Source organism: Schistocerca americana, unplaced genomic scaffold (assembly GCF_021461395.2).
Source record: "Schistocerca americana isolate TAMUIC-IGC-003095 unplaced genomic scaffold, iqSchAmer2.1 HiC_scaffold_726, whole genome shotgun sequence".
Lineage (NCBI taxonomy): Eukaryota > Metazoa > Arthropoda > Insecta > Orthoptera > Acrididae > Schistocerca > Schistocerca americana.
Genome location: NW_025726485.1, coordinates 1 through 67592, shown reverse-complemented (window position 1 = coordinate 67592; position 67592 = coordinate 1). Strand labels below are relative to the sequence as shown.

General features: G+C 50.7%; 14 non-coding genes across 14 annotated transcripts; all 14 read left to right on the top strand.

Moving 5' to 3' along the window:
- Positions 1 to 50345: 50345 nt before the first annotated feature.
- Trnaa-ugc lies at positions 50346 to 50418 on the top strand. Its single transcript has one exon. It is a non-coding gene; the product is annotated as a tRNA-Ala (tRNA).
- A 416-nt stretch (positions 50419 to 50834) lies between these two features.
- On the top strand, positions 50835 to 50907 carry Trnaa-agc. Its single transcript has one exon. It is a non-coding gene; the product is annotated as a tRNA-Ala (tRNA).
- A 1013-nt stretch (positions 50908 to 51920) lies between these two features.
- Positions 51921 to 51993, top strand: Trnaa-ugc. Its single transcript has one exon. It is a non-coding gene; the product is annotated as a tRNA-Ala (tRNA).
- Positions 51994 to 52409: 416 nt separating this feature from the next.
- Positions 52410 to 52482, top strand: Trnaa-agc. Its single transcript has one exon. It is a non-coding gene; the product is annotated as a tRNA-Ala (tRNA).
- Positions 52483 to 53495: 1013 nt separating this feature from the next.
- Trnaa-ugc lies at positions 53496 to 53568 on the top strand. Its single transcript has one exon. It is a non-coding gene; the product is annotated as a tRNA-Ala (tRNA).
- Positions 53569 to 53984: 416 nt separating this feature from the next.
- On the top strand, positions 53985 to 54057 carry Trnaa-agc. Its single transcript has one exon. It is a non-coding gene; the product is annotated as a tRNA-Ala (tRNA).
- A 1013-nt stretch (positions 54058 to 55070) lies between these two features.
- Positions 55071 to 55143, top strand: Trnaa-ugc. The gene has a single exon. It is a non-coding gene; the product is annotated as a tRNA-Ala (tRNA).
- A 416-nt stretch (positions 55144 to 55559) lies between these two features.
- Positions 55560 to 55632, top strand: Trnaa-agc. Its single transcript has one exon. It is a non-coding gene; the product is annotated as a tRNA-Ala (tRNA).
- Positions 55633 to 56645: 1013 nt separating this feature from the next.
- Positions 56646 to 56718, top strand: Trnaa-ugc. Its single transcript has one exon. It is a non-coding gene; the product is annotated as a tRNA-Ala (tRNA).
- A 416-nt stretch (positions 56719 to 57134) lies between these two features.
- On the top strand, positions 57135 to 57207 carry Trnaa-agc. The gene has a single exon. It is a non-coding gene; the product is annotated as a tRNA-Ala (tRNA).
- A 2439-nt stretch (positions 57208 to 59646) lies between these two features.
- On the top strand, positions 59647 to 59719 carry Trnaa-ugc. The gene has a single exon. It is a non-coding gene; the product is annotated as a tRNA-Ala (tRNA).
- A 416-nt stretch (positions 59720 to 60135) lies between these two features.
- On the top strand, positions 60136 to 60208 carry Trnaa-agc. Its single transcript has one exon. It is a non-coding gene; the product is annotated as a tRNA-Ala (tRNA).
- Positions 60209 to 63360: 3152 nt separating this feature from the next.
- Trnaa-ugc lies at positions 63361 to 63433 on the top strand. Its single transcript has one exon. It is a non-coding gene; the product is annotated as a tRNA-Ala (tRNA).
- A 416-nt stretch (positions 63434 to 63849) lies between these two features.
- Trnaa-agc lies at positions 63850 to 63922 on the top strand. Its single transcript has one exon. It is a non-coding gene; the product is annotated as a tRNA-Ala (tRNA).
- Positions 63923 to 67592: the final 3670 nt, after the last annotated feature.

The following is a 67592-nucleotide window of genomic DNA, read 5'->3' as shown; positions in this document are numbered from 1 at the left end:
CGGAAAAGTCGTCTGCGTGGGTGAGTGCCATGTTTGGGGAGCGTTTCGTAGTTTGCGCAGTGCAATGGAGACGCGGAAAGTTGTTGTGGCCCAGTCTTTTGCAGTTGGACGACAAGAGTGGTACACAGTAGTAAAGTGCGAGGCAGCGCCTCCAGAATTTTTAACACACCAACATGCGCACACTGCCATGCAAGTGGATAATTCACAGCCAGAAAATGTGTCAAGGCAGATACGAGCCAACGATTAGCAGCCACAATTGGCAAGCGTGCTGTAATGCGCACGAAGCACCCTCCTCCCACCACTACACTTAATTTAGAAACAGTACAAGTGTTCCCATAAGATTCTCAAACCTATGTCGCAAAGATCAGCCTTGCGCCGAATTCACAAAAATCCCACTGCACATTCCAATTCTTGACGTGCAGTCGGCTGCTACTGGTGTTGCTAGTTGTGACTGCTGATGACAGATGCCGTAGCAATCAATTCATGGAGTGAGTTGTATGTTTTGCGATACTCTGTCTCTGACAAGCAAGCAGAGGTGACATAGGCGCGAACACAGGAAGCTTGCAGCCCCTCGCTGCCTGCAGACACCGAACAGCCACACTAGGAGGGCGGCCTAAGTCGTCGGCGAAATGTGCTCATTCGCTTGTGTGCGACGTCAAGCTCTAAATAAGGCTGTCACTAGCGTGAGCGTTGCGTGAGCGTCGTGTAAAGTCGGAAAAGTCGTCTGCGTGGGTGAGTGCCATGTTTGGGGAGCGTTTCGTAGTTTGCGCAGTGCAATGGAGACGCGGAAAGTTGTTGTGGCCCAGTCTTTTGCAGTTGGACGACAAGAGTGGTACACAGTAGTAAAGTGCGAGGCAGCGCCTCCAGAATTTTTAACACACCAACATGCGCACACTGCCATGCAAGTGGAATAATTCACAGCCAGAAAATGTGTCAAGGCAGATACGAGCCAACGATTAGCAGCCACAATTGGCAAGCGTGCTGTAATGCGCACGAAGCACCCTCCTCCCACCACTACACTTAATTTAGAAACAGTACAAGTGTTCCCATAAGATTCTCAAACCTATGTCGCAAAGATCAGCCTTGCGCCGAATTCACAAAAATCCCACTGCACATTCCAATTCTTGACGTGCAGTCGGCTGCTACTGGTGTTGCTAGTTGTGACTGCTGATGACAGATGCCGTAGCAATCAATTCATGGAGTGAGTTGTATGTTTTGCGATACTCTGTCTCTGACAAGCAAGCAGAGGTGACATAGGCGCGAACACAGGAAGCTTGCAGCCCCTCGCTGCCTGCAGACACCGAACAGCCACACTAGGAGGGCGGCCTAAGTCGTCGGCGAAATGTGCTCATTCGCTTGTGTGCGACGTCAAGCTCTAAATAAGGGCTGTCACTAGCGTGAGCGTTGCGTGAGCGTCGTGTAAAGTCGGAAAAGTCGTCTGCGTGGGTGAGTGCCATGTTTGGGGAGCGTTTCGTAGTTTGCGCAGTGCAATGGAGACGCGGAAAGTTGTTGTGGCCCAGTCTTTTGCAGTTGGACGACAAGAGTGGTACACAGTAGTAAAGTGCGAGGCAGCGCCTCCAGAATTTTTAACACACCAACATGCGCACACTGCCATGCAAGTGGAATAATTCACAGCCAGAAAATGTGTCAAGGCAGATACGAGCCAACGATTAGCAGCCACAATTGGCAAGCGTGCTGTAATGCGCACGAAGCACCCTCCTCCCACCACTACACTTAATTTAGAAACAGTACAAGTGTTCCCATAAGATTCTCAAACCTATGTCGCAAAGATCAGCCTTGCGCCGAATTCACAAAAATCCCACTGCACATTCCAATTCTTTACGTGCAGTCGGCTGCTACTGGTGTTGCTAGTTGTGACTGCTGATGACAGATGCCGTAGCAATCAATTCATGGAGTGAGTTGTATGTTTTGCGATACTCTGTCTCTGACAAGCAAGCAGAGGTGACATAGGCGCGAACACAGGAAGCTTGCAGCCCCTCGCTGCCTGCAGACACCGAACAGCCACACTAGGAGGGCGGCCTAAGTCGTCGGCGAAATGTGCTCATTCGCTTGTGTGCGACGTCAAGCTCTAAATAAGGCTGTCACTAGCGTGAGCGTTGCGTGAGCGTCGTGTAAAGTCGGAAAAGTCGTCTGCGTGGGTGAGTGCCATGTTTGGGGAGCGTTTCGTAGTTTGCGCAGTGCAATGGAGACGCGGAAAGTTGTTGTGGCCCAGTCTTTTGCAGTTGGACGACAAGAGTGGTACACAGTAGTAAAGTGCGAGGCAGCGCCTCCAGAATTTTTAACACACCAACATGCGCACACTGCCATGCAAGTGGAATAATTCACAGCCAGAAAATGTGTCAAGGCAGATACGAGCCAACGATTAGCAGCCACAATTGGCAAGCGTGCTGTAATGCGCACGAAGCACCCTCCTCCCACCACTACACTTAATTTAGAAACAGTACAAGTGTTCCCATAAGATTCTCAAACCTATGTCGCAAAGATCAGCCTTGCGCCGAATTCACAAAAATCCCACTGCACATTCCAATTCTTGACGTGCAGTCGGCTGCTACTGGTGTTGCTAGTTGTGACTGCTGATGACAGATGCCGGTAGCAATCAATTCATGGGAGTGAGTTGTATGTTTTGCGATACTCTGTCTCTGACAAGCAAGCAGAGGTGACATAGGCGCGAACACAGGAAGCTTGCAGCCCCTCGCTGCCTGCAGACACCGAACAGCCACACTAGGAGGGCGGCCTAAGTCGTCGGCGAAAATGTGCTCATTCGCTTGTGTGCGACGTCAAGCTCTAAATAAGGCTGTCACTAGCGTGAGCGTTGCGTGAGCGTCGTGTAAAGTCGGAAAAGTCGTCTGCGTGGGTGAGTGCCATGTTTGGGGAGCGTTTCGTAGTTTGCGCAGTGCAATGGAGACGCGGAAAGTTGTTGTGGCCCAGTCTTTTGCAGTTGGACGACAAGAGTGGTACACAGTAGTAAAGTGCGAGGCAGCGCCTCCAGAATTTTTAACACACCAACATGCGCACACTGCCATGCAAGTGGAATAATTCACAGCCAGAAAATGTGTCAAGGCAGATACGAGCCAACGATTAGCAGCCACAATTGGCAAGCGTGCTGTAATGCGCACGAAGCACCCTCCTCCCACCACTACACTTAATTTAGAAACAGTACAAGTGTTCCCATAAGATTCTCAAACCTATGTCGCAAAGATCAGCCTTGCGCCGAATTCACAAAAATCCCACTGCACATTCCAATTCTTGACGTGCAGTCGGCTGCTACTGGTGTTGCTAGTTGTGACTGCTGATGACAGATGCCGTAGCAATCAATTCATGGAGTGAGTTGTATGTTTTGCGATACTCTGTCTCTGACAAGCAAGCAGAGGTGACATAGGCGCGAACACAGGAAGCTTGCAGCCCCTCGCTGCCTGCAGACACCGAACAGCCACACTAGGAGGGCGGCCTAAGTCGTCGGCGAAATGTGCTCATTCGCTTGTGTGCGACGTCAAGCTCTAAATAAGGCTGTCACTAGCGTGAGCGTTGCGTGAGCGTCGTGTAAAGTCGGAAAAGTCGTCTGCGTGGGTGAGTGCCATGTTTGGGGAGCGTTTCGTAGTTTGCGCAGTGCAATGGAGACGCGGAAAGTTGTTGTGGCCCAGTCTTTTGCAGTTGGACGACAAGAGTGGTACACAGTAGTAAAGTGCGAGGCAGCGCCTCCAGAATTTTTAACACACCAACATGCGCACACTGCCATGCAAGTGGAATAATTCACAGCCAGAAAATGTGTCAAGGCAGATACGAGCCAACGATTAGCAGCCACAATTGGCAAGCGTGCTGTAATGCGCACGAAGCACCCTCCTCCCACCACTACACTTAATTTAGAAACAGTACAAGTGTTCCCATAAGATTCTCAAACCTATGTCGCAAAGATCAGCCTTGCGCCGAATTCACAAAAATCCCACTGCACATTCCAATTCTTGACGTGCAGTCGGCTGCTACTGGTGTTGCTAGTTGTGACTGCTGATGACAGATGCCGTAGCAATCAATTCATGGAGTGAGTTGTATGTTTTGCGATACTCTGTCTCTGACAAGCAAGCAGAGGTGACATAGGCGCGAACACAGGAAGCTTGCAGCCCCTCGCTGCCTGCAGACACCGAACAGCCACACTAGGAGGGCGGCCTAAGTCGTCGGCGAAATGTGCTCATTCGCTTGTGTGCGACGTCAAGCTCTAAATAAGGCTGTCACTAGCGTGAGCGTTGCGTGAGCGTCGTGTAAAGTCGGAAAAGTCGTCTGCGTGGGTGAGTGCCATGTTTGGGGAGCGTTTCGTAGTTTGCGCAGTGCAATGGAGACGCGGAAAGTTGTTGTGGCCCAGTCTTTTGCAGTTGGACGACAAGAGTGGTACACAGTAGTAAAGTGCGAGGCAGCGCCTCCAGAATTTTTAACACACCAACATGCGCACACTGCCATGCAAGTGGAATAATTCACAGCCAGAAAATGTGTCAAGGCAGATACGAGCCAACGATTAGCAGCCACAATTGGCAAGCGTGCTGTAATGCGCACGAAGCACCCTCCTCCCACCACTACACTTAATTTAGAAACAGTACAAGTGTTCCCATAAGATTCTCAAACCTATGTCGCAAAGATCAGCCTTGCGCCGAATTCACAAAAATCCCACTGCACATTCCAATTCTTGACGTGCAGTCGGCTGCTACTGGTGTTGCTAGTTGTGACTGCTGATGACAGATGCCGTAGCAATCAATTCATGGAGTGAGTTGTATGTTTTGCGATACTCTGTCTCTGACAAGCAAGCAGAGGTGACATAGGCGCGAACACAGGAAGCTTGCAGCCCCTCGCTGCCTGCAGACACCGAACAGCCACACTAGGAGGGCGGCCTAAGTCGTCGGCGAAATGTGCTCATTCGCTTGTGTGCGACGTCAAGCTCTAAATAAGGCTGTCACTAGCGTGAGCGTTGCGTGAGCGTCGTGTAAAGTCGGAAAAGTCGTCTGCGTGGGTGAGTGCCATGTTTGGGGAGCGTTTCGTAGTTTGCGCAGTGCAATGGAGACGCGGAAAGTTGTTGTGGCCCAGTCTTTTGCAGTTGGACGACAAGAGTGGTACACAGTAGTAAAGTGCGAGGCAGCGCCTCCAGAATTTTTAACACACCAACATGCGCACACTGCCATGCAAGTGGAATAATTCACAGCCAGAAAATGTGTCAAGGCAGATACGAGCCAACGATTAGCAGCCACAATTGGCAAGCGTGCTGTAATGCGCACGAAGCACCCTCCTCCCACCACTACACTTAATTTAGAAACAGTACAAGTGTTCCCATAAGATTCTCAAACCTATGTCGCAAAGATCAGCCTTGCGCCGAATTCACAAAAATCCCACTGCACATTCCAATTCTTGACGTGCAGTCGGCTGCTACTGGTGTTGCTAGTTGTGACTGCTGATGACAGATGCCGTAGCAATCAATTCATGGAGTGAGTTGTATGTTTTGCGATACTCTGTCTCTGACAAGCAAGCAGAGGTGACATAGGCGCGAACACAGGAAGCTTGCAGCCCCTCGCTGCCTGCAGACACCGAACAGCCACACTAGGAGGGCGGCCTAAGTCGTCGGCGAAATGTGCTCATTCGCTTGTGTGCGACGTCAAGCTCTAAATAAGGCTGTCACTAGCGTGAGCGTTGCGTGAGCGTCGTGTAAAGTCGGAAAAGTCGTCTGCGTGGGTGAGTGCCATGTTTGGGGAGCGTTTCGTAGTTTGCGCAGTGCAATGGAGACGCGGAAAGTTGTTGTGGCCCAGTCTTTTGCAGTTGGACGACAAGAGTGGTACACAGTAGTAAAGTGCGAGGCAGCGCCTCCAGAATTTTTAACACACCAACATGCGCACACTGCCATGCAAGTGGAATAATTCACAGCCAGAAAATGTGTCAAGGCAGATACGAGCCAACGATTAGCAGCCACAATTGGCAAGCGTGCTGTAATGCGCACGAAGCACCCTCCTCCCACCACTACACTTAATTTAGAAACAGTACAAGTGTTCCCATAAGATTCTCAAACCTATGTCGCAAAGATCAGCCTTGCGCCGAATTCACAAAAATCCCACTGCACATTCCAATTCTTTACGTGCAGTCGGCTGCTACTGGTGTTGCTAGTTGTGACTGCTGATGACAGATGCCGTAGCAATCAATTCATGGAGTGAGTTGTATGTTTTGCGATACTCTGTCTCTGACAAGCAAGCAGAGGTGACATAGGCGCGAACACAGGAAGCTTGCAGCCCCTCGCTGCCTGCAGACACCGAACAGCCACACTAGGAGGGCGGCCTAAGTCGTCGGCGAAATGTGCTCATTCGCTTGTGTGCGACGTCAAGCTCTAAATAAGGCTGTCACTAGCGTGAGCGTTGCGTGAGCGTCGTGTAAAGTCGGAAAAGTCGTCTGCGTGGGTGAGTGCCATGTTTGGGGAGCGTTTCGTAGTTTGCGCAGTGCAATGGAGACGCGGAAAGTTGTTGTGGCCCAGTCTTTTGCAGTTGGACGACAAGAGTGGTACACAGTAGTAAAGTGCGAGGCAGCGCCTCCAGAATTTTTAACACACCAACATGCGCACACTGCCATGCAAGTGGAATAATTCACAGCCAGAAAATGTGTCAAGGCAGATACGAGCCAACGATTAGCAGCCACAATTGGCAAGCGTGCTGTAATGCGCACGAAGCACCCTCCTCCCACCACTACACTTAATTTAGAAACAGTACAAGTGTTCCCATAAGATTCTCAAACCTATGTCGCAAAGATCAGCCTTGCGCCGAATTCACAAAAATCCCACTGCACATTCCAATTCTTGACGTGCAGTCGGCTGCTACTGGTGTTGCTAGTTGTGACTGCTGATGACAGATGCCGTAGCAATCAATTCATGGAGTGAGTTGTATGTTTTGCGATACTCTGTCTCTGACAAGCAAGCAGAGGTGACATAGGCGCGAACACAGGAAGCTTGCAGCCCCTCGCTGCCTGCAGACACCGAACAGCCACACTAGGAGGGCGGCCTAAGTCGTCGGCGAAATGTGCTCATTCGCTTGTGTGCGACGTCAAGCTCTAAATAAGGCTGTCACTAGCGTGAGCGTTGCGTGAGCGTCGTGTAAAGTCGGAAAAGTCGTCTGCGTGGGTGAGTGCCATGTTTGGGGAGCGTTTCGTAGTTTGCGCAGTGCAATGGAGACGCGGAAAGTTGTTGTGGCCCAGTCTTTTGCAGTTGGACGACAAGAGTGGTACACAGTAGTAAAGTGCGAGGCAGCGCCTCCAGAATTTTTAACACACCAACATGCGCACACTGCCATGCAAGTGGAATAATTCACAGCCAGAAAATGTGTCAAGGCAGATACGAGCCAACGATTAGCAGCCACAATTGGCAAGCGTGCTGTAATGCGCACGAAGCACCCTCCTCCCACCACTACACTTAATTTAGAAACAGTACAAGTGTTCCCATAAGATTCTCAAACCTATGTCGCAAAGATCAGCCTTGCGCCGAATTCACAAAAATCCCACTGCACATTCCAATTCTTGACGTGCAGTCGGCTGCTACTGGTGTTGCTAGTTGTGACTGCTGATGACAGATGCCGTAGCAATCAATTCATGGAGTGAGTTGTATGTTTTGCGATACTCTGTCTCTGACAAGCAAGCAGAGGTGACATAGGCGCGAACACAGGAAGCTTGCAGCCCCTCGCTGCCTGCAGACACCGAACAGCCACACTAGGAGGGCGGCCTAAGTCGTCGGCGAAATGTGCTCATTCGCTTGTGTGCGACGTCAAGCTCTAAATAAGGCTGTCACTAGCGTGAGCGTTGCGTGAGCGTCGTGTAAAGTCGGAAAAGTCGTCTGCGTGGGTGAGTGCCATGTTTGGGGAGCGTTTCGTAGTTTGCGCAGTGCAATGGAGACGCGGAAAGTTGTTGTGGCCCAGTCTTTTGCAGTTGGACGACAAGAGTGGTACACAGTAGTAAAGTGCGAGGCAGCGCCTCCAGAATTTTTAACACACCAACATGCGCACACTGCCATGCAAGTGGAATAATTCACAGCCAGAAAATGTGTCAAGGCAGATACGAGCCAACGATTAGCAGCCACAATTGGCAAGCGTGCTGTAATGCGCACGAAGCACCCTCCTCCCACCACTACACTTAATTTAGAAACAGTACAAGTGTTCCCATAAGATTCTCAAACCTATGTCGCAAAGATCAGCCTTGCGCCGAATTCACAAAAATCCCACTGCACATTCCAATTCTTGACGTGCAGTCGGCTGCTACTGGTGTTGCTAGTTGTGACTGCTGATGACAGATGCCGTAGCAATCAATTCATGGAGTGAGTTGTATGTTTTGCGATACTCTGTCTCTGACAAGCAAGCAGAGGTGACATAGGCGCGAACACAGGAAGCTTGCAGCCCCTCGCTGCCTGCAGACACCGAACAGCCACACTAGGAGGGCGGCCTAAGTCGTCGGCGAAATGTGCTCATTCGCTTGTGTGCGACGTCAAGCTCTAAATAAGGCTGTCACTAGCGTGAGCGTTGCGTGAGCGTCGTGTAAAGTCGGAAAAGTCGTCTGCGTGGGTGAGTGCCATGTTTGGGGAGCGTTTCGTAGTTTGCGCAGTGCAATGGAGACGCGGAAAGTTGTTGTGGCCCAGTCTTTTGCAGTTGGACGACAAGAGTGGTACACAGTAGTAAAGTGCGAGGCAGCGCCTCCAGAATTTTTAACACACCAACATGCGCACACTGCCATGCAAGTGGAATAATTCACAGCCAGAAAATGTGTCAAGGCAGATACGAGCCAACGATTAGCAGCCACAATTGGCAAGCGTGCTGTAATGCGCACGAAGCACCCTCCTCCCACCACTACACTTAATTTAGAAACAGTACAAGTGTTCCCATAAGATTCTCAAACCTATGTCGCAAAGATCAGCCTTGCGCCGAATTCACAAAAATCCCACTGCACATTCCAATTCTTGACGTGCAGTCGGCTGCTACTGGTGTTGCTAGTTGTGACTGCTGATGACAGATGCCGTAGCAATCAATTCATGGAGTGAGTTGTATGTTTTGCGATACTCTGTCTCTGACAAGCAAGCAGAGGTGACATAGGCGCGAACACAGGAAGCTTGCAGCCCCTCGCTGCCTGCAGACACCGAACAGCCACACTAGGAGGGCGGCCTAAGTCGTCGGCGAAATGTGCTCATTCGCTTGTGTGCGACGTCAAGCTCTAAATAAGGCTGTCACTAGCGTGAGCGTTGCGTGAGCGTCGTGTAAAGTCGGAAAAGTCGTCTGCGTGGGTGAGTGCCATGTTTGGGGAGCGTTTCGTAGTTTGCGCAGTGCAATGGAGACGCGGAAAGTTGTTGTGGCCCAGTCTTTTGCAGTTGGACGACAAGAGTGGTACACAGTAGTAAAGTGCGAGGCAGCGCCTCCAGAATTTTTAACACACCAACATGCGCACACTGCCATGCAAGTGGAATAATTCACAGCCAGAAAATGTGTCAAGGCAGATACGAGCCAACGATTAGCAGCCACAATTGGCAAGCGTGCTGTAATGCGCACGAAGCACCCTCCTCCCACCACTACACTTAATTTAGAAACAGTACAAGTGTTCCCATAAGATTCTCAAACCTATGTCGCAAAGATCAGCCTTGCGCCGAATTCACAAAAATCCCACTGCACATTCCAATTCTTGACGTGCAGTCGGCTGCTACTGGTGTTGCTAGTTGTGACTGCTGATGACAGATGCCGTAGCAATCAATTCATGGAGTGAGTTGTATGTTTTGCGATACTCTGTCTCTGACAAGCAAGCAGAGGTGACATAGGCGCGAACACAGGAAGCTTGCAGCCCCTCGCTGCCTGCAGACACCGAACAGCCACACTAGGAGGGCGGCCTAAGTCGTCGGCGAAATGTGCTCATTCGCTTGTGTGCGACGTCAAGCTCTAAATAAGGCTGTCACTAGCGTGAGCGTTGCGTGAGCGTCGTGTAAAGTCGGAAAAGTCGTCTGCGTGGGTGAGTGCCATGTTTGGGGAGCGTTTCGTAGTTTGCGCAGTGCAATGGAGACGCGGAAAGTTGTTGTGGCCCAGTCTTTTGCAGTTGGACGACAAGAGTGGTACACAGTAGTAAAGTGCGAGGCAGCGCCTCCAGAATTTTTAACACACCAACATGCGCACACTGCCATGCAAGTGGAATAATTCACAGCCAGAAAATGTGTCAAGGCAGATACGAGCCAACGATTAGCAGCCACAATTGGCAAGCGTGCTGTAATGCGCACGAAGCACCCTCCTCCCACCACTACACTTAATTTAGAAACAGTACAAGTGTTCCCATAAGATTCTCAAACCTATGTCGCAAAGATCAGCCTTGCGCCGAATTCACAAAAATCCCACTGCACATTCCAATTCTTGACGTGCAGTCGGCTGCTACTGGTGTTGCTAGTTGTGACTGCTGATGACAGATGCCGTAGCAATCAATTCATGGAGTGAGTTGTATGTTTTGCGATACTCTGTCTCTGACAAGCAAGCAGAGGTGACATAGGCGCGAACACAGGAAGCTTGCAGCCCCTCGCTGCCTGCAGACACCGAACAGCCACACTAGGAGGGCGGCCTAAGTCGTCGGCGAAATGTGCTCATTCGCTTGTGTGCGACGTCAAGCTCTAAATAAGGCTGTCACTAGCGTGAGCGTTGCGTGAGCGTCGTGTAAAGTCGGAAAAGTCGTCTGCGTGGGTGAGTGCCATGTTTGGGGAGCGTTTCGTAGTTTGCGCAGTGCAATGGAGACGCGGAAAGTTGTTGTGGCCCAGTCTTTTGCAGTTGGACGACAAGAGTGGTACACAGTAGTAAAGTGCGAGGCAGCGCCTCCAGAATTTTTAACACACCAACATGCGCACACTGCCATGCAAGTGGAATAATTCACAGCCAGAAAATGTGTCAAGGCAGATACGAGCCAACGATTAGCAGCCACAATTGGCAAGCGTGCTGTAATGCGCACGAAGCACCCTCCTCCCACCACTACACTTAATTTAGAAACAGTACAAGTGTTCCCATAAGATTCTCAAACCTATGTCGCAAAGATCAGCCTTGCGCCGAATTCACAAAAATCCCACTGCACATTCCAATTCTTGACGTGCAGTCGGCTGCTACTGGTGTTGCTAGTTGTGACTGCTGATGACAGATGCCGTAGCAATCAATTCATGGAGTGAGTTGTATGTTTTGCGATACTCTGTCTCTGACAAGCAAGCAGAGGTGACATAGGCGCGAACACAGGAAGCTTGCAGCCCCTCGCTGCCTGCAGACACCGAACAGCCACACTAGGAGGGCGGCCTAAGTCGTCGGCGAAATGTGCTCATTCGCTTGTGTGCGACGTCAAGCTCTAAATAAGGCTGTCACTAGCGTGAGCGTTGCGTGAGCGTCGTGTAAAGTCGGAAAAGTCGTCTGCGTGGGTGAGTGCCATGTTTGGGGAGCGTTTCGTAGTTTGCGCAGTGCAATGGAGACGCGGAAAGTTGTTGTGGCCCAGTCTTTTGCAGTTGGACGACAAGAGTGGTACACAGTAGTAAAGTGCGAGGCAGCGCCTCCAGAATTTTTAACACACCAACATGCGCACACTGCCATGCAAGTGGAATAATTCACAGCCAGAAAATGTGTCAAGGCAGATACGAGCCAACGATTAGCAGCCACAATTGGCAAGCGTGCTGTAATGCGCACGAAGCACCCTCCTCCCACCACTACACTTAATTTAGAAACAGTACAAGTGTTCCCATAAGATTCTCAAACCTATGTCGCAAAGATCAGCCTTGCGCCGAATTCACAAAAATCCCACTGCACATTCCAATTCTTGACGTGCAGTCGGCTGCTACTGGTGTTGCTAGTTGTGACTGCTGATGACAGATGCCGTAGCAATCAATTCATGGAGTGAGTTGTATGTTTTGCGATACTCTGTCTCTGACAAGCAAGCAGAGGTGACATAGGCGCGAACACAGGAAGCTTGCAGCCCCTCGCTGCCTGCAGACACCGAACAGCCACACTAGGAGGGCGGCCTAAGTCGTCGGCGAAATGTGCTCATTCGCTTGTGTGCGACGTCAAGCTCTAAATAAGGCTGTCACTAGCGTGAGCGTCGTGTAAAGTCGGAAAAGTCGTCTGCGTGGGTGAGTGCCATGTTTGGGGAGCGTTTCGTAGTTTGCGCAGTGCAATGGAGACGCGGAAAGTTGTTGTGGCCCAGTCTTTTGCAGTTGGACGACAAGAGTGGTACACAGTAGTAAAGTGCGAGGCAGCGCCTCCAGAATTTTTAACACACCAACATGCGCACACTGCCATGCAAGTGGAATAATTCACAGCCAGAAAATGTGTCAAGGCAGATACGAGCCAACGATTAGCAGCCACAATTGGCAAGCGTGCTGTAATGCGCACGAAGCACCCTCCTCCCACCACTACACTTAATTTAGAAACAGTACAAGTGTTCCCATAAGATTCTCAAACCTATGTCGCAAAGATCAGCCTTGCGCCGAATTCACAAAAATCCCACTGCACATTCCAATTCTTGACGTGCAGTCGGCTGCTACTGGTGTTGCTAGTTGTGACTGCTGATGACAGATGCCGTAGCAATCAATTCATGGAGTGAGTTGTATGTTTTGCGATACTCTGTCTCTGACAAGCAAGCAGAGGTGACATAGGCGCGAACACAGGAAGCTTGCAGCCCCTCGCTGCCTGCAGACACCGAACAGCCACACTAGGAGGGCGGCCTAAGTCGTCGGCGAAATGTGCTCATTCGCTTGTGTGCGACGTCAAGCTCTAAATAAGGCTGTCACTAGCGTGAGCGTTGCGTGAGCGTCGTGTAAAGTCGGAAAAGTCGTCTGCGTGGGTGAGTGCCATGTTTGGGGAGCGTTTCGTAGTTTGCGCAGTGCAATGGAGACGCGGAAAGTTGTTGTGGCCCAGTCTTTTGCAGTTGGACGACAAGAGTGGTACACAGTAGTAAAGTGCGAGGCAGCGCCTCCAGAATTTTTAACACACCAACATGCGCACACTGCCATGCAAGTGGAATAATTCACAGCCAGAAAATGTGTCAAGGCAGATACGAGCCAACGATTAGCAGCCACAATTGGCAAGCGTGCTGTAATGCGCACGAAGCACCCTCCTCCCACCACTACACTTAATTTAGAAACAGTACAAGTGTTCCCATAAGATTCTCAAACCTATGTCGCAAAGATCAGCCTTGCGCCGAATTCACAAAAATCCCACTGCACATTCCAATTCTTGACGTGCAGTCGGCTGCTACTGGTGTTGCTAGTTGTGACTGCTGATGACAGATGCCGTAGCAATCAATTCATGGAGTGAGTTGTATGTTTTGCGATACTCTGTCTCTGACAAGCAAGCAGAGGTGACATAGGCGCGAACACAGGAAGCTTGCAGCCCCTCGCTGCCTGCAGACACCGAACAGCCACACTAGGAGGGCGGCCTAAGTCGTCGGCGAAATGTGCTCATTCGCTTGTGTGCGACGTCAAGCTCTAAATAAGGCTGTCACTAGCGTGAGCGTTGCGTGAGCGTCGTGTAAAGTCGGAAAAGTCGTCTGCGTGGGTGAGTGCCATGTTTGGGGAGCGTTTCGTAGTTTGCGCAGTGCAATGGAGACGCGGAAAGTTGTTGTGGCCCAGTCTTTTGCAGTTGGACGACAAGAGTGGTACACAGTAGTAAAGTGCGAGGCAGCGCCTCCAGAATTTTTAACACACCAACATGCGCACACTGCCATGCAAGTGGAATAATTCACAGCCAGAAAATGTGTCAAGGCAGATACGAGCCAACGATTAGCAGCCACAATTGGCAAGCGTGCTGTAATGCGCACGAAGCACCCTCCTCCCACCACTACACTTAATTTAGAAACAGTACAAGTGTTCCCATAAGATTCTCAAACCTATGTCGCAAAGATCAGCCTTGCGCCGAATTCACAAAAATCCCACTGCACATTCCAATTCTTGACGTGCAGTCGGCTGCTACTGGTGTTGCTAGTTGTGACTGCTGATGACAGATGCCGTAGCAATCAATTCATGGAGTGAGTTGTATGTTTTGCGATACTCTGTCTCTGACAAGCAAGCAGAGGTGACATAGGCGCGAACACAGGAAGCTTGCAGCCCCTCGCTGCCTGCAGACACCGAACAGCCACACTAGGAGGGCGGCCTAAGTCGTCGGCGAAATGTGCTCATTCGCTTGTGTTCGACGTCAAGCTCTAAATAAGGCTGTCACTAGCGTGAGCGTTGCGTGAGCGTCGTGTAAAGTCGGAAAAGTCGTCTGCGTGGGTGAGTGCCATGTTTGGGGAGCGTTTCGTAGTTTGCGCAGTGCAATGGAGACGCGGAAAGTTGTTGTGGCCCAGTCTTTTGCAGTTGGACGACAAGAGTGGTACACAGTAGTAAAGTGCGAGGCAGCGCCTCCAGAATTTTTAACACACCAACATGCGCACACTGCCATGCAAGTGGAATAATTCACAGCCAGAAAATGTGTCAAGGCAGATACGAGCCAACGATTAGCAGCCACAATTGGCAAGCGTGCTGTAATGCGCACGAAGCACCCTCCTCCCACCACTACACTTAATTTAGAAACAGTACAAGTGTTCCCATAAGATTCTCAAACCTATGTCGCAAAGATCAGCCTTGCGCCGAATTCACAAAAATCCCACTGCACATTCCAATTCTTGACGTGCAGTCGGCTGCTACTGGTGTTGCTAGTTGTGACTGCTGATGACAGATGCCGTAGCAATCAATTCATGGAGTGAGTTGTATGTTTTGCGATACTCTGTCTCTGACAAGCAAGCAGAGGTGACATAGGCGCGAACACAGGAAGCTTGCAGCCCCTCGCTGCCTGCAGACACCGAACAGCCACACTAGGAGGGCGGCCTAAGTCGTCGGCGAAATGTGCTCATTCGCTTGTGTGCGACGTCAAGCTCTAAATAAGGCTGTCACTAGCGTGAGCGTTGCGTGAGCGTCGTGTAAAGTCGGAAAAGTCGTCTGCGTGGGTGAGTGCCATGTTTGGGGAGCGTTTCGTAGTTTGCGCAGTGCAATGGAGACGCGGAAAGTTGTTGTGGCCCAGTCTTTTGCAGTTGGACGACAAGAGTGGTACACAGTAGTAAAGTGCGAGGCAGCGCCTCCAGAATTTTTAACACACCAACATGCGCACACTGCCATGCAAGTGGAATAATTCACAGCCAGAAAATGTGTCAAGGCAGATACGAGCCAACGATTAGCAGCCACAATTGGCAAGCGTGCTGTAATGCGCACGAAGCACCCTCCTCCCACCACTACACTTAATTTAGAAACAGTACAAGTGTTCCCATAAGATTCTCAAACCTATGTCGCAAAGATCAGCCTTGCGCCGAATTCACAAAAATCCCACTGCACATTCCAATTCTTGACGTGCAGTCGGCTGCTACTGGTGTTGCTAGTTGTGACTGCTGATGACAGATGCCGTAGCAATCAATTCATGGAGTGAGTTGTATGTTTTGCGATACTCTGTCTCTGACAAGCAAGCAGAGGTGACATAGGCGCGAACACAGGAAGCTTGCAGCCCCTCGCTGCCTGCAGACACCGAACAGCCACACTAGGAGGGCGGCCTAAGTCGTCGGCGAAATGTGCTCATTCGCTTGTGTGCGACGTCAAGCTCTAAATAAGGCTGTCACTAGCGTGAGCGTTGCGTGAGCGTCGTGTAAAGTCGGAAAAGTCGTCTGCGTGGGTGAGTGCCATGTTTGGGGAGCGTTTCGTAGTTTGCGCAGTGCAATGGAGACGCGGAAAGTTGTTGTGGCCCAGTCTTTTGCAGTTGGACGACAAGAGTGGTACACAGTAGTAAAGTGCGAGGCAGCGCCTCCAGAATTTTTAACACACCAACATGCGCACACTGCCATGCAAGTGGAATAATTCACAGCCAGAAAATGTGTCAAGGCAGATACGAGCCAACGATTAGCAGCCACAATTGGCAAGCGTGCTGTAATGCGCACGAAGCACCCTCCTCCCACCACTACACTTAATTTAGAAACAGTACAAGTGTTCCCATAAGATTCTCAAACCTATGTCGCAAAGATCAGCCTTGCGCCGAATTCACAAAAATCCCACTGCACATTCCAATTCTTGACGTGCAGTCGGCTGCTACTGGTGTTGCTAGTTGTGACTGCTGATGACAGATGCCGTAGCAATCAATTCATGGAGTGAGTTGTATGTTTTGCGATACTCTGTCTCTGACAAGCAAGCAGAGGTGACATAGGCGCGAACACAGGAAGCTTGCAGCCCCTCGCTGCCTGCAGACACCGAACAGCCACACTAGGAGGGCGGCCTAAGTCGTCGGCGAAATGTGCTCATTCGCTTGTGTGCGACGTCAAGCTCTAAATAAGGCTGTCACTAGCGTGAGCGTCGTGTAAAGTCGGAAAAGTCGTCTGCGTGGGTGAGTGCCATGTTTGGGGAGCGTTTCGTAGTTTGCGCAGTGCAATGGAGACGCGGAAAGTTGTTGTGGCCCAGTCTTTTGCAGTTGGACGACAAGAGTGGTACACAGTAGTAAAGTGCGAGGCAGCGCCTCCAGAATTTTTAACACACCAACATGCGCACACTGCCATGCAAGTGGAATAATTCACAGCCAGAAAATGTGTCAAGGCAGATACGAGCCAACGATTAGCAGCCACAATTGGCAAGCGTGCTGTAATGCGCACGAAGCACCCTCCTCCCACCACTACACTTAATTTAGAAACAGTACAAGTGTTCCCATAAGATTCTCAAACCTATGTCGCAAAGATCAGCCTTGCGCCGAATTCACAAAAATCCCACTGCACATTCCAATTCTTGACGTGCAGTCGGCTGCTACTGGTGTTGCTAGTTGTGACTGCTGATGACAGATGCCGTAGCAATCAATTCATGGAGTGAGTTGTATGTTTTGCGATACTCTGTCTCTGACAAGCAAGCAGAGGTGACATAGGCGCGAACACAGGAAGCTTGCAGCCCCTCGCTGCCTGCAGACACCGAACAGCCACACTAGGAGGGCGGCCTAAGTCGTCGGCGAAATGTGCTCATTCGCTTGTGTGCGACGTCAAGCTCTAAATAAGGCTGTCACTAGCGTGAGCGTTGCGTGAGCGTCGTGTAAAGTCGGAAAAGTCGTCTGCGTGGGTGAGTGCCATGTTTGGGGAGCGTTTCGTAGTTTGCGCAGTGCAATGGAGACGCGGAAAGTTGTTGTGGCCCAGTCTTTTGCAGTTGGACGACAAGAGTGGTACACAGTAGTAAAGTGCGAGGCAGCGCCTCCAGAATTTTTAACACACCAACATGCGCACACTGCCATGCAAGTGGAATAATTCACAGCCAGAAAATGTGTCAAGGCAGATACGAGCCAACGATTAGCAGCCACAATTGGCAAGCGTGCTGTAATGCGCACGAAGCACCCTCCTCCCACCACTACACTTAATTTAGAAACAGTACAAGTGTTCCCATAAGATTCTCAAACCTATGTCGCAAAGATCAGCCTTGCGCCGAATTCACAAAAATCCCACTGCACATTCCAATTCTTGACGTGCAGTCGGCTGCTACTGGTGTTGCTAGTTGTGACTGCTGATGACAGATGCCGTAGCAATCAATTCATGGAGTGAGTTGTATGTTTTGCGATACTCTGTCTCTGACAAGCAAGCAGAGGTGACATAGGCGCGAACACAGGAAGCTTGCAGCCCCTCGCTGCCTGCAGACACCGAACAGCCACACTAGGAGGGCGGCCTAAGTCGTCGGCGAAATGTGCTCATTCGCTTGTGTGCGACGTCAAGCTCTAAATAAGGCTGTCACTAGCGTGAGCGTTGCGTGAGCGTCGTGTAAAGTCGGAAAAGTCGTCTGCGTGGGTGAGTGCCATGTTTGGGGAGCGTTTCGTAGTTTGCGCAGTGCAATGGAGACGCGGAAAGTTGTTGTGGCCCAGTCTTTTGCAGTTGGACGACAAGAGTGGTACACAGTAGTAAAGTGCGAGGCAGCGCCTCCAGAATTTTTAACACACCAACATGCGCACACTGCCATGCAAGTGGAATAATTCACAGCCAGAAAATGTGTCAAGGCAGATACGAGCCAACGATTAGCAGCCACAATTGGCAAGCGTGCTGTAATGCGCACGAAGCACCCTCCTCCCACCACTACACTTAATTTAGAAACAGTACAAGTGTTCCCATAAGATTCTCAAACCTATGTCGCAAAGATCAGCCTTGCGCCGAATTCACAAAAATCCCACTGCACATTCCAATTCTTGACGTGCAGTCGGCTGCTACTGGTGTTGCTAGTTGTGACTGCTGATGACAGATGCCGTAGCAATCAATTCATGGAGTGAGTTGTATGTTTTGCGATACTCTGTCTCTGACAAGCAAGCAGAGGTGACATAGGCGCGAACACAGGAAGCTTGCAGCCCCTCGCTGCCTGCAGACACCGAACAGCCACACTAGGAGGGCGGCCTAAGTCGTCGGCGAAATGTGCTCATTCGCTTGTGTGCGACGTCAAGCTCTAAATAAGGCTGTCACTAGCGTGAGCGTTGCGTGAGCGTCGTGTAAAGTCGGAAAAGTCGTCTGCGTGGGTGAGTGCCATGTTTGGGGAGCGTTTCGTAGTTTGCGCAGTGCAATGGAGACGCGGAAAGTTGTTGTGGCCCAGTCTTTTGCAGTTGGACGACAAGAGTGGTACACAGTAGTAAAGTGCGAGGCAGCGCCTCCAGAATTTTTAACACACCAACATGCGCACACTGCCATGCAAGTGGAATAATTCACAGCCAGAAAATGTGTCAAGGCAGATACGAGCCAACGATTAGCAGCCACAATTGGCAAGCGTGCTGTAATGCGCACGAAGCACCCTCCTCCCACCACTACACTTAATTTAGAAACAGTACAAGTGTTCCCATAAGATTCTCAAACCTATGTCGCAAAGATCAGCCTTGCGCCGAATTCACAAAAATCCCACTGCACATTCCAATTCTTGACGTGCAGTCGGCTGCTACTGGTGTTGCTAGTTGTGACTGCTGATGACAGATGCCGTAGCAATCAATTCATGGAGTGAGTTGTATGTTTTGCGATACTCTGTCTCTGACAAGCAAGCAGAGGTGACATAGGCGCGAACACAGGAAGCTTGCAGCCCCTCGCTGCCTGCAGACACCGAACAGCCACACTAGGAGGGCGGCCTAAGTCGTCGGCGAAATGTGCTCATTCGCTTGTGTGCGACGTCAAGCTCTAAATAAGGCTGTCACTAGCGTGAGCGTTGCGTGAGCGTCGTGTAAAGTCGGAAAAGTCGTCTGCGTGGGTGAGTGCCATGTTTGGGGAGCGTTTCGTAGTTTGCGCAGTGCAATGGAGACGCGGAAAGTTGTTGTGGCCCAGTCTTTTGCAGTTGGACGACAAGAGTGGTACACAGTAGTAAAGTGCGAGGCAGCGCCTCCAGAATTTTTAACACACCAACATGCGCACACTGCCATGCAAGTGGAATAATTCACAGCCAGAAAATGTGTCAAGGCAGATACGAGCCAACGATTAGCAGCCACAATTGGCAAGCGTGCTGTAATGCGCACGAAGCACCCTCCTCCCACCACTACACTTAATTTAGAAACAGTACAAGTGTTCCCATAAGATTCTCAAACCTATGTCGCAAAGATCAGCCTTGCGCCGAATTCACAAAAATCCCACTGCACATTCCAATTCTTGACGTGCAGTCGGCTGCTACTGGTGTTGCTAGTTGTGACTGCTGATGACAGATGCCGTAGCAATCAATTCATGGAGTGAGTTGTATGTTTTGCGATACTCTGTCTCTGACAAGCAAGCAGAGGTGACATAGGCGCGAACACAGGAAGCTTGCAGCCCCTCGCTGCCTGCAGACACCGAACAGCCACACTAGGAGGGCGGCCTAAGTCGTCGGCGAAATGTGCTCATTCGCTTGTGTGCGACGTCAAGCTCTAAATAAGGCTGTCACTAGCGTGAGCGTTGCGTGAGCGTCGTGTAAAGTCGGAAAAGTCGTCTGCGTGGGTGAGTGCCATGTTTGGGGAGCGTTTCGTAGTTTGCGCAGTGCAATGGAGACGCGGAAAGTTGTTGTGGCCCAGTCTTTTGCAGTTGGACGACAAGAGTGGTACACAGTAGTAAAGTGCGAGGCAGCGCCTCCAGAATTTTTAACACACCAACATGCGCACACTGCCATGCAAGTGGAATAATTCACAGCCAGAAAATGTGTCAAGGCAGATACGAGCCAACGATTAGCAGCCACAATTGGCAAGCGTGCTGTAATGCGCACGAAGCACCCTCCTCCCACCACTACACTTAATTTAGAAACAGTACAAGTGTTCCCATAAGATTCTCAAACCTATGTCGCAAAGATCAGCCTTGCGCCGAATTCACAAAAATCCCACTGCACATTCCAATTCTTGACGTGCAGTCGGCTGCTACTGGTGTTGCTAGTTGTGACTGCTGATGACAGATGCCGTAGCAATCAATTCATGGAGTGAGTTGTATGTTTTGCGATACTCTGTCTCTGACAAGCAAGCAGAGGTGACATAGGCGCGAACACAGGAAGCTTGCAGCCCCTCGCTGCCTGCAGACACCGAACAGCCACACTAGGAGGGCGGCCTAAGTCGTCGGCGAAATGTGCTCATTCGCTTGTGTGCGACGTCAAGCTCTAAATAAGGCTGTCACTAGCGTGAGCGTTGCGTGAGCGTCGTGTAAAGTCGGAAAAGTCGTCTGCGTGGGTGAGTGCCATGTTTGGGGAGCGTTTCGTAGTTTGCGCAGTGCAATGGAGACGCGGAAAGTTGTTGTGGCCCAGTCTTTTGCAGTTGGACGACAAGAGTGGTACACAGTAGTAAAGTGCGAGGCAGCGCCTCCAGAATTTTTAACACACCAACATGCGCACACTGCCATGCAAGTGGAATAATTCACAGCCAGAAAATGTGTCAAGGCAGATACGAGCCAACGATTAGCAGCCACAATTGGCAAGCGTGCTGTAATGCGCACGAAGCACCCTCCTCCCACCACTACACTTAATTTAGAAACAGTACAAGTGTTCCCATAAGATTCTCAAACCTATGTCGCAAAGATCAGCCTTGCGCCGAATTCACAAAAATCCCACTGCACATTCCAATTCTTGACGTGCAGTCGGCTGCTACTGGTGTTGCTAGTTGTGACTGCTGATGACAGATGCCGTAGCAATCAATTCATGGAGTGAGTTGTATGTTTTGCGATACTCTGTCTCTGACAAGCAAGCAGAGGTGACATAGGCGCGAACACAGGAAGCTTGCAGCCCCTCGCTGCCTGCAGACACCGAACAGCCACACTAGGAGGGCGGCCTAAGTCGTCGGCGAAATGTGCTCATTCGCTTGTGTGCGACGTCAAGCTCTAAATAAGGCTGTCACTAGCGTGAGCGTTGCGTGAGCGTCGTGTAAAGTCGGAAAAGTCGTCTGCGTGGGTGAGTGCCATGTTTGGGGAGCGTTTCGTAGTTTGCGCAGTGCAATGGAGACGCGGAAAGTTGTTGTGGCCCAGTCTTTTGCAGTTGGACGACAAGAGTGGTACACAGTAGTAAAGTGCGAGGCAGCGCCTCCAGAATTTTTAACACACCAACATGCGCACACTGCCATGCAAGTGGAATAATTCACAGCCAGAAAATGTGTCAAGGCAGATACGAGCCAACGATTAGCAGCCACAATTGGCAAGCGTGCTGTAATGCGCACGAAGCACCCTCCTCCCACCACTACACTTAATTTAGAAACAGTACAAGTGTTCCCATAAGATTCTCAAACCTATGTCGCAAAGATCAGCCTTGCGCCGAATTCACAAAAATCCCACTGCACATTCCAATTCTTGACGTGCAGTCGGCTGCTACTGGTGTTGCTAGTTGTGACTGCTGATGACAGATGCCGTAGCAATCAATTCATGGAGTGAGTTGTATGTTTTGCGATACTCTGTCTCTGACAAGCAAGCAGAGGTGACATAGGCGCGAACACAGGAAGCTTGCAGCCCCTCGCTGCCTGCAGACACCGAACAGCCACACTAGGAGGGCGGCCTAAGTCGTCGGCGAAATGTGCTCATTCGCTTGTGTGCGACGTCAAGCTCTAAATAAGGCTGTCACTAGCGTGAGCGTTGCGTGAGCGTCGTGTAAAGTCGGAAAAGTCGTCTGCGTGGGTGAGTGCCATGTTTGGGGAGCGTTTCGTAGTTTGCGCAGTGCAATGGAGACGCGGAAAGTTGTTGTGGCCCAGTCTTTTGCAGTTGGACGACAAGAGTGGTACACAGTAGTAAAGTGCGAGGCAGCGCCTCCAGAATTTTTAACACACCAACATGCGCACACTGCCATGCAAGTGGAATAATTCACAGCCAGAAAATGTGTCAAGGCAGATACGAGCCAACGATTAGCAGCCACAATTGGCAAGCGTGCTGTAATGCGCACGAAGCACCCTCCTCCCACCACTACACTTAATTTAGAAACAGTACAAGTGTTCCCATAAGATTCTCAAACCTATGTCGCAAAGATCAGCCTTGCGCCGAATTCACAAAAATCCCACTGCACATTCCAATTCTTGACGTGCAGTCGGCTGCTACTGGTGTTGCTAGTTGTGACTGCTGATGACAGATGCCGTAGCAATCAATTCATGGAGTGAGTTGTATGTTTTGCGATACTCTGTCTCTGACAAGCAAGCAGAGGTGACATAGGCGCGAACACAGGAAGCTTGCAGCCCCTCGCTGCCTGCAGACACCGAACAGCCACACTAGGAGGGCGGCCTAAGTCGTCGGCGAAATGTGCTCATTCGCTTGTGTGCGACGTCAAGCTCTAAATAAGGCTGTCACTAGCGTGAGCGTTGCGTGAGCGTCGTGTAAAGTCGGAAAAGTCGTCTGCGTGGGTGAGTGCCATGTTTGGGGAGCGTTTCGTAGTTTGCGCAGTGCAATGGAGACGCGGAAAGTTGTTGTGGCCCAGTCTTTTGCAGTTGGACGACAAGAGTGGTACACAGTAGTAAAGTGCGAGGCAGCGCCTCCAGAATTTTTAACACACCAACATGCGCACACTGCCATGCAAGTGGAATAATTCACAGCCAGAAAATGTGTCAAGGCAGATACGAGCCAACGATTAGCAGCCACAATTGGCAAGCGTGCTGTAATGCGCACGAAGCACCCTCCTCCCACCACTACACTTAATTTAGAAACAGTACAAGTGTTCCCATAAGATTCTCAAACCTATGTCGCAAAGATCAGCCTTGCGCCGAATTCACAAAAATCCCACTGCACATTCCAATTCTTGACGTGCAGTCGGCTGCTACTGGTGTTGCTAGTTGTGACTGCTGATGACAGATGCCGTAGCAATCAATTCATGGAGTGAGTTGTATGTTTTGCGATACTCTGTCTCTGACAAGCAAGCAGAGGTGACATAGGCGCGAACACAGGAAGCTTGCAGCCCCTCGCTGCCTGCAGACACCGAACAGCCACACTAGGAGGGCGGCCTAAGTCGTCGGCGAAATGTGCTCATTCGCTTGTGTGCGACGTCAAGCTCTAAATAAGGCTGTCACTAGCGTGAGCGTTGCGTGAGCGTCGTGTAAAGTCGGAAAAGTCGTCTGCGTGGGTGAGTGCCATGTTTGGGGAGCGTTTCGTAGTTTGCGCAGTGCAATGGAGACGCGGAAAGTTGTTGTGGCCCAGTCTTTTGCAGTTGGACGACAAGAGTGGTACACAGTAGTAAAGTGCGAGGCAGCGCCTCCAGAATTTTTAACACACCAACATGCGCACACTGCCATGCAAGTGGAATAATTCACAGCCAGAAAATGTGTCAAGGCAGATACGAGCCAACGATTAGCAGCCACAATTGGCAAGCGTGCTGTAATGCGCACGAAGCACCCTCCTCCCACCACTACACTTAATTTAGAAACAGTACAAGTGTTCCCATAAGATTCTCAAACCTATGTCGCAAAGATCAGCCTTGCGCCGAATTCACAAAAATCCCACTGCACATTCCAATTCTTGACGTGCAGTCGGCTGCTACTGGTGTTGCTAGTTGTGACTGCTGATGACAGATGCCGTAGCAATCAATTCATGGAGTGAGTTGTATGTTTTGCGATACTCTGTCTCTGACAAGCAAGCAGAGGTGACATAGGCGCGAACACAGGAAGCTTGCAGCCCCTCGCTGCCTGCAGACACCGAACAGCCACACTAGGAGGGCGGCCTAAGTCGTCGGCGAAATGTGCTCATTCGCTTGTGTGCGACGTCAAGCTCTAAATAAGGCTGTCACTAGCGTGAGCGTTGCGTGAGCGTCGTGTAAAGTCGGAAAAGTCGTCTGCGTGGGTGAGTGCCATGTTTGGGGAGCGTTTCGTAGTTTGCGCAGTGCAATGGAGACGCGGAAAGTTGTTGTGGCCCAGTCTTTTGCAGTTGGACGACAAGAGTGGTACACAGTAGTAAAGTGCGAGGCAGCGCCTCCAGAATTTTTAACACACCAACATGCGCACACTGCCATGCAAGTGGAATAATTCACAGCCAGAAAATGTGTCAAGGCAGATGCGAGCCAACGATTAGCAGCCACAATTGGCAAGCGTGCTGTAATGCGCACGAAGCACCCTCCTCCCACCACTACACTTAATTTAGAAACAGTACAAGTGTTCCCATAAGATTCTCAAACCTATGTCGCAAAGATCAGCCTTGCGCCGAATTCACAAAAATCCCACTGCACATTCCAATTCTTGACGTGCAGTCGGCTGCTACTGGTGTTGCTAGTTGTGACTGCTGATGACAGATGCCGTAGCAATCAATTCATGGAGTGAGTTGTATGTTTTGCGATACTCTGTCTCTGACAAGCAAGCAGAGGTGACATAGGCGCGAACACAGGAAGCTTGCAGCCCCTCGCTGCCTGCAGACACCGAACAGCCACACTAGGAGGGCGGCCTAAGTCGTCGGCGAAATGTGCTCATTCGCTTGTGTGCGACGTCAAGCTCTAAATAAGGCTGTCACTAGCGTGAGCGTTGCGTGAGCGTCGTGTAAAGTCGGAAAAGTCGTCTGCGTGGGTGAGTGCCATGTTTGGGGAGCGTTTCGTAGTTTGCGCAGTGCAATGGAGACGCGGAAAGTTGTTGTGGCCCAGTCTTTTGCAGTTGGACGACAAGAGTGGTACACAGTAGTAAAGTGCGAGGCAGCGCCTCCAGAATTTTTAACACACCAACATGCGCACACTGCCATGCAAGTGGAATAATTCACAGCCAGAAAATGTGTCAAGGCAGATACGAGCCAACGATTAGCAGCCACAATTGGCAAGCGTGCTGTAATGCGCACGAAGCACCCTCCTCCCACCACTACACTTAATTTAGAAACAGTACAAGTGTTCCCATAAGATTCTCAAACCTATGTCGCAAAGATCAGCCTTGCGCCGAATTCACAAAAATCCCACTGCACATTCCAATTCTTGACGTGCAGTCGGCTGCTACTGGTGTTGCTAGTTGTGACTGCTGATGACAGATGCCGTAGCAATCAATTCATGGAGTGAGTTGTATGTTTTGCGATACTCTGTCTCTGACAAGCAAGCAGAGGTGACATAGGCGCGAACACAGGAAGCTTGCAGCCCCTCGCTGCCTGCAGACACCGAACAGCCACACTAGGAGGGCGGCCTAAGTCGTCGGCGAAATGTGCTCATTCGCTTGTGTGCGACGTCAAGCTCTAAATAAGGCTGTCACTAGCGTGAGCGTTGCGTGAGCGTCGTGTAAAGTCGGAAAAGTCGTCTGCGTGGGTGAGTGCCATGTTTGGGGAGCGTTTCGTAGTTTGCGCAGTGCAATGGAGACGCGGAAAGTTGTTGTGGCCCAGTCTTTTGCAGTTGGACGACAAGAGTGGTACACAGTAGTAAAGTGCGAGGCAGCGCCTCCAGAATTTTTAACACACCAACATGCGCACACTGCCATGCAAGTGGAATAATTCACAGCCAGAAAATGTGTCAAGGCAGATACGAGCCAACGATTAGCAGCCACAATTGGCAAGCGTGCTGTAATGCGCACGAAGCACCCTCCTCCCACCACTACACTTAATTTAGAAACAGTACAAGTGTTCCCATAAGATTCTCAAACCTATGTCGCAAAGATCAGCCTTGCGCCGAATTCACAAAAATCCCACTGCACATTCCAATTCTTGACGTGCAGTCGGCTGCTACTGGTGTTGCTAGTTGTGACTGCTGATGACAGATGCCGTAGCAATCAATTCATGGAGTGAGTTGTATGTTTTGCGATACTCTGTCTCTGACAAGCAAGCAGAGGTGACATAGGCGCGAACACAGGAAGCTTGCAGCCCCTCGCTGCCTGCAGACACCGAACAGCCACACTAGGAGGGCGGCCTAAGTCGTCGGCGAAATGTGCTCATTCGCTTGTGTGCGACGTCAAGCTCTAAATAAGGCTGTCACTAGCGTGAGCGTTGCGTGAGCGTCGTGTAAAGTCGGAAAAGTCGTCTGCGTGGGTGAGTGCCATGTTTGGGGAGCGTTTCGTAGTTTGCGCAGTGCAATGGAGACGCGGAAAGTTGTTGTGGCCCAGTCTTTTGCAGTTGGACGACAAGAGTGGTACACAGTAGTAAAGTGCGAGGCAGCGCCTCCAGAATTTTTAACACACCAACATGCGCACACTGCCATGCAAGTGGAATAATTCACAGCCAGAAAATGTGTCAAGGCAGATACGAGCCAACGATTAGCAGCCACAATTGGCAAGCGTGCTGTAATGCGCACGAAGCACCCTCCTCCCACCACTACACTTAATTTAGAAACAGTACAAGTGTTCCCATAAGATTCTCAAACCTATGTCGCAAAGATCAGCCTTGCGCCGAATTCACAAAAATCCCACTGCACATTCCAATTCTTGACGTGCAGTCGGCTGCTACTGGTGTTGCTAGTTGTGACTGCTGATGACAGATGCCGTAGCAATCAATTCATGGAGTGAGTTGTATGTTTTGCGATACTCTGTCTCTGACAAGCAAGCAGAGGTGACATAGGCGCGAACACAGGAAGCTTGCAGCCCCTCGCTGCCTGCAGACACCGAACAGCCACACTAGGAGGGCGGCCTAAGTCGTCGGCGAAATGTGCTCATTCGCTTGTGTGCGACGTCAAGCTCTAAATAAGGCTGTCACTAGCGTGAGCGTTGCGTGAGCGTCGTGTAAAGTCGGAAAAGTCGTCTGCGTGGGTGAGTGCCATGTTTGGGGAGCGTTTCGTAGTTTGCGCAGTGCAATGGAGACGCGGAAAGTTGTTGTGGCCCAGTCTTTTGCAGTTGGACGACAAGAGTGGTACACAGTAGTAAAGTGCGAGGCAGCGCCTCCAGAATTTTTAACACACCAACATGCGCACACTGCCATGCAAGTGGAATAATTCACAGCCAGAAAATGTGTCAAGGCAGATGCGAGCCAACGATTAGCAGCCACAATTGGCAAGCGTGCTGTAATGCGCACGAAGCACCCTCCTCCCACCACTACACTTAATTTAGAAACAGTACAAGTGTTCCCATAAGATTCTCAAACCTATGTCGCAAAGATCAGCCTTGCGCCGAATTCACAAAAATCCCACTGCACATTCCAATTCTTGACGTGCAGTCGGCTGCTACTGGTGTTGCTAGTTGTGACTGCTGATGACAGATGCCGTAGCAATCAATTCATGGAGTGAGTTGTATGTTTTGCGATACTCTGTCTCTGACAAGCAAGCAGAGGTGACATAGGCGCGAACACAGGAAGCTTGCAGCCCCTCGCTGCCTGCAGACACCGAACAGCCACACTAGGAGGGCGGCCTAAGTCGTCGGCGAAATGTGCTCATTCGCTTGTGTGCGACGTCAAGCTCTAAATAAGGCTGTCACTAGCGTGAGCGTTGCGTGAGCGTCGTGTAAAGTCGGAAAAGTCGTCTGCGTGGGTGAGTGCCATGTTTGGGGAGCGTTTCGTAGTTTGCGCAGTGCAATGGAGACGCGGAAAGTTGTTGTGGCCCAGTCTTTTGCAGTTGGACGACAAGAGTGGTACACAGTAGTAAAGTGCGAGGCAGCGCCTCCAGAATTTTTAACACACCAACATGCGCACACTGCCATGCAAGTGGAATAATTCACAGCCAGAAAATGTGTCAAGGCAGATACGAGCCAACGATTAGCAGCCACAATTGGCAAGCGTGCTGTAATGCGCACGAAGCACCCTCCTCCCACCACTACACTTAATTTAGAAACAGTACAAGTGTTCCCATAAGATTCTCAAACCTATGTCGCAAAGATCAGCCTTGCGCCGAATTCACAAAAATCCCACTGCACATTCCAATTCTTGACGTGCAGTCGGCTGCTACTGGTGTTGCTAGTTGTGACTGCTGATGACAGATGCCGTAGCAATCAATTCATGGAGTGAGTTGTATGTTTTGCGATACTCTGTCTCTGACAAGCAAGCAGAGGTGACATAGGCGCGAACACAGGAAGCTTGCAGCCCCTCGCTGCCTGCAGACACCGAACAGCCACACTAGGAGGGCGGCCTAAGTCGTCGGCGAAATGTGCTCATTCGCTTGTGTGCGACGTCAAGCTCTAAATAAGGCTGTCACTAGCGTGAGCGTTGCGTGAGCGTCGTGTAAAGTCGGAAAAGTCGTCTGCGTGGGTGAGTGCCATGTTTGGGGAGCGTTTCGTAGTTTGCGCAGTGCAATGGAGACGCGGAAAGTTGTTGTGGCCCAGTCTTTTGCAGTTGGACGACAAGAGTGGTACACAGTAGTAAAGTGCGAGGCAGCGCCTCCAGAATTTTTAACACACCAACATGCGCACACTGCCATGCAAGTGGAATAATTCACAGCCAGAAAATGTGTCAAGGCAGATGCGAGCAAACGATTAGCAGCCACAATTGGCAAGCGTGCTGTAATGCGCACGAAGCACCCTCCTCCCACCACTACACTTAATTTAGAAACAGTACAAGTGTTCCCATAAGATTCTCAAACCTATGTCGCAAAGATCAGCCTTGCGCCGAATTCACAAAAATCCCACTGCACATTCCAATTCTTGACGTGCAGTCGGCTGCTACTGGTGTTGCTAGTTGTGACTGCTGATGACAGATGCCGTAGCAATCAATTCATGGAGTGAGTTGTATGTTTTGCGATACTCTGTCTCTGACAAGCAAGCAGAGGTGACATAGGCGCGAACACAGGAAGCTTGCAGCCCCTCGCTGCCTGCAGACACCGAACAGCCACACTAGGAGGGCGGCCTAAGTCGTCGGCGAAATGTGCTCATTCGCTTGTGTGCGACGTCAAGCTCTAAATAAGGCTGTCACTAGCGTGAGCGTTGCGTGAGCGTCGTGTAAAGTCGGAAAAGTCGTCTGCGTGGGTGAGTGCCATGTTTGGGGAGCGTTTCGTAGTTTGCGCAGTGCAATGGAGACGCGGAAAGTTGTTGTGGCCCAGTCTTTTGCAGTTGGACGACAAGAGTGGTACACAGTAGTAAAGTGCGAGGCAGCGCCTCCAGAATTTTTAACACACCAACATGCGCACACTGCCATGCAAGTGGAATAATTCACAGCCAGAAAATGTGTCAAGGCAGATGCGAGCAAACGATTAGCAGCCACAATTGGCAAGCGTGCTGTAATGCGCACGAAGCACCCTCCTCCCACCACTACACTTAATTTAGAAACAGTACAAGTGTTCCCATAAGATTCTCAAACCTATGTCGCAAAGATCAGCCTTGCGCCGAATTCACAAAAATCCCACTGCACATTCCAATTCTTGACGTGCAGTCGGCTGCTACTGGTGTTGCTAGTTGTGACTGCTGATGACAGATGCCGTAGCAATCAATTCATGGAGTGAGTTGTATGTTTTGCGATACTCTGTCTCTGACAAGCAAGCAGAGGTGACATAGGCGCGAACACAGGAAGCTTGCAGCCCCTCGCTGCCTGCAGACACCGAACAGCCACACTAGGAGGGCGGCCTAAGTCGTCGGCGAAATGTGCTCATTCGCTTGTGTGCGACGTCAAGCTCTAAATAAGGCTGTCACTAGCGTGAGCGTTGCGTGAGCGTCGTGTAAAGTCGGAAAAGTCGTCTGCGTGGGTGAGTGCCATGTTTGGGGAGCGTTTCGTAGTTTGCGCAGTGCAATGGAGACGCGGAAAGTTGTTGTGGCCCAGTCTTTTGCAGTTGGACGACAAGAGTGGTACACAGTAGTAAAGTGCGAGGCAGCGCCTCCAGAATTTTTAACACACCAACATGCGCACACTGCCATGCAAGTGGAATAATTCACAGCCAGAAAATGTGTCAAGGCAGATACGAGCCAACGATTAGCAGCCACAATTGGCAAGCGTGCTGTAATGCGCACGAAGCACCCTCCTCCCACCACTACACTTAATTTAGAAACAGTACAAGTGTTCCCATAAGATTCTCAAACCTATGTCGCAAAGATCAGCCTTGCGCCGAATTCACAAAAATCCCACTGCACATTCCAATTCTTGACGTGCAGTCGGCTGCTACTGGTGTTGCTAGTTGTGACTGCTGATGACAGATGCCGTAGCAATCAATTCATGGAGTGAGTTGTATGTTTTGCGATACTCTGTCTCTGACAAGCAAGCAGAGGTGACATAGGCGCGAACACAGGAAGCTTGCAGCCCCTCGCTGCCTGCAGACACCGAACAGCCACACCAGGAGGGCGGCCTAAGTCGTCGGCGAAATGTGCTCATTCGCTTGTGTGCGACGTCAAGCTCTAAATAAGGCTGTCACTAGCGTGAGCGTTGCGTGAGCGTCGTGTAAAGTCGGAAAAGTCGTCTGCGTGGGTGAGTGCCATGTTTGGGGAGCGTTTCGTAGTTTGCGCAGTGCAATGGAGACGCGGAAAGTTGTTGTGGCCCAGTCTTTTGCAGTTGGACGACAAGAGTGGTACACAGTAGTAAAGTGCGAGGCAGCGCCTCCAGAATTTTTAACACACCAACATGCGCACACTGCCATGCAAGTGGAATAATTCACAGCCAGAAAATGTGTCAAGGCAGATACGAGCCAACGATTAGCAGCCACAATTGGCAAGCGTGCTGTAATGCGCACGAAGCACCCTCCTCCCACCACTACACTTAATTTAGAAACAGTACAAGTGTTCCCATAAGATTCTCAAACCTATGTCGCAAAGATCAGCCTTGCGCCGAATTCACAAAAATCCCACTGCACATTCCAATTCTTGACGTGCAGTCGGCTGCTACTGGTGTTGCTAGTTGTGACTGCTGATGACAGATGCCGTAGCAATCAATTCATGGAGTGAGTTGTATGTTTTGCGATACTCTGTCTCTGACAAGCAAGCAGAGGTGACATAGGCGCGAACACAGGAAGCTTGCAGCCCCTCGCTGCCTGCAGACACCGAACAGCCACACTAGGAGGGCGGCCTAAGTCGTCGGCGAAATGTGCTCATTCGCTTGTGTGCGACGTCAAGCTCTAAATAAGGCTGTCACTAGCGTGAGCGTTGCGTGAGCGTCGTGTAAAGTCGGAAAAGTCGTCTGCGTGGGTGAGTGCCATGTTTGGGGAGCGTTTCGTAGTTTGCGCAGTGCAATGGAGACGCGGAAAGTTGTTGTGGCCCAGTCTTTTGCAGTTGGACGACAAGAGTGGTACACAGTAGTAAAGTGCGAGGCAGCGCCTCCAGAATTTTTAACACACCAACATGCGCACACTGCCATGCAAGTGGAATAATTCACAGCCAGAAAATGTGTCAAGGCAGATGCGAGCCAACGATTAGCAGCCACAATTGGCAAGCGTGCTGTAATGCGCACGAAGCACCCTCCTCCCACCACTACACTTAATTTAGAAACAGTACAAGTGTTCCCATAAGATTCTCAAACCTATGTCGCAAAGATCAGCCTTGCGCCGAATTCACAAAAATCCCACTGCACATTCCAATTCTTGACGTGCAGTCGGCTGCTACTGGTGTTGCTAGTTGTGACTGCTGATGACAGATGCCGTAGCAATCAATTCATGGAGTGAGTTGTATGTTTTGCGATACTCTGTCTCTGACAAGCAAGCAGAGGTGACATAGGCGCGAACACAGGAAGCTTGCAGCCCCTCGCTGCCTGCAGACACCGAACAGCCACACTAGGAGGGCGGCCTAAGTCGTCGGCGAAATGTGCTCATTCGCTTGTGTGCGACGTCAAGCTCTAAATAAGGCTGTCACTAGCGTGAGCGTTGCGTGAGCGTCGTGTAAAGTCGGAAAAGTCGTCTGCGTGGGTGAGTGCCATGTTTGGGGAGCGTTTCGTAGTTTGCGCAGTGCAATGGAGACGCGGAAAGTTGTTGTGGCCCAGTCTTTTGCAGTTGGACGACAAGAGTGGTACACAGTAGTAAAGTGCGAGGCAGCGCCTCCAGAATTTTTAACACACCAACATGCGCACACTGCCATGCAAGTGGAATAATTCACAGCCAGAAAATGTGTCAAGGCAGATACGAGCCAACGATTAGCAGCCACAATTGGCAAGCGTGCTGTAATGCGCACGAAGCACCCTCCTCCCACCACTACACTTAATTTAGAAACAGTACAAGTGTTCCCATAAGATTCTCAAACCTATGTCGCAAAGATCAGCCTTGCGCCGAATTCACAAAAATCCCACTGCACATTCCAATTCTTGACGTGCAGTCGGCTGCTACTGGTGTTGCTAGTTGTGACTGCTGATGACAGATGCCGTAGCAATCAATTCATGGAGTGAGTTGTATGTTTTGCGATACTCTGTCTCTGACAAGCAAGCAGAGGTGACATAGGCGCGAACACAGGAAGCTTGCAGCCCCTCGCTGCCTGCAGACACCGAACAGCCACACTAGGAGGGCGGCCTAAGTCGTCGGCGAAATGTGCTCATTCGCTTGTGTGCGACGTCAAGCTCTAAATAAGGCTGTCACTAGCGTGAGCGTTGCGTGAGCGTCGTGTAAAGTCGGAAAAGTCGTCTGCGTGGGTGAGTGCCATGTTTGGGGAGCGTTTCGTAGTTTGCGCAGTGCAATGGAGACGCGGAAAGTTGTTGTGGCCCAGTCTTTTGCAGTTGGACGACAAGAGTGGTACACAGTAGTAAAGTGCGAGGCAGCGCCTCCAGAATTTTTAACACACCAACATGCGCACACTGCCATGCAAGTGGAATAATTCACAGCCAGAAAATGTGTCAAGGCAGATACGAGCCAACGATTAGCAGCCACAATTGGCAAGCGTGCTGTAATGCGCACGAAGCACCCTCCTCCCACCACTACACTTAATTTAGAAACAGTACAAGTGTTCCCATAAGATTCTCAAACCTATGTCGCAAAGATCAGCCTTGCGCCGAATTCACAAAAATCCCACTGCACATTCCAATTCTTGACGTGCAGTCGGCTGCTACTGGTGTTGCTAGTTGTGACTGCTGATGACAGATGCCGTAGCAATCAATTCATGGAGTGAGTTGTATGTTTTGCGATACTCTGTCTCTGACAAGCAAGCAGAGGTGACATAGGCGCGAACACAGGAAGCTTGCAGCCCCTCGCTGCCTGCAGACACCGAACAGCCACACTAGGAGGGCGGCCTAAGTCGTCGGCGAAATGTGCTCATTCGCTTGTGTGCGACGTCAAGCTCTAAATAAGGCTGTCACTAGCGTGAGCGTTGCGTGAGCGTCGTGTAAAGTCGGAAAAGTCGTCTGCGTGGGTGAGTGCCATGTTTGGGGAGCGTTTCGTAGTTTGCGCAGTGCAATGGAGACGCGGAAAGTTGTTGTGGCCCAGTCTTTTGCAGTTGGACGACAAGAGTGGTACACAGTAGTAAAGTGCGAGGCAGCGCCTCCAGAATTTTTAACACACCAACATGCGCACACTGCCATGCAAGTGGAATAATTCACAGCCAGAAAATGTGTCAAGGCAGATACGAGCCAACGATTAGCAGCCACAATTGGCAAGCGTGCTGTAATGCGCACGAAGCACCCTCCTCCCACCACTACACTTAATTTAGAAACAGTACAAGTGTTCCCATAAGATTCTCAAACCTATGTCGCAAAGATCAGCCTTGCGCCGAATTCACAAAAATCCCACTGCACATTCCAATTCTTGACGTGCAGTCGGCTGCTACTGGTGTTGCTAGTTGTGACTGCTGATGACAGATGCCGTAGCAATCAATTCATGGAGTGAGTTGTATGTTTTGCGATACTCTGTCTCTGACAAGCAAGCAGAGGTGACATAGGCGCGAACACAGGAAGCTTGCAGCCCCTCGCTGCCTGCAGACACCGAACAGCCACACTAGGAGGGCGGCCTAAGTCGTCGGCGAAATGTGCTCATTCGCTTGTGTGCGACGTCAAGCTCTAAATAAGGCTGTCACTAGCGTGAGCGTTGCGTGAGCGTCGTGTAAAGTCGGAAAAGTCGTCTGCGTGGGTGAGTGCCATGTTTGGGGAGCGTTTCGTAGTTTGCGCAGTGCAATGGAGACGCGGAAAGTTGTTGTGGCCCAGTCTTTTGCAGTTGGACGACAAGAGTGGTACACAGTAGTAAAGTGCGAGGCAGCGCCTCCAGAATTTTTAACACACCAACATGCGCACACTGCCATGCAAGTGGAATAATTCACAGCCAGAAAATGTGTCAAGGCAGATGCGAGCCAACGATTAGCAGCCACAATTGGCAAGCGTGCTGTAATGCGCACGAAGCACCCTCCTCCCACCACTACACTTAATTTAGAAACAGTACAAGTGTTCCCATAAGATTCTCAAACCTATGTCGCAAAGATCAGCCTTGCGCCGAATTCACAAAAATCCCACTGCACATTCCAATTCTTGACGTGCAGTCGGCTGCTACTGGTGTTGCTAGTTGTGACTGCTGATGACAGATGCCGTAGCAATCAATTCATGGAGTGAGTTGTATGTTTTGCGATACTCTGTCTCTGACAAGCAAGCAGAGGTGACATAGGCGCGAACACAGGAAGCTTGCAGCCCCTCGCTGCCTGCAGACACCGAACAGCCACACTAGGAGGGCGGCCTAAGTCGTCGGCGAAATGTGCTCATTCGCTTGTGTGCGACGTCAAGCTCTAAATAAGGCTGTCACTAGCGTGAGCGTTGCGTGAGCGTCGTGTAAAGTCGGAAAAGTCGTCTGCGTGGGTGAGTGCCATGTTTGGGGAGCGTTTCGTAGTTTGCGCAGTGCAATGGAGACGCGGAAAGTTGTTGTGGCCCAGTCTTTTGCAGTTGGACGACAAGAGTGGTACACAGTAGTAAAGTGCGAGGCAGCGCCTCCAGAATTTTTAACACACCAACATGCGCACACTGCCATGCAAGTGGAATAATTCACAGCCAGAAAATGTGTCAAGGCAGATACGAGCCAACGATTAGCAGCCACAATTGGCAAGCGTGCTGTAATGCGCACGAAGCACCCTCCTCCCACCACTACACTTAATTTAGAAACAGTACAAGTGTTCCCATAAGATTCTCAAACCTATGTCGCAAAGATCAGCCTTGCGCCGAATTCACAAAAATCCCACTGCACATTCCAATTCTTGACGTGCAGTCGGCTGCTACTGGTGTTGCTAGTTGTGACTGCTGATGACAGATGCCGTAGCAATCAATTCATGGAGTGAGTTGTATGTTTTGCGATACTCTGTCTCTGACAAGCAAGCAGAGGTGACATAGGCGCGAACACAGGAAGCTTGCAGCCCCTCGCTGCCTGCAGACACCGAACAGCCACACTAGGAGGGCGGCCTAAGTCGTCGGCGAAATGTGCTCATTCGCTTGTGTGCGACGTCAAGCTCTAAATAAGGCTGTCACTAGCGTGAGCGTTGCGTGAGCGTCGTGTAAAGTCGGAAAAGTCGTCTGCGTGGGTGAGTGCCATGTTTGGGGAGCGTTTCGTAGTTTGCGCAGTGCAATGGAGACGCGGAAAGTTGTTGTGGCCCAGTCTTTTGCAGTTGGACGACAAGAGTGGTACACAGTAGTAAAGTGCGAGGCAGCGCCTCCAGAATTTTTAACACACCAACATGCGCACACTGCCATGCAAGTGGAATAATTCACAGCCAGAAAATGTGTCAAGGCAGATACGAGCCAACGATTAGCAGCCACAATTGGCAAGCGTGCTGTAATGCGCACGAAGCACCCTCCTCCCACCACTACACTTAATTTAGAAACAGTACAAGTGTTCCCATAAGATTCTCAAACCTATGTCGCAAAGATCAGCCTTGCGCCGAATTCACAAAAATCCCACTGCACATTCCAATTCTTGACGTGCAGTCGGCTGCTACTGGTGTTGCTAGTTGTGACTGCTGATGACAGATGCCGTAGCAATCAATTCATGGAGTGAGTTGTATGTTTTGCGATACTCTGTCTCTGACAAGCAAGCAGAGGTGACATAGGCGCGAACACAGGAAGCTTGCAGCCCCTCGCTGCCTGCAGACACCGAACAGCCACACTAGGAGGGCGGCCTAAGTCGTCGGCGAAATGTGCTCATTCGCTTGTGTGCGACGTCAAGCTCTAAATAAGGCTGTCACTAGCGTGAGCGTTGCGTGAGCGTCGTGTAAAGTCGGAAAAGTCGTCTGCGTGGGTGAGTGCCATGTTTGGGGAGCGTTTCGTAGTTTGCGCAGTGCAATGGAGACGCGGAAAGTTGTTGTGGCCCAGTCTTTTGCAGTTGGACGACAAGAGTGGTACACAGTAGTAAAGTGCGAGGCAGCGCCTCCAGAATTTTTAACACACCAACATGCGCACACTGCCATGCAAGTGGAATAATTCACAGCCAGAAAATGTGTCAAGGCAGATACGAGCCAACGATTAGCAGCCACAATTGGCAAGCGTGCTGTAATGCGCACGAAGCACCCTCCTCCCACCACTACACTTAATTTAGAAACAGTACAAGTGTTCCCATAAGATTCTCAAACCTATGTCGCAAAGATCAGCCTTGCGCCGAATTCACAAAAATCCCACTGCACATTCCAATTCTTGACGTGCAGTCGGCTGCTACTGGTGTTGCTAGTTGTGACTGCTGATGACAGATGCCGTAGCAATCAATTCATGGAGTGAGTTGTATGTTTTGCGATACTCTGTCTCTGACAAGCAAGCAGAGGTGACATAGGCGCGAACACAGGAAGCTTGCAGCCCCTCGCTGCCTGCAGACACCGAACAGCCACACTAGGAGGGCGGCCTAAGTCGTCGGCGAAATGTGCTCATTCGCTTGTGTGCGACGTCAAGCTCTAAATAAGGCTGTCACTAGCGTGAGCGTTGCGTGAGCGTCGTGTAAAGTCGGAAAAGTCGTCTGCGTGGGTGAGTGCCATGTTTGGGGAGCGTTTCGTAGTTTGCGCAGTGCAATGGAGACGCGGAAAGTTGTTGTGGCCCAGTCTTTTGCAGTTGGACGACAAGAGTGGTACACAGTAGTAAAGTGCGAGGCAGCGCCTCCAGAATTTTTAACACACCAACATGCGCACACTGCCATGCAAGTGGAATAATTCACAGCCAGAAAATGTGTCAAGGCAGATACGAGCCAACGATTAGCAGCCACAATTGGCAAGCGTGCTGTAATGCGCACGAAGCACCCTCCTCCCACCACTACACTTAATTTAGAAACAGTACAAGTGTTCCCATAAGATTCTCAAACCTATGTCGCAAAGATCAGCCTTGCGCCGAATTCACAAAAATCCCACTGCACATTCCAATTCTTGACGTGCAGTCGGCTGCTACTGGTGTTGCTAGTTGTGACTGCTGATGACAGATGCCGTAGCAATCAATTCATGGAGTGAGTTGTATGTTTTGCGATACTCTGTCTCTGACAAGCAAGCAGAGGTGACATAGGCGCGAACACAGGAAGCTTGCAGCCCCTCGCTGCCTGCAGACACCGAACAGCCACACTAGGAGGGCGGCCTAAGTCGTCGGCGAAATGTGCTCATTCGCTTGTGTGCGACGTCAAGCTCTAAATAAGGCTGTCACTAGCGTGAGCGTTGCGTGAGCGTCGTGTAAAGTCGGAAAAGTCGTCTGCGTGGGTGAGTGCCATGTTTGGGGAGCGTTTCGTAGTTTGCGCAGTGCAATGGAGACGCGGAAAGTTGTTGTGGCCCAGTCTTTTGCAGTTGGACGACAAGAGTGGTACACAGTAGTAAAGTGCGAGGCAGCGCCTCCAGAATTTTTAACACACCAACATGCGCACACTGCCATGCAAGTGGAATAATTCACAGCCAGAAAATGTGTCAAGGCAGATACGAGCCAACGATTAGCAGCCACAATTGGCAAGCGTGCTGTAATGCGCACGAAGCACCCTCCTCCCACCACTACACTTAATTTAGAAACAGTACAAGTGTTCCCATAAGATTCTCAAACCTATGTCGCAAAGATCAGCCTTGCGCCGAATTCACAAAAATCCCACTGCACATTCCAATTCTTGACGTGCAGTCGGCTGCTACTGGTGTTGCTAGTTGTGACTGCTGATGACAGATGCCGTAGCAATCAATTCATGGAGTGAGTTGTATGTTTTGCGATACTCTGTCTCTGACAAGCAAGCAGAGGTGACATAGGCGCGAACACAGGAAGCTTGCAGCCCCTCGCTGCCTGCAGACACCGAACAGCCACACTAGGAGGGCGGCCTAAGTCGTCGGCGAAATGTGCTCATTCGCTTGTGTGCGACGTCAAGCTCTAAATAAGGCTGTCACTAGCGTGAGCGTTGCGTGAGCGTCGTGTAAAGTCGGAAAAGTCGTCTGCGTGGGTGAGTGCCATGTTTGGGGAGCGTTTCGTAGTTTGCGCAGTGCAATGGAGACGCGGAAAGTTGTTGTGGCCCAGTCTTTTGCAGTTGGACGACAAGAGTGGTACACAGTAGTAAAGTGCGAGGCAGCGCCTCCAGAATTTTTAACACACCAACATGCGCACACTGCCATGCAAGTGGAATAATTCACAGCCAGAAAATGTGTCAAGGCAGATACGAGCCAACGATTAGCAGCCACAATTGGCAAGCGTGCTGTAATGCGCACGAAGCACCCTCCTCCCACCACTACACTTAATTTAGAAACAGTACAAGTGTTCCCATAAGATTCTCAAACCTATGTCGCAAAGATCAGCCTTGCGCCGAATTCACAAAAATCCCACTGCACATTCCAATTCTTGACGTGCAGTCGGCTGCTACTGGTGTTGCTAGTTGTGACTGCTGATGACAGATGCCGTAGCAATCAATTCATGGAGTGAGTTGTATGTTTTGCGATACTCTGTCTCTGACAAGCAAGCAGAGGTGACATAGGCGCGAACACAGGAAGCTTGCAGCCCCTCGCTGCCTGCAGACACCGAACAGCCACACTAGGAGGGCGGCCTAAGTCGTCGGCGAAATGTGCTCATTCGCTTGTGTGCGACGTCAAGCTCTAAATAAGGCTGTCACTAGCGTGAGCGTTGCGTGAGCGTCGTGTAAAGTCGGAAAAGTCGTCTGCGTGGGTGAGTGCCATGTTTGGGGAGCGTTTCGTAGTTTGCGCAGTGCAATGGAGACGCGGAAAGTTGTTGTGGCCCAGTCTTTTGCAGTTGGACGACAAGAGTGGTACACAGTAGTAAAGTGCGAGGCAGCGCCTCCAGAATTTTTAACACACCAACATGCGCACACTGCCATGCAAGTGGAATAATTCACAGCCAGAAAATGTGTCAAGGCAGATACGAGCCAACGATTAGCAGCCACAATTGGCAAGCGTGCTGTAATGCGCACGAAGCACCCTCCTCCCACCACTACACTTAATTTAGAAACAGTACAAGTGTTCCCATAAGATTCTCAAACCTATGTCGCAAAGATCAGCCTTGCGCCGAATTCACAAAAATCCCACTGCACATTCCAATTCTTGACGTGCAGTCGGCTGCTACTGGTGTTGCTAGTTGTGACTGCTGATGACAGATGCCGTAGCAATCAATTCATGGAGTGAGTTGTATGTTTTGCGATACTCTGTCTCTGACAAGCAAGCAGAGGTGACATAGGCGCGAACACAGGAAGCTTGCAGCCCCTCGCTGCCTGCAGACACCGAACAGCCACACTAGGAGGGCGGCCTAAGTCGTCGGCGAAATGTGCTCATTCGCTTGTGTGCGACGTCAAGCTCTAAATAAGGCTGTCACTAGCGTGAGCGTTGCGTGAGCGTCGTGTAAAGTCGGAAAAGTCGTCTGCGTGGGTGAGTGCCATGTTTGGGGAGCGTTTCGTAGTTTGCGCAGTGCAATGGAGACGCGGAAAGTTGTTGTGGCCCAGTCTTTTGCAGTTGGACGACAAGAGTGGTACACAGTAGTAAAGTGCGAGGCAGCGCCTCCAGAATTTTTAACACACCAACATGCGCACACTGCCATGCAAGTGGAATAATTCACAGCCAGAAAATGTGTCAAGGCAGATACGAGCCAACGATTAGCAGCCACAATTGGCAAGCGTGCTGTAATGCGCACGAAGCACCCTCCTCCCACCACTACACTTAATTTAGAAACAGTACAAGTGTTCCCATAAGATTCTCAAACCTATGTCGCAAAGATCAGCCTTGCGCCGAATTCACAAAAATCCCACTGCACATTCCAATTCTTGACGTGCAGTCGGCTGCTACTGGTGTTGCTAGTTGTGACTGCTGATGACAGATGCCGTAGCAATCAATTCATGGAGTGAGTTGTATGTTTTGCGATACTCTGTCTCTGACAAGCAAGCAGAGGTGACATAGGCGCGAACACAGGAAGCTTGCAGCCCCTCGCTGCCTGCAGACACCGAACAGCCACACTAGGAGGGCGGCCTAAGTCGTCGGCGAAATGTGCTCATTCGCTTGTGTGCGACGTCAAGCTCTAAATAAGGCTGTCACTAGCGTGAGCGTTGCGTGAGCGTCGTGTAAAGTCGGAAAAGTCGTCTGCGTGGGTGAGTGCCATGTTTGGGGAGCGTTTCGTAGTTTGCGCAGTGCAATGGAGACGCGGAAAGTTGTTGTGGCCCAGTCTTTTGCAGTTGGACGACAAGAGTGGTACACAGTAGTAAAGTGCGAGGCAGCGCCTCCAGAATTTTTAACACACCAACATGCGCACACTGCCATGCAAGTGGAATAATTCACAGCCAGAAAATGTGTCAAGGCAGATACGAGCCAACGATTAGCAGCCACAATTGGCAAGCGTGCTGTAATGCGCACGAAGCACCCTCCTCCCACCACTACACTTAATTTAGAAACAGTACAAGTGTTCCCATAAGATTCTCAAACCTATGTCGCAAAGATCAGCCTTGCGCCGAATTCACAAAAATCCCACTGCACATTCCAATTCTTGACGTGCAGTCGGCTGCTACTGGTGTTGCTAGTTGTGACTGCTGATGACAGATGCCGTAGCAATCAATTCATGGAGTGAGTTGTATGTTTTGCGATACTCTGTCTCTGACAAGCAAGCAGAGGTGACATAGGCGCGAACACAGGAAGCTTGCAGCCCCTCGCTGCCTGCAGACACCGAACAGCCACACTAGGAGGGCGGCCTAAGTCGTCGGCGAAATGTGCTCATTCGCTTGTGTGCGACGTCAAGCTCTAAATAAGGCTGTCACTAGCGTGAGCGTTGCGTGAGCGTCGTGTAAAGTCGGAAAAGTCGTCTGCGTGGGTGAGTGCCATGTTTGGGGAGCGTTTCGTAGTTTGCGCAGTGCAATGGAGACGCGGAAAGTTGTTGTGGCCCAGTCTTTTGCAGTTGGACGACAAGAGTGGTACACAGTAGTAAAGTGCGAGGCAGCGCCTCCAGAATTTTTAACACACCAACATGCGCACACTGCCATGCAAGTGGAATAATTCACAGCCAGAAAATGTGTCAAGGCAGATGCGAGCCAACGATTAGCAGCCACAATTGGCAAGCGTGCTGTAATGCGCACGAAGCACCCTCCTCCCACCACTACACTTAATTTAGAAACAGTACAAGTGTTCCCATAAGATTCTCAAACCTATGTCGCAAAGATCAGCCTTGCGCCGAATTCACAAAAATCCCACTGCACATTCCAATTCTTGACGTGCAGTCGGCTGCTACTGGTGTTGCTAGTTGTGACTGCTGATGACAGATGCCGTAGCAATCAATTCATGGAGTGAGTTGTATGTTTTGCGATACTCTGTCTCTGACAAGCAAGCAGAGGTGACATAGGCGCGAACACAGGAAGCTTGCAGCCCCTCGCTGCCTGCAGACACCGAACAGCCACACTAGGAGGGCGGCCTAAGTCGTCGGCGAAATGTGCTCATTCGCTTGTGTGCGACGTCAAGCTCTAAATAAGGCTGTCACTAGCGTGAGCGTTGCGTGAGCGTCGTGTAAAGTCGGAAAAGTCGTCTGCGTGGGTGAGTGCCATGTTTGGGGAGCGTTTCGTAGTTTGCGCAGTGCAATGGAGACGCGGAAAGTTGTTGTGGCCCAGTCTTTTGCAGTTGGACGACAAGAGTGGTACACAGTAGTAAAGTGCGAGGCAGCGCCTCCAGAATTTTTAACACACCAACATGCGCACACTGCCATGCAAGTGGAATAATTCACAGCCAGAAAATGTGTCAAGGCAGATACGAGCCAACGATTAGCAGCCACAATTGGCAAGCGTGCTGTAATGCGCACGAAGCACCCTCCTCCCACCACTACACTTAATTTAGAAACAGTACAAGTGTTCCCATAAGATTCTCAAACCTATGTCGCAAAGATCAGCCTTGCGCCGAATTCACAAAAATCCCACTGCACATTCCAATTCTTGACGTGCAGTCGGCTGCTACTGGTGTTGCTAGTTGTGACTGCTGATGACAGATGCCGTAGCAATCAATTCATGGAGTGAGTTGTATGTTTTGCGATACTCTGTCTCTGACAAGCAAGCAGAGGTGACATAGGCGCGAACACAGGAAGCTTGCAGCCCCTCGCTGCCTGCAGACACCGAACAGCCACACTAGGAGGGCGGCCTAAGTCGTCGGCGAAATGTGCTCATTCGCTTGTGTGCGACGTCAAGCTCTAAATAAGGCTGTCACTAGCGTGAGCGTTGCGTGAGCGTCGTGTAAAGTCGGAAAAGTCGTCTGCGTGGGTGAGTGCCATGTTTGGGGAGCGTTTCGTAGTTTGCGCAGTGCAATGGAGACGCGGAAAGTTGTTGTGGCCCAGTCTTTTGCAGTTGGACGACAAGAGTGGTACACAGTAGTAAAGTGCGAGGCAGCGCCTCCAGAATTTTTAACACACCAACATGCGCACACTGCCATGCAAGTGGAATAATTCACAGCCAGAAAATGTGTCAAGGCAGATACGAGCCAACGATTAGCAGCCACAATTGGCAAGCGTGCTGTAATGCGCACGAAGCACCCTCCTCCCACCACTACACTTAATTTAGAAACAGTACAAGTGTTCCCATAAGATTCTCAAACCTATGTCGCAAAGATCAGCCTTGCGCCGAATTCACAAAAATCCCACTGCACATTCCAATTCTTGACGTGCAGTCGGCTGCTACTGGTGTTGCTAGTTGTGACTGCTGATGACAGATGCCGTAGCAATCAATTCATGGAGTGAGTTGTATGTTTTGCGATACTCTGTCTCTGACAAGCAAGCAGAGGTGACATAGGCGCGAACACAGGAAGCTTGCAGCCCCTCGCTGCCTGCAGACACCGAACAGCCACACTAGGAGGGCGGCCTAAGTCGTCGGCGAAATGTGCTCATTCGCTTGTGTGCGACGTCAAGCTCTAAATAAGGCTGTCACTAGCGTGAGCGTTGCGTGAGCGTCGTGTAAAGTCGGAAAAGTCGTCTGCGTGGGTGAGTGCCATGTTTGGGGAGCGTTTCGTAGTTTGCGCAGTGCAATGGAGACGCGGAAAGTTGTTGTGGCCCAGTCTTTTGCAGTTGGACGACAAGAGTGGTACACAGTAGTAAAGTGCGAGGCAGCGCCTCCAGAATTTTTAACACACCAACATGCGCACACTGCCATGCAAGTGGAATAATTCACAGCCAGAAAATGTGTCAAGGCAGATACGAGCCAACGATTAGCAGCCACAATTGGCAAGCGTGCTGTAATGCGCACGAAGCACCCTCCTCCCACCACTACACTTAATTTAGAAACAGTACAAGTGTTCCCATAAGATTCTCAAACCTATGTCGCAAAGATCAGCCTTGCGCCGAATTCACAAAAATCCCACTGCACATTCCAATTCTTGACGTGCAGTCGGCTGCTACTGGTGTTGCTAGTTGTGACTGCTGATGACAGATGCCGTAGCAATCAATTCATGGAGTGAGTTGTATGTTTTGCGATACTCTGTCTCTGACAAGCAAGCAGAGGTGACATAGGCGCGAACACAGGAAGCTTGCAGCCCCTCGCTGCCTGCAGACACCGAACAGCCACACTAGGAGGGCGGCCTAAGTCGTCGGCGAAATGTGCTCATTCGCTTGTGTGCGACGTCAAGCTCTAAATAAGGCTGTCACTAGCGTGAGCGTTGCGTGAGCGTCGTGTAAAGTCGGAAAAGTCGTCTGCGTGGGTGAGTGCCATGTTTGGGGAGCGTTTCGTAGTTTGCGCAGTGCAATGGAGACGCGGAAAGTTGTTGTGGCCCAGTCTTTTGCAGTTGGACGACAAGAGTGGTACACAGTAGTAAAGTGCGAGGCAGCGCCTCCAGAATTTTTAACACACCAACATGCGCACACTGCCATGCAAGTGGAATAATTCACAGCCAGAAAATGTGTCAAGGCAGATACGAGCCAACGATTAGCAGCCACAATTGGCAAGCGTGCTGTAATGCGCACGAAGCACCCTCCTCCCACCACTACACTTAATTTAGAAACAGTACAAGTGTTCCCATAAGATTCTCAAACCTATGTCGCAAAGATCAGCCTTGCGCCGAATTCACAAAAATCCCACTGCACATTCCAATTCTTGACGTGCAGTCGGCTGCTACTGGTGTTGCTAGTTGTGACTGCTGATGACAGATGCCGTAGCAATCAATTCATGGAGTGAGTTGTATGTTTTGCGATACTCTGTCTCTGACAAGCAAGCAGAGGTGACATAGGCGCGAACACAGGAAGCTTGCAGCCCCTCGCTGCCTGCAGACACCGAACAGCCACACTAGGAGGGCGGCCTAAGTCGTCGGCGAAATGTGCTCATTCGCTTGTGTGCGACGTCAAGCTCTAAATAAGGCTGTCACTAGCGTGAGCGTTGCGTGAGCGTCGTGTAAAGTCGGAAAAGTCGTCTGCGTGGGTGAGTGCCATGTTTGGGGAGCGTTTCGTAGTTTGCGCAGTGCAATGGAGACGCGGAAAGTTGTTGTGGCCCAGTCTTTTGCAGTTGGACGACAAGAGTGGTACACAGTAGTAAAGTGCGAGGCAGCGCCTCCAGAATTTTTAACACACCAACATGCGCACACTGCCATGCAAGTGGAATAATTCACAGCCAGAAAATGTGTCAAGGCAGATACGAGCCAACGATTAGCAGCCACAATTGGCAAGCGTGCTGTAATGCGCACGAAGCACCCTCCTCCCACCACTACACTTAATTTAGAAACAGTACAAGTGTTCCCATAAGATTCTCAAACCTATGTCGCAAAGATCAGCCTTGCGCCGAATTCACAAAAATCCCACTGCACATTCCAATTCTTGACGTGCAGTCGGCTGCTACTGGTGTTGCTAGTTGTGACTGCTGATGACAGATGCCGTAGCAATCAATTCATGGAGTGAGTTGTATGTTTTGCGATACTCTGTCTCTGACAAGCAAGCAGAGGTGACATAGGCGCGAACACAGGAAGCTTGCAGCCCCTCGCTGCCTGCAGACACCGAACAGCCACACTAGGAGGGCGGCCTAAGTCGTCGGCGAAATGTGCTCATTCGCTTGTGTGCGACGTCAAGCTCTAAATAAGGCTGTCACTAGCGTGAGCGTTGCGTGAGCGTCGTGTAAAGTCGGAAAAGTCGTCTGCGTGGGTGAGTGCCATGTTTGGGGAGCGTTTCGTAGTTTGCGCAGTGCAATGGAGACGCGGAAAGTTGTTGTGGCCCAGTCTTTTGCAGTTGGACGACAAGAGTGGTACACAGTAGTAAAGTGCGAGGCAGCGCCTCCAGAATTTTTAACACACCAACATGCGCACACTGCCATGCAAGTGGAATAATTCACAGCCAGAAAATGTGTCAAGGCAGATACGAGCCAACGATTAGCAGCCACAATTGGCAAGCGTGCTGTAATGCGCACGAAGCACCCTCCTCCCACCACTACACTTAATTTAGAAACAGTACAAGTGTTCCCATAAGATTCTCAAACCTATGTCGCAAAGATCAGCCTTGCGCCGAATTCACAAAAATCCCACTGCACATTCCAATTCTTGACGTGCAGTCGGCTGCTACTGGTGTTGCTAGTTGTGACTGCTGATGACAGATGCCGTAGCAATCAATTCATGGAGTGAGTTGTATGTTTTGCGATACTCTGTCTCTGACAAGCAAGCAGAGGTGACATAGGCGCGAACACAGGAAGCTTGCAGCCCCTCGCTGCCTGCAGACACCGAACAGCCACACTAGGAGGGCGGCCTAAGTCGTCGGCGAAATGTGCTCATTCGCTTGTGTGCGACGTCAAGCTCTAAATAAGGCTGTCACTAGCGTGAGCGTTGCGTGAGCGTCGTGTAAAGTCGGAAAAGTCGTCTGCGTGGGTGAGTGCCATGTTTGGGGAGCGTTTCGTAGTTTGCGCAGTGCAATGGAGACGCGGAAAGTTGTTGTGGCCCAGTCTTTTGCAGTTGGACGACAAGAGTGGTACACAGTAGTAAAGTGCGAGGCAGCGCCTCCAGAATTTTTAACACACCAACATGCGCACACTGCCATGCAAGTGGAATAATTCACAGCCAGAAAATGTGTCAAGGCAGATACGAGCCAACGATTAGCAGCCACAATTGGCAAGCGTGCTGTAATGCGCACGAAGCACCCTCCTCCCACCACTACACTTAATTTAGAAACAGTACAAGTGTTCCCATAAGATTCTCAAACCTATGTCGCAAAGATCAGCCTTGCGCCGAATTCACAAAAATCCCACTGCACATTCCAATTCTTGACGTGCAGTCGGCTGCTACTGGTGTTGCTAGTTGTGACTGCTGATGACAGATGCCGTAGCAATCAATTCATGGAGTGAGTTGTATGTTTTGCGATACTCTGTCTCTGACAAGCAAGCAGAGGTGACATAGGCGCGAACACAGGAAGCTTGCAGCCCCTCGCTGCCTGCAGACACCGAACAGCCACACTAGGAGGGCGGCCTAAGTCGTCGGCGAAATGTGCTCATTCGCTTGTGTGCGACGTCAAGCTCTAAATAAGGCTGTCACTAGCGTGAGCGTTGCGTGAGCGTCGTGTAAAGTCGGAAAAGTCGTCTGCGTGGGTGAGTGCCATGTTTGGGGAGCGTTTCGTAGTTTGCGCAGTGCAATGGAGACGCGGAAAGTTGTTGTGGCCCAGTCTTTTGCAGTTGGACGACAAGAGTGGTACACAGTAGTAAAGTGCGAGGCAGCGCCTCCAGAATTTTTAACACACCAACATGCGCACACTGCCATGCAAGTGGAATAATTCACAGCCAGAAAATGTGTCAAGGCAGATACGAGCCAACGATTAGCAGCCACAATTGGCAAGCGTGCTGTAATGCGCACGAAGCACCCTCCTCCCACCACTACACTTAATTTAGAAACAGTACAAGTGTTCCCATAAGATTCTCAAACCTATGTCGCAAAGATCAGCCTTGCGCCGAATTCACAAAAATCCCACTGCACATTCCAATTCTTGACGTGCAGTCGGCTGCTACTGGTGTTGCTAGTTGTGACTGCTGATGACAGATGCCGTAGCAATCAATTCATGGAGTGAGTTGTATGTTTTGCGATACTCTGTCTCTGACAAGCAAGCAGAGGTGACATAGGCGCGAACACAGGAAGCTTGCAGCCCCTCGCTGCCTGCAGACACCGAACAGCCACACTAGGAGGGCGGCCTAAGTCGTCGGCGAAATGTGCTCATTCGCTTGTGTGCGACGTCAAGCTCTAAATAAGGCTGTCACTAGCGTGAGCGTTGCGTGAGCGTCGTGTAAAGTCGGAAAAGTCGTCTGCGTGGGTGAGTGCCATGTTTGGGGAGCGTTTCGTAGTTTGCGCAGTGCAATGGAGACGCGGAAAGTTGTTGTGGCCCAGTCTTTTGCAGTTGGACGACAAGAGTGGTACACAGTAGTAAAGTGCGAGGCAGCGCCTCCAGAATTTTTAACACACCAACATGCGCACACTGCCATGCAAGTGGAATAATTCACAGCCAGAAAATGTGTCAAGGCAGATACGAGCCAACGATTAGCAGCCACAATTGGCAAGCGTGCTGTAATGCGCACGAAGCACCCTCCTCCCACCACTACACTTAATTTAGAAACAGTACAAGTGTTCCCATAAGATTCTCAAACCTATGTCGCAAAGATCAGCCTTGCGCCGAATTCACAAAAATCCCACTGCACATTCCAATTCTTGACGTGCAGTCGGCTGCTACTGGTGTTGCTAGTTGTGACTGCTGATGACAGATGCCGTAGCAATCAATTCATGGAGTGAGTTGTATGTTTTGCGATACTCTGTCTCTGACAAGCAAGCAGAGGTGACATAGGCGCGAACACAGGAAGCTTGCAGCCCCTCGCTGCCTGCAGACACCGAACAGCCACACTAGGAGGGCGGCCTAAGTCGTCGGCGAAATGTGCTCATTCGCTTGTGTGCGACGTCAAGCTCTAAATAAGGCTGTCACTAGCGTGAGCGTTGCGTGAGCGTCGTGTAAAGTCGGAAAAGTCGTCTGCGTGGGTGAGTGCCATGTTTGGGGAGCGTTTCGTAGTTTGCGCAGTGCAATGGAGACGCGGAAAGTTGTTGTGGCCCAGTCTTTTGCAGTTGGACGACAAGAGTGGTACACAGTAGTAAAGTGCGAGGCAGCGCCTCCAGAATTTTTAACACACCAACATGCGCACACTGCCATGCAAGTGGAATAATTCACAGCCAGAAAATGTGTCAAGGCAGATACGAGCCAACGATTAGCAGCCACAATTGGCAAGCGTGCTGTAATGCGCACGAAGCACCCTCCTCCCACCACTACACTTAATTTAGAAACAGTACAAGTGTTCCCATAAGATTCTCAAACCTATGTCGCAAAGATCAGCCTTGCGCCGAATTCACAAAAATCCCACTGCACATTCCAATTCTTGACGTGCAGTCGGCTGCTACTGGTGTTGCTAGTTGTGACTGCTGATGACAGATGCCGTAGCAATCAATTCATGGAGTGAGTTGTATGTTTTGCGATACTCTGTCTCTGACAAGCAAGCAGAGGTGACATAGGCGCGAACACAGGAAGCTTGCAGCCCCTCGCTGCCTGCAGACACCGAACAGCCACACTAGGAGGGCGGCCTAAGTCGTCGGCGAAATGTGCTCATTCGCTTGTGTGCGACGTCAAGCTCTAAATAAGGCTGTCACTAGCGTGAGCGTTGCGTGAGCGTCGTGTAAAGTCGGAAAAGTCGTCTGCGTGGGTGAGTGCCATGTTTGGGGAGCGTTTCGTAGTTTGCGCAGTGCAATGGAGACGCGGAAAGTTGTTGTGGCCCAGTCTTTTGCAGTTGGACGACAAGAGTGGTACACAGTAGTAAAGTGCGAGGCAGCGCCTCCAGAATTTTTAACACACCAACATGCGCACACTGCCATGCAAGTGGAATAATTCACAGCCAGAAAATGTGTCAAGGCAGATACGAGCCAACGATTAGCAGCCACAATTGGCAAGCGTGCTGTAATGCGCACGAAGCACCCTCCTCCCACCACTACACTTAATTTAGAAACAGTACAAGTGTTCCCATAAGATTCTCAAACCTATGTCGCAAAGATCAGCCTTGCGCCGAATTCACAAAAATCCCACTGCACATTCCAATTCTTGACGTGCAGTCGGCTGCTACTGGTGTTGCTAGTTGTGACTGCTGATGACAGATGCCGTAGCAATCAATTCATGGAGTGAGTTGTATGTTTTGCGATACTCTGTCTCTGACAAGCAAGCAGAGGTGACATAGGCGCGAACACAGGAAGCTTGCAGCCCCTCGCTGCCTGCAGACACCGAACAGCCACACTAGGAGGGCGGCCTAAGTCGTCGGCGAAATGTGCTCATTCGCTTGTGTGCGACGTCAAGCTCTAAATAAGGCTGTCACTAGCGTGAGCGTTGCGTGAGCGTCGTGTAAAGTCGGAAAAGTCGTCTGCGTGGGTGAGTGCCATGTTTGGGGAGCGTTTCGTAGTTTGCGCAGTGCAATGGAGACGCGGAAAGTTGTTGTGGCCCAGTCTTTTGCAGTTGGACGACAAGAGTGGTACACAGTAGTAAAGTGCGAGGCAGTGAGTTGGCATGAACAGTCGAGTGCACAATGGGTCTTCAGATGTGCTTGTTACCTCAGGTGCTGTGTGATTGTCGACATGGAGTGAAAACGGAGCAACTTGTGACTGTCCCTTCAATTTAAGACGTTAAAAACGGACGGAATTTGCAGTCGTAATACCAGAGCATCGAAACTACTTGGAACTCTTGCGTATGTGAACGTGTCCGCGCCTTTGTACTCTGGTCCCTTCACCCCTGCAAACCAACCAACCATCGCGTCCGTGCACATGAGAGTAGCAAAGAACGGAGAACAGCGCAGCTTGGTTGTGCTTGGGGGCGTAGCTCAGTTGGTAGAGCGTTCGCTTTGCATGTGAAATGTCCCGGGTTCAAGCCCCGGCGCCTCCATGTTTTGTGGTCAGTGCGTGGTAAGTGTTGGTCGCGGCGAGCCTAAAGGCACGCAAGATGTTGCAAAGCCAGCGTCACAGACTCGTATACTGACGTAAGGAGAGCAAGACGTAAATGTGAGGACCGGCTGTTGTCGAGGTGTCATCGAGTGCAAATCTGCCTTAGGTATAACGGCCTAACCTCAATGAAGTCTAGAGAGTGGACAACACGTTCGTCTACCTCAGAGCGTTGGCCGAACGCTATTTTCGACGTCGTGCGTGCCACTTTGATTTTGGCCAACTACGATTCGATACAGAATGCAGGAAACCTGAAAGACACCCTCACGGACACATTGAGAGTAGTGTTTGTCAGCGGAATAATGGGAGTGCAAGGGTCTGTGTCATTGATATGGCTGTATGTAGCGCAGTTCGTCAGCAGGGGGCGTAGCTCAGATGGTAGAGCGCTCGCTTAGCATGCGAGAGGTACTGGGATCGATACCCAGCGCCTCCAGAATTTTTAACACACCAACATGCGCACACTGCCATGCAAGTGGAATATATCACAGCCAGAAAATGTGTCAAGGCAGATACGAGCCAACGATTAGCAGCCACAATTGGCAAGCGTGCTGTAATGCGCACGGAGCACCCTCCTCCCACCACTACACTTAATTTAGAAACAGTACAAGTGTTCCCATAAGATTCTCAAACCTATGTCGCAAAGATCAGCCTCGCGCCGAATTCACAAAAATCCCACTGCACATTCCATTTCTTGACGTGCAGTCGGCTGCTACTGGTGTTGCTAGTTGTGACTGCTGATGACAGATGCCGTAGCAATCAATTCATGGAGTGAGTTGTATGTTTTGCGATACTCTGTCTCTGACAAGCAAGCAGAGGTGACATAGGCGCGAACACAGGAAGCTTGCAGATCCTCGCTGCCTGCAGACACCGAACAGCCACACTAGGAGGGCGGCCTAAGTCGTCGGCGAAATGTGCTCATTCGCTTGTGTGCGACGTCAAGCTCTAAATAAGGCTGTCACTAGCGTGAGCGTTGCGTGAGCGTCGTGTAAAGTCGGAAAAGTCGTCTGCGTGGGTGAGTGCCATGTTTGGGGAGCGTTTCGTAGTTTGCGCAGTGCAATGGAGACGCGGAAAGTTGTTGTGGCCCAGTCTTTTGCAGTTGGACGACAAGAGTGGTACACAGTAGTAAAGTGCGAGGCAGTGAGTTGGCATGAACAGTCGAGTGCACAATGGGTCTTCAGATGTGCTTGTTACCTCAGGTGCTGTGTGATTGTCGACATGGAGTGAAAACGGAGCAACTTGTGACTGTCCCTTCAATTTAAGACGTTAAAAACGGACGGAATTTGCAGTCGTAATACCAGAGCATCGAAACTACTTGGAACTCTTGCGTATGTGACCGTGTCCGCGCCTTTGTACTCTGGTCCCTTCACCCCTGCAAACCAACCAACCATCGCGTCCGTGCAAATGAGAGTAGCAAAGAACGGAGAACAGCGCAGCTTGGTTGTGCTTGGGGGCGTAGCTCAGTTGGTAGAGCGTTCGCTTTGCATGTGAAAGGTCCCGGGTTCAAGCCCCGGCGCCTCCATGTTTTGTGGTCAGTGCGTGGTAAGTGTTGGTCGCGGCGAGCCTAAAGGCACGCAAGATGTTGCAAAGCCAGCGTCACAGACTCGTATACTGACGTAAGGAGAGCAAGACGTAAATGTGAGGACCGGCTGTTGTCGAGGTGTCATCGAGTGCAAATCTGCCTTAGGTATAACGGCCTAACCTCAATGAAGTCTAGAGAGTGGACAACACGTTCGTCTACCTCAGAGCGTTGGCCGAACGCTATTTTCGACGTCGTGCGTGCCACTTTGATTTTGGCCAACTACGATTCGATACAGAATGCAGGAAACCTGAAAGACACCCTCACGGACACATTGAGAGTAGTGTTTGTCAGCGGAATAATGGGAGTGCAAGGGTCTGTGTCATTGATATGGCTGTATGTAGCGCAGTTCGTCAGCAGGGGGCGTAGCTCAGATGGTAGAGCGCTCGCTTAGCATGCGAGAGGTACTGGGATCGATACCCAGCGCCTCCAGAATTTTTAACACACCAACATGCGCACACTGCCATGCAAGTGGAATATATCACAGCCAGAAAATGTGTCAAGGCAGATACGAGCCAACGATTAGCAGCCACAATTGGCAAGCGTGCTGTAATGCGCACGGAGCACCCTCCTCCCACCACTACACTTAATTTAGAAACAGTACAAGTGTTCCCATAAGATTCTCAAACCTATGTCGCAAAGATCAGCCTTGCGCCGAATTCACAAAAATCCCACTGCACATTCCATTTCTTGACGTGCAGTCGGCTGCTACTGGTGTTGCTAGTTGTGACTGCTGATGACAGATGCCGTAGCAATCAATTCATGGAGTGAGTTGTATGTTTTGCGATACTCTGTCTCTGACAAGCAAGCAGAGGTGACATAGGCGCGAACACAGGAAGCTTGCAGATCCTCGCTGCCTGCAGACACCGAACAGCCACACTAGGAGGGCGGCCTAAGTCGTCGGCGAAATGTGCTCATTCGCTTGTGTGCGACGTCAAGCTCTAAATAAGGCTGTCACTAGCGTGAGCGTTGCGTGAGCGTCGTGTAAAGTCGGAAAAGTCGTCTGCGTGGGTGAGTGCCATGTTTGGGGAGCGTTTCGTAGTTTGCGCAGTGCAATGGAGACGCGGAAAGTTGTTGTGGCCCAGTCTTTTGCAGTTGGACGACAAGAGTGGTACACAGTAGTAAAGTGCGAGGCAGTGAGTTGGCATGAACAGTCGAGTGCACAATGGGTCTTCAGATGTGCTTGTTACCTCAGGTGCTGTGTGATTGTCGACATGGAGTGAAAACGGAGCAACTTGTGACTGTCCCTTCAATTTAAGACGTTAAAAACGGACGGAATTTGCAGTCGTAATACCAGAGCATCGAAACTACTTGGAACTCTTGCGTATGTGAACGTGTCCGCGCCTTTGTACTCTGGTCCCTTCACCCCTGCAAACCAACCAACCATCGCGTCCGTGCACATGAGAGTAGCAAAGAACGGAGAACAGCGCAGCTTGGTTGTGCTTGGGGGCGTAGCTCAGTTGGTAGAGCGTTCGCTTTGCATGTGAAATGTCCCGGGTTCAAGCCCCGGCGCCTCCATGTTTTGTGGTCAGTGCGTGGTAAGTGTTGGTCGCGGCGAGCCTAAAGGCACGCAAGATGTTGCAAAGCCAGCGTCACAGACTCGTATACTGACGTAAGGAGAGCAAGACGTAAATGTGAGGACCGGCTGTTGTCGAGGTGTCATCGAGTGCAAATCTGCCTTAGGTATAACGGCCTAACCTCAATGAAGTCTAGAGAGTGGACAACACGTTCGTCTACCTCAGAGCGTTGGCCGAACGCTATTTTCGACGTCGTGCGTGCCACTTTGATTTTGGCCAACTACGATTCGATACAGAATGCAGGAAACCTGAAAGACACCCTCACGGACACATTGAGAGTAGTGTTTGTCAGCGGAATAATGGGAGTGCAAGGGTCTGTGTCATTGATATGGCTGTATGTAGCGCAGTTCGTCAGCAGGGGGCGTAGCTCAGATGGTAGAGCGCTCGCTTAGCATGCGAGAGGTACTGGGATCGATACCCAGCGCCTCCAGAATTTTTAACACACCAACATGCGCACACTGCCATGCAAGTGGAATATATCACAGCCAGAAAATGTGTCAAGGCAGATACGAGCCAACGATTAGCAGCCACAATTGGCAAGCGTGCTGTAATGCGCACGGAGCACCCTCCTCCCACCACTACACTTAATTTAGAAACAGTACAAGTGTTCCCATAAGATTCTCAAACCTATGTCGCAAAGATCAGCCTCGCGCCGAATTCACAAAAATCCCACTGCACATTCCATTTCTTGACGTGCAGTCGGCTGCTACTGGTGTTGCTAGTTGTGACTGCTGATGACAGATGCCGTAGCAATCAATTCATGGAGTGAGTTGTATGTTTTGCGATACTCTGTCTCTGACAAGCAAGCAGAGGTGACATAGGCGCGAACACAGGAAGCTTGCAGATCCTCGCTGCCTGCAGACACCGAACAGCCACACTAGGAGGGCGGCCTAAGTCGTCGGCGAAATGTGCTCATTCGCTTGTGTGCGACGTCAAGCTCTAAATAAGGCTGTCACTAGCGTGAGCGTTGCGTGAGCGTCGTGTAAAGTCGGAAAAGTCGTCTGCGTGGGTGAGTGCCATGTTTGGGGAGCGTTTCGTAGTTTGCGCAGTGCAATGGAGACGCGGAAAGTTGTTGTGGCCCAGTCTTTTGCAGTTGGACGACAAGAGTGGTACACAGTAGTAAAGTGCGAGGCAGTGAGTTGGCATGAACAGTCGAGTGCACAATGGGTCTTCAGATGTGCTTGTTACCTCAGGTGCTGTGTGATTGTCGACATGGAGTGAAAACGGAGCAACTTGTGACTGTCCCTTCAATTTAAGACGTTAAAAACGGACGGAATTTGCAGTCGTAATACCAGAGCATCGAAACTACTTGGAACTCTTGCGTATGTGACCGTGTCCGCGCCTTTGTACTCTGGTCCCTTCACCCCTGCAAACCAACCAACCATCGCGTCCGTGCAAATGAGAGTAGCAAAGAACGGAGAACAGCGCAGCTTGGTTGTGCTTGGGGGCGTAGCTCAGTTGGTAGAGCGTTCGCTTTGCATGTGAAAGGTCCCGGGTTCAAGCCCCGGCGCCTCCATGTTTTGTGGTCAGTGCGTGGTAAGTGTTGGTCGCGGCGAGCCTAAAGGCACGCAAGATGTTGCAAAGCCAGCGTCACAGACTCGTATACTGACGTAAGGAGAGCAAGACGTAAATGTGAGGACCGGCTGTTGTCGAGGTGTCATCGAGTGCAAATCTGCCTTAGGTATAACGGCCTAACCTCAATGAAGTCTAGAGAGTGGACAACACGTTCGTCTACCTCAGAGCGTTGGCCGAACGCTATTTTCGACGTCGTGCGTGCCACTTTGATTTTGGCCAACTACGATTCGATACAGAATGCAGGAAACCTGAAAGACACCCTCACGGACACATTGAGAGTAGTGTTTGTCAGCGGAATAATGGGAGTGCAAGGGTCTGTGTCATTGATATGGCTGTATGTAGCGCAGTTCGTCAGCAGGGGGCGTAGCTCAGATGGTAGAGCGCTCGCTTAGCATGCGAGAGGTACTGGGATCGATACCCAGCGCCTCCAGAATTTTTAACACACCAACATGCGCACACTGCCATGCAAGTGGAATATATCACAGCCAGAAAATGTGTCAAGGCAGATACGAGCCAACGATTAGCAGCCACAATTGGCAAGCGTGCTGTAATGCGCACGGAGCACCCTCCTCCCACCACTACACTTAATTTAGAAACAGTACAAGTGTTCCCATAAGATTCTCAAACCTATGTCGCAAAGATCAGCCTTGCGCCGAATTCACAAAAATCCCACTGCACATTCCATTTCTTGACGTGCAGTCGGCTGCTACTGGTGTTGCTAGTTGTGACTGCTGATGACAGATGCCGTAGCAATCAATTCATGGAGTGAGTTGTATGTTTTGCGATACTCTGTCTCTGACAAGCAAGCAGAGGTGACATAGGCGCGAACACAGGAAGCTTGCAGATCCTCGCTGCCTGCAGACACCGAACAGCCACACTAGGAGGGCGGCCTAAGTCGTCGGCGAAATGTGCTCATTCGCTTGTGTGCGACGTCAAGCTCTAAATAAGGCTGTCACTAGCGTGAGCGTTGCGTGAGCGTCGTGTAAAGTCGGAAAAGTCGTCTGCGTGGGTGAGTGCCATGTTTGGGGAGCGTTTCGTAGTTTGCGCAGTGCAATGGAGACGCGGAAAGTTGTTGTGGCCCAGTCTTTTGCAGTTGGACGACAAGAGTGGTACACAGTAGTAAAGTGCGAGGCAGTGAGTTGGCATGAACAGTCGAGTGCACAATGGGTCTTCAGATGTGCTTGTTACCTCAGGTGCTGTGTGATTGTCGACATGGAGTGAAAACGGAGCAACTTGTGACTGTCCCTTCAATTTAAGACGTTAAAAACGGACGGAATTTGCAGTCGTAATACCAGAGCATCGAAACTACTTGGAACTCTTGCGTATGTGAACGTGTCCGCGCCTTTGTACTCTGGTCCCTTCACCCCTGCAAACCAACCAACCATCGCGTCCGTGCACATAAGAGTAGCAAAGAACGGAGAACAGCGCAGCTTGGTTGTGCTTGGGGGCGTAGCTCAGTTGGTAGAGCGTTCGCTTTGCATGTGAAAGGTCCCGGGTTCAAGCCCCGGCGCCTCCATGTTTTGTGGTCAGTGCGTGGTAAGTGTTGGTCGCGGCGAGCCTAAAGGCACGCAAGATGTTGCAAAGCCAGCGTCACAGACTCGTATACTGACGTAAGGAGAGCAAGACGTAAATGTGAGGACCGGCTGTTGTCGAGGTGTCATCGAGCGCAAATCTGCCTTAGGTATAACGGCCTAACCTCAATGAAGTCTAGAGAGTGGACAACACGTTCGTCTACCTCAGAGCGTTGGCCGAACGCTATTTTCGACGTCGTGCGTGCCACTTTGATTTTGGCCAACTACGATTCGATACAGAATGCAGGAAACCTGAAAGACACCCTCACGGACACATTGAGAGTAGTGTTTGTCAGCGGAATAATGGGAGTGCAAGGGTCTGTGTCATTGATATGGCTGTATGTAGCGCAGTTCGTCAGCAGGGGGCGTAGCTCAGATGGTAGAGCGCTCGCTTAGCGTGCGAGAGGTACTGGGATCGATACCCAGCGCCTCCAGAATTTTTAACACACCAACATGCGCACACTGCCATGCAAGTGGAATATATCACAGCCAGAAAATGTGTCAAGGCAGATACGAGCCAACGATTAGCAGCCACAATTGGCAAGCGTGCTGTAATGCGCACGGAGCACCCTCCTCCCACCACTACACTTAATTTAGAAACAGTACAAGTGTTCCCATAAGATTCTCAAACCTATGTCGCAAAGATCAGCCTTGCGCCGAATTCACAAAAATCCCACTGCACATTCCATTTCTTGACGTGCAGTCGGCTGCTACTGGTGTTGCTAGTTGTGACTGGTGATGACAGATGCCGTAGCAATCAATTCATGGAGTGAGTTGTATGTTTTGCGATACTCTGTCTCTGACAAGCAAGCAGAGGTGACATAGGCGCGAACACAGGAAGCTTGCAGCCCCTCGCTGCCTGCAGACACCGAACAGCCACACTAGGAGGGCGGCCTAAGTCGTCGGCGAAATGTGCTCATTCGCTTGTGTGCGACGTCAAGCTCTAAATAAGGCTGTCACTAGCGTGAGCGTTGCGTGAGCGTCGTGTAAAGTCGGAAAAGTCGTCTGCGTGGGTGAGTGCCATGTTTGGGGAGCGTTTCGTAGTTTGCGCAGTGCAATGGAGACGCGGAAAGTTGTTGTGGCCCAGTCTTTTGCAGTTGGACGACAAGAGTGGTACACAGTAGTAAAGTGCGAGGCAGCGCCTCCAGAATTTTTAACACACCAACATGCGCACACTGCCATGCAAGTGGAATAATTCACAGCCAGAAAATGTGTCAAGGCAGATACGAGCCAACGATTAGCAGCCACAATTGGCAAGCGTGCTGTAATGCGCACGAAGCACCCTCCTCCCACCACTACACTTAATTTAGAAACAGTACAAGTGTTCCCATAAGATTCTCAAACCTATGTCGCAAAGATCAGCCTTGCGCCGAATTCACAAAAATCCCACTGCACATTCCAATTCTTGACGTGCAGTCGGCTGCTACTGGTGTTGCTAGTTGTGACTGCTGATGACAGATGCCGTAGCAATCAATTCATGGAGTGAGTTGTATGTTTTGCGATACTCTGTCTCTGACAAGCAAGCAGAGGTGACATAGGCGCGAACACAGGAAGCTTGCAGCCCCTCGCTGCCTGCAGACACCGAACAGCCACACTAGGAGGGCGGCCTAAGTCGTCGGCGAAATGTGCTCATTCGCTTGTGTGCGACGTCAAGCTCTAAATAAGGCTGTCACTAGCGTGAGCGTTGCGTGAGCGTCGTGTAAAGTCGGAAAAGTCGTCTGCGTGGGTGAGTGCCATGTTTGGGGAGCGTTTCGTAGTTTGCGCAGTGCAATGGAGACGCGGAAAGTTGTTGTGGCCCAGTCTTTTGCAGTTGGACGACAAGAGTGGTACACAGTAGTAAAGTGCGAGGCAGCGCCTCCAGAATTTTTAACACACCAACATGCGCACACTGCCATGCAAGTGGAATAATTCACAGCCAGAAAATGTGTCAAGGCAGATACGAGCCAACGATTAGCAGCCACAATTGGCAAGCGTGCTGTAATGCGCACGGAGCACCCTCCTCCCACCACTACACTTAATTTAGAAACAGTACAAGTGTTCCCATAAGATTCTCAAACCTATGTCGCAAAGATCAGCCTTGCGCCGAATTCACAAAAATCCCACTGCACATTCCATTTCTTGACGTGCAGTCGGCTGCTACTGGTGTTGCTAGTTGTGACTGCTGATGACAGATGCCGTAGCAATCAATTCATGGAGTGAGTTGTATGTTTTGCGATACTCTGTCTCTGACAAGCAAGCAGAGGTGACATAGGCGCGAACACAGGAAGCTTGCAGATCCTCGCTGCCTGCAGACACCGAACAGCCACACTAGGAGGGCGGCCTAAGTCGTCGGCGAAATGTGCTCATTCGCTTGTGTGCGACGTCAAGCTCTAAATAAGGCTGTCACTAGCGTGAGCGTTGCGTGAGCGTCGTGTAAAGTCGGAAAAGTCGTCTGCGTGGGTGAGTGCCATGTTTGGGGAGCGTTTCGTAGTTTGCGCAGTGCAATGGAGACGCGGAAAGTTGTTGTGGCCCAGTCTTTTGCAGTTGGACGACAAGAGTGGTACACAGTAGTAAAGTGCGAGGCAGTGAGTTGGCATGAACAGTCGAGTGCACAATGGGTCTTCAGATGTGCTTGTTACCTCAGGTGCTGTGTGATTGTCGACATGGAGTGAAAACGGAGCAACTTGTGACTGTCCCTTCAATTTAAGACGTTAAAAACGGACGGAATTTGCAGTCGTAATACCAGAGCATCGAAACTACTTGGAACTCTTGCGTATGTGAACGTGTCCGCGCCTTTGTACTCTGGTCCCTTCACCCCTGCAAACCAACCAACCATCGCGTCCGTGCACATAAGAGTAGCAAAGAACGGAGAACAGCGCAGCTTGGTTGTGCTTGGGGGCGTAGCTCAGTTGGTAGAGCGTTCGCTTTGCATGTGAAAGGTCCCGGGTTCAAGCCCCGGCGCCTCCATGTTTTGTGGTCAGTGCGTGGTAAGTGTTGGTCGCGGCGAGCCTAAAGGCACGCAAGATGTTGCAAAGCCAGCGTCACAGACTCGTATACTGACGTAAGGAGAGCAAGACGTAAATGTGAGGACCGGCTGTTGTCGAGGTGTCATCGAGCGCAAATCTGCCTTAGGTATAACGGCCTAACCTCAATGAAGTCTAGAGAGTGGACAACACGTTCGTCTACCTCAGAGCGTTGGCCGAACGCTATTTTCGACGTCGTGCGTGCCACTTTGATTTTGGCCAACTACGATTCGATACAGAATGCAGGAAACCTGAAAGACACCCTCACGGACACATTGAGAGTAGTGTTTGTCAGCGGAATAATGGGAGTGCAAGGGTCTGTGTCATTGATATGGCTGTATGTAGCGCAGTTCGTCAGCAGGGGGCGTAGCTCAGATGGTAGAGCGCTCGCTTAGCGTGCGAGAGGTACTGGGATCGATACCCAGCGCCTCCAGAATTTTTAACACACCAACATGCGCACACTGCCATGCAAGTGGAATATATCACAGCCAGAAAATGTGTCAAGGCAGATACGAGCCAACGATTAGCAGCCACAATTGGCAAGCGTGCTGTAATGCGCACGGAGCACCCTCCTCCCACCACTACACTTAATTTAGAAACAGTACAAGTGTTCCCATAAGATTCTCAAACCTATGTCGCAAAGATCAGCCTTGCGCCGAATTCACAAAAATCCCACTGCACATTCCATTTCTTGACGTGCAGTCGGCTGCTACTGGTGTTGCTAGTTGTGACTGGTGATGACAGATGCCGTAGCAATCAATTCATGGAGTGAGTTGTATGTTTTGCGATACTCTGTCTCTGACAAGCAAGCAGAGGTGACATAGGCGCGAACACAGGAAGCTTGCAGCCCCTCGCTGCCTGCAGACACCGAACAGCCACACTAGGAGGGCGGCCTAAGTCGTCGGCGAAATGTGCTCATTCGCTTGTGTGCGACGTCAAGCTCTAAATAAGGCTGTCACTAGCGTGAGCGTTGCGTGAGCGTCGTGTAAAGTCGGAAAAGTCGTCTGCGTGGGTGAGTGCCATGTTTGGGGAGCGTTTCGTAGTTTGCGCAGTGCAATGGAGACGCGGAAAGTTGTTGTGGCCCAGTCTTTTGCAGTTGGACGACAAGAGTGGTACACAGTAGTAAAGTGCGAGGCAGCGCCTCCAGAATTTTTAACACACCAACATGCGCACACTGCCATGCAAGTGGAATAATTCACAGCCAGAAAATGTGTCAAGGCAGATACGAGCCAACGATTAGCAGCCACAATTGGCAAGCGTGCTGTAATGCGCACGAAGCACCCTCCTCCCACCACTACACTTAATTTAGAAACAGTACAAGTGTTCCCATAAGATTCTCAAACCTATGTCGCAAAGATCAGCCTTGCGCCGAATTCACAAAAATCCCACTGCACATTCCAATTCTTGACGTGCAGTCGGCTGCTACTGGTGTTGCTAGTTGTGACTGCTGATGACAGATGCCGTAGCAATCAATTCATGGAGTGAGTTGTATGTTTTGCGATACTCTGTCTCTGACAAGCAAGCAGAGGTGACATAGGCGCGAACACAGGAAGCTTGCAGCCCCTCGCTGCCTGCAGACACCGAACAGCCACACTAGGAGGGCGGCCTAAGTCGTCGGCGAAATGTGCTCATTCGCTTGTGTGCGACGTCAAGCTCTAAATAAGGCTGTCACTAGCGTGAGCGTTGCGTGAGCGTCGTGTAAAGTCGGAAAAGTCGTCTGCGTGGGTGAGTGCCATGTTTGGGGAGCGTTTCGTAGTTTGCGCAGTGCAATGGAGACGCGGAAAGTTGTTGTGGCCCAGTCTTTTGCAGTTGGACGACAAGAGTGGTACACAGTAGTAAAGTGCGAGGCAGCGCCTCCAGAATTTTTAACACACCAACATGCGCACACTGCCATGCAAGTGGAATAATTCACAGCCAGAAAATGTGTCAAGGCAGATACGAGCCAACGATTAGCAGCCACAATTGGCAAGCGTGCTGTAATGCGCACGAAGCACCCTCCTCCCACCACTACACTTAATTTAGAAACAGTACAAGTGTTCCCATAAGATTCTCAAACCTATGTCGCAAAGATCAGCCTTGCGCCGAATTCACAAAAATCCCACTGCACATTCCAATTCTTGACGTGCAGTCGGCTGCTACTGGTGTTGCTAGTTGTGACTGCTGATGACAGATGCCGTAGCAATCAATTCATGGAGTGAGTTGTATGTTTTGCGATACTCTGTCTCTGACAAGCAAGCAGAGGTGACATAGGCGCGAACACAGGAAGCTTGCAGCCCCTCGCTGCCTGCAGACACCGAACAGCCACACTAGGAGGGCGGCCTAAGTCGTCGGCGAAATGTGCTCATTCGCTTGTGTGCGACGTCAAGCTCTAAATAAGGCTGTCACTAGCGTGAGCGTTGCGTGAGCGTCGTGTAAAGTCGGAAAAGTCGTCTGCGTGGGTGAGTGCCATGTTTGGGGAGCGTTTCGTAGTTTGCGCAGTGCAATGGAGACGCGGAAAGTTGTTGTGGCCCAGTCTTTTGCAGTTGGACGACAAGAGTGGTACACAGTAGTAAAGTGCGAGGCAGCGCCTCCAGAATTTTTAACACACCAACATGCGCACACTGCCATGCAAGTGGAATAATTCACAGCCAGAAAATGTGTCAAGGCAGATACGAGCCAACGATTAGCAGCCACAATTGGCAAGCGTGCTGTAATGCGCACGGAGCACCCTCCTCCCACCACTACACTTAATTTAGAAACAGTACAAGTGTTCCCATAAGATTCTCAAACCTATGTCGCAAAGATCAGCCTTGCGCCGAATTCACAAAAATCCCACTGCACATTCCATTTCTTGACGTGCAGTCGGCTGCTACTGGTGTTGCTAGTTGTGACTGCTGATGACAGATGCCGTAGCAATCAATTCATGGAGTGAGTTGTATGTTTTGCGATACTCTGTCTCTGACAAGCAAGCAGAGGTGACATAGGCGCGAACACAGGAAGCTTGCAGATCCTCGCTGCCTGCAGACACCGAACAGCCACACTAGGAGGGCGGCCTAAGTCGTCGGCGAAATGTGCTCATTCGCTTGTGTGCGACGTCAAGCTCTAAATAAGGCTGTCACTAGCGTGAGCGTTGCGTGAGCGTCGTGTAAAGTCGGAAAAGTCGTCTGCGTGGGTGAGTGCCATGTTTGGGGAGCGTTTCGTAGTTTGCGCAGTGCAATGGAGACGCGGAAAGTTGTTGTGGCCCAGTCTTTTGCAGTTGGACGACAAGAGTGGTACACAGTAGTAAAGTGCGAGGCAGTGAGTTGGCATGAACAGTCGAGTGCACAATGGGTCTTCAGATGTGCTTGTTACCTCAGGTGCTGTGTGATTGTCGACATGGAGTGAAAACGGAGCAACTTGTGACTGTCCCTTCAATTTAAGACGTTAAAAACGGACGGAATTTGCAGTCGTAATACCAGAGCATCGAAACTACTTGGAACTCTTGCGTATGTGAACGTGTCCGCGCCTTTGTACTCTGGTCCCTTCACCCCTGCAAACCAACCAACCATCGCGTCCGTGCACATAAGAGTAGCAAAGAACGGAGAACAGCGCAGCTTGGTTGTGCTTGGGGGCGTAGCTCAGTTGGTAGAGCGTTCGCTTTGCATGTGAAAGGTCCCGGGTTCAAGCCCCGGCGCCTCCATGTTTTGTGGTCAGTGCGTGGTAAGTGTTGGTCGCGGCGAGCCTAAAGGCACGCAAGATGTTGCAAAGCCAGCGTCACAGACTCGTATACTGACGTAAGGAGAGCAAGACGTAAATGTGAGGACCGGCTGTTGTCGAGGTGTCATCGAGCGCAAATCTGCCTTAGGTATAACGGCCTAACCTCAATGAAGTCTAGAGAGTGGACAACACGTTCGTCTACCTCAGAGCGTTGGCCGAACGCTATTTTCGACGTCGTGCGTGCCACTTTGATTTTGGCCAACTACGATTCGATACAGAATGCAGGAAACCTGAAAGACACCCTCACGGACACATTGAGAGTAGTGTTTGTCAGCGGAATAATGGGAGTGCAAGGGTCTGTGTCATTGATATGGCTGTATGTAGCGCAGTTCGTCAGCAGGGGGCGTAGCTCAGATGGTAGAGCGCTCGCTTAGCGTGCGAGAGGTACTGGGATCGATACCCAGCGCCTCCAGAATTTTTAACACACCAACATGCGCACACTGCCATGCAAGTGGAATATATCACAGCCAGAAAATGTGTCAAGGCAGATACGAGCCAACGATTAGCAGCCACAATTGGCAAGCGTGCTGTAATGCGCACGGAGCACCCTCCTCCCACCACTACACTTAATTTAGAAACAGTACAAGTGTTCCCATAAGATTCTCAAACCTATGTCGCAAAGATCAGCCTTGCGCCGAATTCACAAAAATCCCACTGCACATTCCATTTCTTGACGTGCAGTCGGCTGCTACTGGTGTTGCTAGTTGTGACTGGTGATGACAGATGCCGTAGCAATCAATTCATGGAGTGAGTTGTATGTTTTGCGATACTCTGTCTCTGACAAGCAAGCAGAGGTGACATAGGCGCGAACACAGGAAGCTTGCAGCCCCTCGCTGCCTGCAGACACCGAACAGCCACACTAGGAGGGCGGCCTAAGTCGTCGGCGAAATGTGCTCATTCGCTTGTGTGCGACGTCAAGCTCTAAATAAGGCTGTCACTAGCGTGAGCGTTGCGTGAGCGTCGTGTAAAGTCGGAAAAGTCGTCTGCGTGGGTGAGTGCCATGTTTGGGGAGCGTTTCGTAGTTTGCGCAGTGCAATGGAGACGCGGAAAGTTGTTGTGGCCCAGTCTTTTGCAGTTGGACGACAAGAGTGGTACACAGTAGTAAAGTGCGAGGCAGCGCCTCCAGAATTTTTAACACACCAACATGCGCACACTGCCATGCAAGTGGAATAATTCACAGCCAGAAAATGTGTCAAGGCAGATACGAGCCAACGATTAGCAGCCACAATTGGCAAGCGTGCTGTAATGCGCACGAAGCACCCTCCTCCCACCACTACACTTAATTTAGAAACAGTACAAGTGTTCCCATAAGATTCTCAAACCTATGTCGCAAAGATCAGCCTTGCGCCGAATTCACAAAAATCCCACTGCACATTCCAATTCTTGACGTGCAGTCGGCTGCTACTGGTGTTGCTAGTTGTGACTGCTGATGACAGATGCCGTAGCAATCAATTCATGGAGTGAGTTGTATGTTTTGCGATACTCTGTCTCTGACAAGCAAGCAGAGGTGACATAGGCGCGAACACAGGAAGCTTGCAGCCCCTCGCTGCCTGCAGACACCGAACAGCCACACTAGGAGGGCGGCCTAAGTCGTCGGCGAAATGTGCTCATTCGCTTGTGTGCGACGTCAAGCTCTAAATAAGGCTGTCACTAGCGTGAGCGTTGCGTGAGCGTCGTGTAAAGTCGGAAAAGTCGTCTGCGTGGGTGAGTGCCATGTTTGGGGAGCGTTTCGTAGTTTGCGCAGTGCAATGGAGACGCGGAAAGTTGTTGTGGCCCAGTCTTTTGCAGTTGGACGACAAGAGTGGTACACAGTAGTAAAGTGCGAGGCAGCGCCTCCAGAATTTTTAACACACCAACATGCGCACACTGCCATGCAAGTGGAATAATTCACAGCCAGAAAATGTGTCAAGGCAGATACGAGCCAACGATTAGCAGCCACAATTGGCAAGCGTGCTGTAATGCGCACGAAGCACCCTCCTCCCACCACTACACTTAATTTAGAAACAGTACAAGTGTTCCCATAAGATTCTCAAACCTATGTCGCAAAGATCAGCCTTGCGCCGAATTCACAAAAATCCCACTGCACATTCCAATTCTTGACGTGCAGTCGGCTGCTACTGGTGTTGCTAGTTGTGACTGCTGATGACAGATGCCGTAGCAATCAATTCATGGAGTGAGTTGTATGTTTTGCGATACTCTGTCTCTGACAAGCAAGCAGAGGTGACATAGGCGCGAACACAGGAAGCTTGCAGCCCCTCGCTGCCTGCAGACACCGAACAGCCACACTAGGAGGGCGGCCTAAGTCGTCGGCGAAATGTGCTCATTCGCTTGTGTGCGACGTCAAGCTCTAAATAAGGCTGTCACTAGCGTGAGCGTTGCGTGAGCGTCGTGTAAAGTCGGAAAAGTCGTCTGCGTGGGTGAGTGCCATGTTTGGGGAGCGTTTCGTAGTTTGCGCAGTGCAATGGAGACGCGGAAAGTTGTTGTGGCCCAGTCTTTTGCAGTTGGACGACAAGAGTGGTACACAGTAGTAAAGTGCGAGGCAGCGCCTCCAGAATTTTTAACACACCAACATGCGCACACTGCCATGCAAGTGGAATAATTCACAGCCAGAAAATGTGTCAAGGCAGATACGAGCCAACGATTAGCAGCCACAATTGGCAAGCGTGCTGTAATGCGCACGAAGCACCCTCCTCCCACCACTACACTTAATTTAGAAACAGTACAAGTGTTCCCATAAGATTCTCAAACCTATGTCGCAAAGATCAGCCTTGCGCCGAATTCACAAAAATCCCACTGCACATTCCAATTCTTGACGTGCAGTCGGCTGCTACTGGTGTTGCTAGTTGTGACTGCTGATGACAGATGCCGTAGCAATCAATTCATGGAGTGAGTTGTATGTTTTGCGATACTCTGTCTCTGACAAGCAAGCAGAGGTGACATAGGCGCGAACACAGGAAGCTTGCAGCCCCTCGCTGCCTGCAGACACCGAACAGCCACACTAGGAGGGCGGCCTAAGTCGTCGGCGAAATGTGCTCATTCGCTTGTGTGCGACGTCAAGCTCTAAATAAGGCTGTCACTAGCGTGAGCGTTGCGTGAGCGTCGTGTAAAGTCGGAAAAGTCGTCTGCGTGGGTGAGTGCCATGTTTGGGGAGCGTTTCGTAGTTTGCGCAGTGCAATGGAGACGCGGAAAGTTGTTGTGGCCCAGTCTTTTGCAGTTGGACGACAAGAGTGGTACACAGTAGTAAAGTGCGAGGCAGCGCCTCCAGAATTTTTAACACACCAACATGCGCACACTGCCATGCAAGTGGAATAATTCACAGCCAGAAAATGTGTCAAGGCAGATACGAGCCAACGATTAGCAGCCACAATTGGCAAGCGTGCTGTAATGCGCACGAAGCACCCTCCTCCCACCACTACACTTAATTTAGAAACAGTACAAGTGTTCCCATAAGATTCTCAAACCTATGTCGCAAAGATCAGCCTTGCGCCGAATTCACAAAAATCCCACTGCACATTCCAATTCTTGACGTGCAGTCGGCTGCTACTGGTGTTGCTAGTTGTGACTGCTGATGACAGATGCCGTAGCAATCAATTCATGGAGTGAGTTGTATGTTTTGCGATACTCTGTCTCTGACAAGCAAGCAGAGGTGACATAGGCGCGAACACAGGAAGCTTGCAGCCCCTCGCTGCCTGCAGACACCGAACAGCCACACTAGGAGGGCGGCCTAAGTCGTCGGCGAAATGTGCTCATTCGCTTGTGTGCGACGTCAAGCTCTAAATAAGGCTGTCACTAGCGTGAGCGTTGCGTGAGCGTCGTGTAAAGTCGGAAAAGTCGTCTGCGTGGGTGAGTGCCATGTTTGGGGAGCGTTTCGTAGTTTGCGCAGTGCAATGGAGACGCGGAAAGTTGTTGTGGCCCAGTCTTTTGCAGTTGGACGACAAGAGTGGTACACAGTAGTAAAGTGCGAGGCAGCGCCTCCAGAATTTTTAACACACCAACATGCGCACACTGCCATGCAAGTGGAATAATTCACAGCCAGAAAATGTGTCAAGGCAGATACGAGCCAACGATTAGCAGCCACAATT